The 72,089-nt window shown below is 36.8% G+C and overlaps 3 protein-coding genes across 3 annotated transcripts; 1 reads left to right on the forward strand and 2 right to left on the reverse strand.

Moving 5' to 3' along the window:
- Positions 1–7,585: 7,585 nt before the first annotated feature.
- On the forward strand, positions 7,586–9,087 carry LOC145814251 (uncharacterized). Its single transcript, XM_082910862.1, has 2 exons — positions 7,586–8,241; positions 8,322–9,087. The coding sequence occupies exons 1-2, from the start codon at positions 7,807–7,809 to the stop codon at positions 9,048–9,050; spliced, it is 1,164 nt and encodes a 387-aa protein (XP_082766988.1). The 5' UTR covers positions 7,586–7,806; the 3' UTR covers positions 9,051–9,087.
- A 7,880-nt stretch (positions 9,088–16,967) lies between these two features.
- Positions 16,968–38,846, reverse strand: LOC145814033 (putative cinnamyl alcohol dehydrogenase 1). Its single transcript, XM_082910547.1, has 7 exons — positions 38,751–38,846; positions 26,047–26,160; positions 25,815–25,930; positions 20,920–21,022; positions 17,793–18,078; positions 17,435–17,585; positions 16,968–17,307 (listed from the first exon to the last, which is right to left on the reverse strand). The coding sequence occupies exons 1-7, from the start codon at positions 38,843–38,845 to the stop codon at positions 17,111–17,113; spliced, it is 1,062 nt and encodes a 353-aa protein (XP_082766673.1). The 5' UTR covers position 38,846; the 3' UTR covers positions 16,968–17,110.
- Positions 38,847–47,687: 8,841 nt separating this feature from the next.
- Positions 47,688–48,823, reverse strand: LOC145814070 (zinc finger BED domain-containing protein RICESLEEPER 2-like). Its single transcript, XM_082910594.1, has 2 exons — positions 47,848–48,823; positions 47,688–47,752 (listed from the first exon to the last, which is right to left on the reverse strand). Exons 1-2 carry the CDS (start codon positions 48,821–48,823, stop codon positions 47,688–47,690), a joined length of 1,041 nt encoding a protein of 346 aa, XP_082766720.1.
- Positions 48,824–72,089: the final 23,266 nt, after the last annotated feature.

Raw genomic sequence — 72,089 nt, forward strand, 5'->3', positions numbered from 1 at the left:
TATTAAGGATAAGAACGAATCTATATAATTATTACTGCATCTGCTACGTAGGGCCTTTTCCCCCTATAAATACGGAGGCGCCTGGAGAGAAACGGCAGGAAGAAAGAAAAAGAAAGGAAGAGAGAAAGAAAAGAAAGAAAGAAGAAAAGAGAAAGAAAGAAAAGAAAGAGAGGAAAGGAAAGGAAAGAATAGTAGAAGCTAAAAGGGTCTTTGATGGTGAAAAGAAAGAGTAAGGTATTAAAGTTAAGGTGAGTTATATTATACCTTGAGTCACCAAAATGTATTTTACTTATGTTTTGACTTACCAAGATCTATTTTATAAAAGTTATATTTTATTAGTATATTAATAAAAGTTATGTTTTATAAAGGTTTCAGTTACGTGGTTTTATTTCTGAACCCTATTTGCTTAAAAGGAAACCCATGGATGTGTTTGTTTTACTTTTAAAGAATATTTGGCTATGACCTTATATGAAAATGTGTTTTGTAAGTACCACAACGGGAGTCCCATGCCTTGGGGGACTTAAATAACCATTGGCTTAGTGAGTCCCATGCCTTGGGGGACTGAAATAACCATTGGCTTAGTGAGTCCTATGCCTTGGGGGACTGAAATAACCATGGGCTTAGTGATTGACCACTTTGTGGTCCAGTGTTTGTCGTGGATCCATTGACCAGTGTAGTGCTTGGCACTTAGTGATGTACCGTGGTTATGGTTGTATAGTGATTTCCGTATTACATATATATATCAAATGATTTTCGTATTATATGTATCAAACTCTTTTTGGCCTAACTAATTATCCATGGTGAATTTTATGCCTTATACTCTTAGTATAATATTTCTCACTCTGCCATGAGCTTATAGTTTTTTTACCACTTTCAGGTGACATGTCGGGACCAGCGTGTGGAGTAGGCACAAAGCACTTTCATTGATGTATATATTATGTAAAAATTGGCCTTTTTGGTCAATAACTTTTGTAATAAAAATAGAAGCTCCAATGTTATTTTAGTACCCTTATTTAAATATTTCTTCCGCTTGCGTTTATTACTTTGTTTAAAGATTTGGCCGGAGGTAACCTCGGTTACTGGCCATCACGATGCCTAACCCTTGGGTACGGGGAGCGGGTCGTGACAAATGGTATCAGAGCAATGGTTTATAAAAAAAAAAAAAAATCATCATTGGAGCATAGGACACACGCACGTTTAAGAAGTGGGATAACGGGTAATTAGTACCGAATTATTATATTTTGTTCGTCAATTTAATTATATTATAATTTTATATGATTATATATATATATAATAATTTTTTTTTTAGTGTGCCTCATTTGTGAAGGATTTTAGACAAAAAATAACAAGAAAAGAAGGATGTCGGACTCAAGTACAACTAAAATTATAATATAATTAAATATATATATAATTTTCAGTACAGCATTTAAAAAAAAAAATTATTTTGATGTTTTTTAAAAGTGGATTCAAATTTTAAAGATACTAGTTTTAAAATTATTGCCCATCAATGAAAAGTTCATCTCAAATTTTTCAATTCTTGCATATCATTCTGTCATTGTGTTCTCATTTTTATTTATTTTTATCATAAACAAAACAAGTGAAAAGTTTTTAAAGTCGCCCATTATTTCTCATTTTTGCCCAAACTAATTTTTAACAACTAGACAGTGAGTTATTTTTGGTAAAGTTTTTTTTTTTTGAGGTACTATTTTTTATCAGATTAATCATCTATATATATATATATATATCAGAGTGCGCAGCGGATAGCTTACATATGACAAATTTCGAGGACGAAATTTTAAAAAGGAGGGAAGATTGTAACAACCCAGATTTTTCGTTATTCTGTAGAATTTATACTAATATTATTTAATCTCAGTTCAGAAAATATATAATTTATTATATATTATTATGGGTAATTTTGTAAAATAATATAATTATTAAAAGTTTAGGGGTTAAAATATAAATAATAATAATATGGATAATATAAATAATAATAAAATAAATAATTAATTTTCTGTTAGTATGTGATAATGTGTAATTTAATTAAAAATTAATTAATTTATATAATTATATTAAAATATTGGGTCAAAAAGTAATTATCTTAAATATCTATTAAGGATAAGAACGAATCTATATAATTATTACTGCATCTGCTACGTAGGGCCTTTTCCCCCTATAAATACGGAGGCGCCTGGAGAGAAACGGCAGGAAGAAAGAAAAAGAAAGGAAGAGAGAAAGAAAAGAAAGAAAGAAGAAAAGAGAAAGAAAGAAAAGAAAGAGAGGAAAGGAAAGGAAAGAATAGTAGAAGCTAAAAGGGTCTTTGATGGTGAAAAGAAAGAGTAAGGTATTAAAGTTAAGGTGAGTTATATTATACCTTGAGTCACCAAAATGTATTTTACTTATGTTTTGACTTACCAAGATCTATTTTATAAAAGTTATATTTTATTAGTATATTAATAAAAGTTATGTTTTATAAAGGTTTCAGTTACGTGGTTTTATTTCTGAACCCTATTTGCTTAAAAGGAAACCCATGGATGTGTTTGTTTTACTTTTAAAGAATATTTGGCTATGACCTTATATGAAAATGTGTTTTGTAAGTACCACCACGGGAGTCCCATGCCTTGGGGGACTTAAATAACCATTGGCTTAGTGAGTCCCATGCCTTGGGACTGAAATAACCATTGGCTTAGTGAGTCCTATGCCTTGGGGGACTGAAAGAACCATGGGCTTAGTGATTGACCACTTTGTGGTCCAGTGTTTGTCGTGGATCCATTGACCAGTGTAGTGCTTGGCACTTAGTGATGTACCGTGGTTATGGTTGTATAGTGATTTCCGTATTACATATATATATCAAATGATTTTCGTATTATATGTATCAAACTCTTTTTGGCCTAACTAATTATCCATGGTGAATTTTATGCCTTATACTCTTAGTATAATATTTCTCACTCTGCCATGAGCTTATAGTTTTTTTACCACTTTCAGGTGACATGTCGGGACCAGCGTGTGGAGTAGGCACAAAGCACTTTCATTGATGTATATATTATGTAAAAATCGGCCTTTTTGGTCAATAACTTTTGTAATAAAAATACAAGCTCCAATGTTATTTTAGTACCCTTATTTAAATATTTCTTCCGCTTGCGTTTATTACTTTGTTTAAAGATTTGGCCGGAGGTAACCTCGGTTACTGGCCATCACGATGCCTAACCCTTGGGTACGGGGAGCGGGTCATGACAACATGAATATGGGTTGTTACAATTCCGGTCACCTTTTTTTGGCCATAGCCGAATAGCCACCAACGCCTACCCCAACAGGTGCATGGTTGGCTATAAATAGTCTGTCATTCCAATAATTCATTCAATCTAATTTTCCTCAGCATATCTTTCTTCTTCTTCCTCTTTTCATCTTTATGTCTTCTACATCTGTCCAACATTTAATCATAGGAAGAGAAAGAGAAAGTTACAGCATAGTTTTGGTTTGCCAGACTTGAGTTTGTAGTGCTGCAAATCAAGTATTAGTCATTTCATCCTGGGAAGTAAACCCCAGTAATTCTCGAAGCACTAGAGCAAGGGCGAAATCTACTTAAGGAGATTGTGTTCAACACAAACCTCGACTTAAATTTTCTATAAGCAATTAATTCATAATTAAATTTCTTTAAATTATTTTTTGAATTATTTTTTTTATTGTTTATTGTATTCATACTTTTAAATTACACAAACACAACCACTGGGTTATAACATGCTCAAATCTCTTACTTCATCATGAAGAAAGAAGAAAAAAAGAGAAGAATAAATTCTCTTCTATGAAGCAGCCTAGAAGGATCAAGATGGAAGCTCCTGGATGATCCAGAAGTAGCTGAAGAAAACCATCTTGAATTGAAGCTCCTTGATGGTCAACAATGGAAGCAATAGTGAAGCTTCCCGAACACGTTCAAATGCGGTGAATTTGGTGTCACCACTTGTGCATCTCATCCTCGATGGAAGCCTATAAATAGATAAGCAATGAATTGTATTTTGATATGCAAACATCGAATTGAAGAAGAAGAGAGTGGTGAGAAATCAAGAGTCCAAACATATATAGAATTTCTGCTGCCCGTGAACATAGGCTATTACCGAACCACGTAAACTCTGTGTTTCTCTCATGTGTGTGTTTGTTTGCATCAATCCGGGCTCCCCCTGACCCAACGATTGGGACTATGAATCCTATGGATCAAGGGTATTAGTAGTGTATTAAAAAATGAGTCTGTCGCTATTACAACGTAAATGACTATTTTGCCCTCTATAGTTGGTTTTCAGTCACTATGAATTTCAGTGTAGCTCTCTCATGACAATGACTTTCTTCTATTTCTTATCCATTCATTTTTCTTTTTCTTCTTTTAGCTCACGGTATTTATGGATACAATTATAAATTCTTGGGCTTTGTTGTAATATATTTTCTGAGCTTATTGGCAGTAGCAACAATTTTATAGTCTCTTTCTTGTTTAATTTAAAGCAGTGAGAATGTCATCTACAAACATAAATTAATTTAATTAATCTTCTAGATGAATTTGAGAGTTTGTACTTTCAAGAGTTTTTTCTATTTACAGATGGACTGAAATAAAATAATTTTCTTAATCTACATAAATAAAATAGTTTTTATAGTAGTATAATAATATAATTTTATTCAATATATATAAATAATATAGTACCAAAAAATATATATATTTATAAAATATATTTTTTAATATTAAAATATATCAAAAACATCAAAGATATTTATAGAATTTCATATAGTTAATCACATCATAGAATGACAAACCAAATAAGTATTCTTATTAATTTGGTGGTTATTAAACAAACACAAATTTTCTTAATCTCTTTACTCAATTACACCACATTGAATAATCTATTTACTAACAAACATTAACTGTACGGGGAGGAAATAATTCTCCTCGTATAATCCTGTTGACCAAGTCCACGCTTCTCCGTACGACGTCGCTTTGTCACCTGAGAACACAAACGTGAGCTAGCCGGCGGGGGTGTGCCGGAAACCTCTCCGATGCCTAAGTCAGTAAACTTGACAAATAGACAAAGCTCTAAGTTCTCAGAAAGATTATGTTCAATTACCTCCTCCAAGGTGATGCTTGTGAGCTTTTATAAGTTTCCCGTGGCACAATCCTAGTAGGACTTGCACTTCTCCATGCAGAGTCCTCCTAGGATTCATTCTCCTAAGGATAATGCTTATCCTTTTACACCCTCCCCCACTGCTCAAACCAAGTGGGATGGTTTTCTTTACGGCCGAACTTCCTTTTGACCGAAGTAAACTTGGCTATACCGAGCCACAGAAGGCCGAACTATCCTTAGCTCGGTCTTCTCCTCCAACTCTTTACTTCGGCTGCCCTGTTCGACCTTGATGCGCTTAGATCAAACTTCCAAGTAACAAGTTCGGACCGACCTAACCAATATAAGTCTCGACCGGACTAATTCCGACACCGGCCTTCTTAGAACATACTGCGACCGGACTAACTCTGAGACCGGCCTAACTGTGAATTGCCTCCAGACCGGAGTAGTTTTACTCTTCCTCGGGCTGAAGTAACGATCTCTTCTTGAGCCGGAGTAATTTTGCCTCCTTGGGCCGAAGTAGCTTTGTCTTCCCAAGGCCGGAGTAACTTTGCCCTTCTGGGCCGGAGTATTCTGTACGGCCTTTTTACCTAGTCCACTGCGTTTTGGGCCTCAAAACCAAACTCGAAGTTCGGCCCAATTTTCCCAAAAATTACCCTCTCAATTGCCCCTTAATTCCATCTGTGCAACATGATTGGGATTACCAGCCTTTTGGCCGAGCTAGAGTTTGTTACGCTTTTTCAGCCGAGCTAAAAAACCCTTTTAGCCTTTCCAGCCGAACTAAGTTTACCTCGGGTAACACTATGTCCGGTCAAAACGTCTCTTCAATCATAGCGTCTGTAACGCTTCCCATTCCAGTGACACGTGGCAGGTTCTGATAAGCCGTGGCCAACTGTTACGCCGTCCTGCAGAAATTTCGTACAATTCCCGCCTCTTTTTGCCGCCTTTTTTCTCTCTCCCTTTTCACAAAACAGCCTTTCTCTTTCTTGAAACACTTCACCTTCTATTCTTCACTTTCTCTTCTCCTTTGCTTCCTGAGTCTTTGAGTTTGCTGTGTACGTGCCTCCATTGCTGCCACCGCCTTCATCTCTAGCTTCTCTCTTATACAGTTAAGCAAGCCTATCCTTCTTGCTTTCTTTGTTTTCGTACTCTGCTTTCCATGCTCTGTATGTTTTTTGCAAACAGTTTGTCCATTTCTGTTTCGCTTTTGTACTTTTATGGAGAAACCATTAGAACTCTATGTATATGTCATATACCCTAGAGAAAAAATTTCGATTTTGATCCAGAATCACGTCCCAACCGAACTTGGATACTGTTTGTGTCATGTATGTGAATAGATTTAGAACATAACCGGACTAGAACTAGGAATATCAGTAATTTCTTTTGACCCACTCTAGCCGAGATAGGATCACCGAACTAGCTTGCTCATACCGAACTAGGTACTTCGGTCTATAACCGAGCTAGGATTTTGGGGCCAAGCCGGCTTTCTTAGTTCTTAAACCGAACTCAGAAAGCCGCCCCTAAGAACTCAACCGAAGTAATTTTCCTCATACTGTAACCGTTTTAGGCCTTGGGACTAGACCAGCTTTCTTAGTTTTTTAGACCGAACTCAGAAAGCCGCCCCTAGACGTTAAACCGGTCTAATGTGCTCAAAACCGTGCTAACAAACATTCTGAAGAGCCGAGGTAGAACCAGCCCACTAAGCCGAAGTAGGATTTGTATATCTTGCTTATAATTTGTAGCGCGGTCCAATCGATCTGTGCTTAACCCCTTTGTTTTCTACCTTGCAGACTTAGGTTGCCCAGACACTCCTGCGTGTGCTCAACCGAGCTACTGAGCCAAATTTTTGTACCGAAATAATTTATTCGTAATTTATACAACAAATGGGTAAGTATAGATATTTAGTCGAAACCCCTGGTGGCATGGCCGAATTTAGGCAGGACTACCAGATTCCTGATGATGTCCAACTGGTATTGGCCAAGAAAGATGCTACTCCCTGGGACAATGAAGGCTTCGTCCCTTTTACCCTTCAATCCATAATAGAAACCGGACTACGGTTTCCTGTTCAACCGCTAATCTGCGAATTTCTTAGACAGACTAGGTTGTGCCCCACCCAACTGTCTACCAATACATATCGTATCATAATGGGAATAGCCGCATTAAATCATCAAACCAGACTAAATCTCGGCCTAGCCGAAATATTCCATCAGTATTCCATCGGTTCAAAGAATGCTGGGTGGGTATATTACCTTAGAATTCGCCGCCGCCGAGAGAAGATAATTAAGCACACTCCGGACAAAGATCTCAACGATGATGATTTCTTTTGGGTCTCTGAGAACTTTGAGGATTTTCAAGCTCAAATTCCTGGCCGACCTATAAATTGGAAAATGGGAGAGCCTGGTAATTTTACTTCGGTCTTCTGCTTTGTGTGTTATCTCGGTTGTTTAATCTACTAGCCGAACTAACACTTGTCTTTTTTGCAGATTTCGCCCATCTCCATTCCTTGTATAGCTATCCTAACCTCGGCGTTTTGCGAGCCGCATTTCGGGTTAAAGAAAGAGATTGGGCCAAGCTTTTAAATTTCGAACCGACCTACCGTTACAACGGTCGACGGAAAGCAAAGGTAACCGATTTTCTTCTCGAGGAAGCACCGGAGCCGGACCCAACTTTGCCCGAGATAAGACTTGTTCCATTAACCGCTGAGGAAGAAATGGCAAAGAAGAGCAGAGTCAGGGCCCTTCTAACTTCAACAACTAGAGCCGAAGTAACACCAACTACTGAGGTGCAGCCTGCCGTCGTGGCCCTTCCTTCACAACGGCCTTCTTCATCTCGCCCTTCAAAACGCGCCCGATCTACGTCAGCCGAACAACAACTTGTTGATGAAGTCGAAACCGTCCCTCAAAGTCCTCATCCTGCGTCCCAACCAGAGCAAACTGACCGAGCTCGTTCTCCGAAGTGGGCTCCGCCTTTGATCTTCAATGACCGAAACATCAAAGCCACTGATTCGGTCGTGGCTGAAAAAGACCACCAACTGGCCTTTAACCTGGCCAAAAGTGTGTGCCTCCCCAAGGACATGGAGCGCCACTTGAAGCAACTGAACACCGAAATGAAATCAATTCGGTCTGCTTCCAAGTCCATGATTTTGGTAAGTAGCTCTGTCTGCTTTTTCCTGTCTAAATTTTTCTAACTTTTACTTCGGCTGAGATGGGGTTTTTGTTTTGCCAGGCCTTGCAAAAGAACAATGTCACTTATAGGAAAGTCCAAGAGCTCCGCAAAACCACAAGGCAGGCAATGGCGGAAGCCGAAGCCAAGTCGGCCGAACTACTACAAGCCGAAAAGAGAATGGCCGAGCTAGAAGCAGAAAACGGCCGTCTTGCCGATCTAGTTAATTCGGCGGAAGCGGAGAAACAGAAAGCTGCCATCGTTATGAAGGACAAGTATTTGCGGGAGTTGGTGAAGCTTGAGAGGAGGAAAGACGCCGAAATAGGCGAACTAAGAAAAAACATGGTGGAAGCCGAAAAGGAGGGCTATAAACAAGGTTACAAGAAGGCCGAAGACGTGTACGTCAAACAATGTGACGCTGCAAAGGAGCTGTTCTTCAAATGCGGCTGGAGGGCGGCAGTGGAGAAGCTCGGTCAAGATCAACAGACCGAGGTCTTCAACCCTCCAGATTATTTTATACCGGAGTCCCTGGCGGAGTACGCGGCTGCTCTGCAACAACAGTTTTTGGAAGACTCTGACTCTGATGATGCCTCTGATGAAGATACTCCGGCCAAAAATGTGGACCAGCCAGTTCGGTCGGTGCCCACTGCTGAAGACCTAACTGTTGATCCTCCCAGTGGAACCGTAGCCGAAGTGGCTCAATCTAGTGTGAATGAGTTCCCTCCGGAGACCGGTCTTCAAGTTGATGCCGATGCGGTTTTCGACGCTGAAATTGATGAACTTTTCTCTTGACTTTTTACTTTTTCTCCTTTGTAACCGAACTAAGCCCCCTTGTAATGACTTGTCTTTCGAATGAAAATTTTACTTCTCTTATTCCGGTTATTGTGTGTATGCTTGCATTTGTAATGCCTTCTATTACTCCAAGTGTTATTTCGGTTTTTGGATGGTTAAACTATACTTACCAGCCAACCACTCCTTAGCCGACATAATTACTTCGGCTGAGGAGTATTAAGTGTTGGTTTAATCCAGCCAACCACTCTTCAGCCTTACACTTACTTCGGCTGAAGAGAAACAAGAGTTGGTTTATTCCAGCCAACCACTCTTCAGCCATACACTTACTTCGGCTGAAGAGTAACAAGAGTTGGTTTATTCCAGCCAACTACCCTTCAGCCTTACACTTACTTCGGCTGAAGAGTAACAAGTGTTGGTTTATTCCAGCCAACCACTCTTCAGCCATACACTTACTTCGGCTGAAGAGTAACAAGAGTTGGTTTATTCCAGCCAACCACCCTTCAGCCTTACACTTACTTCGGCTGAAGAGTAACAAGAGTTGGTTTGTTCCAGCCAACCACTCTTCAGCCATACACTTACTTCGGCTGAAGAGTAACAAGAGTTGGTTTATTCCAGCCAACCACCCTTCAGCCTTACACTTACTTCGGCTGAAGAGTAACAAGTGTTGGTTTATTCCAGCCAACCTCTAAGTTAGTTTTTCCAGCTAACTTAGAATAACATGTTTGCAATATACTTAAGTCTTGAAAGCTAATTTTTACAAAGAGTAATTTGTGCCAAAAAGAATAGCTCATTTTATTGAAGGAAGAGAAAATTACATGTTTTAAAAAAGAAAAGCTAAAAGTAAAATAACTTGAGATTGGCCGTATTCCATGGCCTAGGGATTGCCTTGCCATCCTTGTCTTCTAGGTGGTATGCCCCTTTGCCGGCTAACCCAACCACCTTATAGGGACCTTCCCAATTGGGGCCTAACTTGCCGTCTCCTGGGACCAAGGTGTTTCCCATTACTTTGCGCAGTACCCAATCGCCAATTTTGAATTGTCTAGGATGAACCTTTTTGCTGTATTTTTTGATTAACTCTCGTTGGTATGCGGCGATGTGGACCAACGCTCTTTCTCTTCTTTCTTCTGCAAGGTTGAGTTCTAAGGCTATGGCTTCTCTATTTAAGTCTGGATCAAAATTTTCGCTTCGAATTGTGGGGAGGCCAACTTCTAGTGGGATCACCGCTTCCATTCCATATGCTAAGGAGAATGGTGTTTCTCCTGTTGATCGCCGAGGTGTGGTGCGGTAGGCCCATAAAACATGAGGAAGTTCATCCGCCCACTTGCCTTTTGCTTTCTCTAGCCTTTTCTTTAGTCCATCCAAGACGACTTTATTTGATGCTTCAGCCTGCCCATTTGCTTGAGGATACGCCGGTGTGGAATTGTAGAACTCTATCTTGTATTCTTCACAAAAGCTTCTGAAGATTCTGCCGTCAAACTGAGTTCCATTGTCTGAGATCAGTGCTTTTGGTATGCCAAACCGAGTGATAATATTTTGCCAAACGAACTTCTTCACATCTTTTTCTTTGATTGATGCCAATGCTTCTGCTTCCACCCATTTTGTGAAGTAGTCTGTTGCTGCGAGAAAGAATTTTCTGCCACCGGGCGCTGTTGGAAGTGGTCCTACTATGTCCAAGCCCCACATTGCGAAAGGCCATGGGCTAGTTAAGGGTAGGAGTTCTCTTGCTGGTTGATGTATTTGGTGCGCAAATTTCTGGCATTTTTCACACTTCTTCACATATTTTTCTGAGTCTGCTTGCATATATGGCCACCAATATCCTTGCGAAATAGCCCTGTAGGCGAGCGACCTTCCCCCTTGATGACTTCCACATACCCCCTCATGTATTTCGAATAGGAAGGCTTCTACTTTGCTGGGATGAACGCACTTGAGGTAAGGCCCAGAGAATGACTTCTTGTATAATGCCAAGGATGGAGATAGCCAAAATCGCTGCGACTTTGCCCTTATTTTGTTGGCTTCTTTTTTCTCTGCTGGTAGGATGCCGTCTTTTAGGAACAGGATGATGGGATCCATCCATGAAGGGCCTAATTCAGTGCAATATACTTCTTCTGCTTCGGGGTCTTCTATACTTGGTCTTGGTAAGAAGTCGATGAGTAATGGATGAGGGATCGATGTATCTGCCATTGAGGCCAGGCCTGCTAGCTCGTCCGCTCGGCTGTTTTCCTCCCTGCCAATTTGTTCTATCCTTACCACATCAAACTTCTTGATCTCCGTTCTGACTAGCTCTTGGTACTTGGCCATTCTGTCATCCTTTGCTTCGTATTCGCCAGAAATTTGGTTTACCACTAGCAGTGAGTCACTGTATACCATTAATTTGGTTGCTTTCATGAAGTGTGCCGACTTGAGTCCTGCGAGAAGCGCCTCATACTCCGCTTCATTGTTGGATGCTGGGAAGCCAAGGTTGATTGCTTGCTCTATAACCAGGCCGTCTGGAGAGATGAGGACTATGCCAAGCCCTGCACCATGTCGGTTGGATGCTCCATCCACAAAGAGCTTCCACATCTCTCCAACGAATAGTTTCCAGCAAGTGGAAGGATCAGATGATGTCGTGAGGTCAAGAAGGGTGTTTTCTTCAAAGTCCTGGTTGGCTGTCTGCCCTTCGTCCTCTGTTTGAACTGCTGGTGAGCCTTTGTTTGGCTCCTCCTTGTTGTCCTTAGTATGGTCTGCCTTTATGCTTGATGGACTATCTTTCACTCGGGGTTGCGCTATTCCGGCGTCAACTTCCGTCCCTAGTTCGGTTGGATTACCTTCCACTAGGGGTCGCGCTATTCCGGCGTCAACTTCTGTCCCTAGTTCGGTTGTGTCAGTCAGGTCGACTGGGCAGATATGATGACTTCCAGGAGTAAATTCCGCGACGAAGTCCACCAAAGATTGGGCTTTTATTGCTGTCTTGGGTTGGAATTTGATGTCGAATTGTCCTAACTCCACTGCCCACTTCAAAATTCACCCACTAAAGTTCGCCTTTTCAAATAGAGCTTTTAGTGGAAAGGCCGTGAGGACAACTATGGTGTGGGCATGAAAGTAGTGCGCCAATTTTCTGGATGCCATCATTAATGCTAATGCTAGTTTCTCCAATGGTAAGTACCTTGTTTCGGCTCCCAACAATGTCTTGCTGACATAAAAGATGGGCAAGTGTTGTATTCCTTCTGCACGAACCAACACTGCGCTGACTGCGTGTTGAGAGACTGCTAGGTACAAAAAGAGTTCTTCACCAGGTACTGGAGTAACAAGTAGTGGTGGGGAAGACATGTATTCCTTCAAGCTTTCCAGAGCTCGGTCGCATTCTTCATCCCACTCAAACTTGGCCTTTAAAGCTTGGAAGAATGGTCGTAGTCTGTCCGACGATCTGCTTATGAACCGGTTGAGTGCAGCCGCCATACCAGTAAGATGCTGCACTTCTTTGACTGAGTTTGGTCTCTCCAACTCCTGGATCGCTTTGATCTGAGAGGGGTCGGCTTCTGTACCTCGGTTGGTCACCAGGAAGCCCAAGAATTTGCCAGATCCAACTCCGAATGCGCATTTGGACGCATTGAGGCGTAGCTTGTGTTTCTTCAGGATCTAGAACATCTCGCCTAAGTCTTTCAGATGGTCATTCTCATCCTTGCTTTTGACCACCATGTCGTCGATGTACGCCTCCATTGTTCTGCCTAACAATGGTTCAAACATCTTGGTGACCATCCTTTGGAATGTCGCCCCTGCGTTCTTTAGGCCAAAGGGCATGACCTTGTAGCAATATAACCCCCTTGGTGTTGTGAAGGAAGTGACCTCTTGGTCTGGTTCGTGCATGGCGATCTGGTGGTAGCCTCTGTATGCATCCAAAAAGCTAAGTCGGTTATGTCCTGCCGTTAAGTCTACCAGTTGATCTATCCTTGGTAGAGGGAAGCTATCTTTCGGGCACGCCTTGTTGACTGTTTTGTAGTCGACGCAGACGCGCCATTTACCATTCTTTTTTGGCACTACGACGGTGTTGGAGATCCATTTTGGGTAGTGCACTTCCCTTATTGCTCCTGCCTCCAGCAGGTTGCCCACCTCTTCTGCCACTATTTCGGCGTGGTGGAGTGCCGATCTGCGTGTACGTTGAATGACTGGTCTGGCGGATGGGTGGACATTGAGTTGGTGACTGATGAAGTTTGGATCAATGCCTGGCATGTCGTACGGTGTCCAGGCAAACACTTCGATATTAGAGGTCAAGAATTCCATGACCTCTAATCTCTCAGCGCTGGACAATGATGAGCCAAGCAAGAAGAACTTATCCGGGTTCTTCTCATCTATTTTTACCTCCACCAAGTCTTCCACCGCTTTCTGATCAGCTTCTTTGCCGACGTCAGCGAATAGTTCATTACTCTCTGGTTCTTCCACCGAATGAACGTATCCTTTGGCAGCTCGGCTTCCATTTGCTGTGGCGAAGCATTGTTTTGACATGATCTGATCGCCATAAACTTCTTCGATTATACCGGCGTCATTGGGGAACCGCATTACCTGATGATATGATGACGCTACCGAACGCATGGCATGCAGCCATGTTCTGCCCAGGATGATGTTGTAGGTGGAGGGGACCTTCAATACCCAGAACTCCACCTGTTTTGATACACTTCCTGCTCTGACTGGAAGGATTATTTTGCCGACAGGCCACTCTGGCATGGAGTTGAATCCAATCAGGGGAGAAACTGCGGGTGCCAAGTCTTTGTCCTGCAGCTTTAGTTGTTTGAATGTGTCGTAATACATGATCTCACATGAACTACCCTGGTCAATCAGAATCCGCTTGACGTCAAAATCCTTGACTCGGAGAGTGACAACCAGGGCATCATTATGGGGGCAGTAAATTCGCTCCAAGTCCTTATCCGAAAAGGACATGACGTTTGTTGCCTCTGTCCTCCCCTTCTTGATGGCGGGTTGGGAACTTAATACTTCCCTAAAGTGTTCAGCCTTCTTGATTGAACCTCTAAGCTCGCATACGCGCTCAGGTTCAAAAACTCCATGAATTACATTGATAATGCCTTGCGGTGGTGCGTCGTTTGGCATTCTGTTGGGTTGGTCATGATCTTGGGGGGCCGGTTGCGCTCCTCCTTCAATGTATTCGTCCAAGTGGCCTGCTGCCACCAATTCTTCTAAATGCTGTCTTAGGGGCGTGCAATTCTCAGTTCGGTGCCCCTTTTCTTTGTGGAAGGTGCACCGTGATCTGTCGTCGTAATTCTTCTGAGCTTCCCCAAGCTTGGCTGGCCACTTGACAAAAGGCTCATCTTTGATTTCGCTTAGAATCCGATATTGGTTTTTTGAACACCGTTGTTATGGCAGTGCGGATTCTCAACCATCTTTTGTCTGGGTCTTCTCCGTTATCTCGTCTGCCACGTCCGTTTTTGTTACTTCGGTCCACCGTATTAACCTTTGCTGAGGTTTTCTTTTCTGGTACCGTGGCCGCACTTGTTTTGGCTTTGGAACGTGCGCCATCTTCTTCTACCCTGATGTGCTGATGCACTCTCTCCATCAGGGCTTCCATGGTGAGGGGTGGCGTCATTGTAATTGAATCCCTTAGTCTATTCCCTACTGGTAGACCTCTTTTATACTGCGCAATGGCTAGATTGGTTGGGCAGTCTCCAATTTGGTTGAATGTCTCCCAATAGCGACTGTTGTAAGATCTGAGGGTCTCTTTTTCACCCATGTCGATGGAGAGTAACTGGTCTATCTCCACCGGTGTTTTTGTGTTTGTCCGAAACCTTGTCACGAACGCTTCTGCCAATTGGGCCCAGGAGGCTATGCTGCCCTCTGGGAGCTTTTCGAACCAAGTCAAGCCTAAGTCGCCCAGACTTGATGGGAAGAGTATGCACATTAGGGCCTCGTTTTGCCTGTACACAGCCATGACTTGGCGAAAGTGGCTTAGGTGAGAATACGGATCCGTCTTCCCTTCATATGTATTGAACTTCGGCTGAAGGAAGCCTGATGGTAGGGGTGCGTTTTCGATCGCTGGGACAAACGGCGAAGTCTGTAGTCTTGCCAATGCTTTGTCCGCTGGTTCGTAGGCCGGTCGCGGTATTGGCATTCCAACCTCGACGCTTCCATGCGTTCGAGGAGCCAACCGTTGTAGGGCCGAAATTCGGTGTGGATCCTTTGCCCTGGCATCCTCCTTGCATCGTGCTTTTTCTTCTAGCACGGTTCGTAAGTCGGATGACCTGGGTAGCTCGGTTTGTCTGGATCTGGTTTGGTGTGAATGTGAAGGCCAATACGTGCTTCCTTCAGTGTATGATCTTTCGGATCTCGTCCTTTCAGACCTAGAGTGACGAGTTCTTGAAGATAAGGAGTGAGTGTCGCCTGTCCTGAGGCTTCTGCTCTCTCTTTGGGAAGGTGTAGTATTCCTACTACGACTCTCTGAGTGGCGAGGGGGCGTCTTGTGCCTACGCCCCTCTCCTGTCGCCACATCTTTGGTCTTCATCTGGCGTTTCAAGGCCTCCATGTCCGCCGCCATCCTCCGAATCAGTTCATCCTGTTCCTTTACGCGATCTTCCAGGACTTGAGGATCAATCCTCCTCCTTTGCCTGTCGGGACTTTGAGAGTGACGAGGGCTGCCATTCCGCCTTCCCCTGCCGCTCCTCCTGGAATTATGTTGTTGGGGCTCCAAGTCCGCCATGGGAGGGACAGCAGGTAATCCCTCACGCCTTGCGCCGCCTTCTGGAGTTAGTCCGTCGACGGCGGACTGCGGCAAGTCTTCAATGTGTGCCATTGAATGAGAAAAGGAGAAGCTTAGTCAAGAGGTTTTTGTTCTTGTCTGTTCTTCCCACAGACGGCGCCAATTGTACGGGGAGGAAATAATTCTCCTCGTATAATCCTGTTGACCAAGTCCACGCTTCTCCGTACGACGTCGCTTTGTCACCTGAGAACACAAACGTGAGCTAGCCGGCGGGGGTGTGCCGGAAACCTCTCCGATGCCTAAGTCAGTAAACTTGACAAATAGACAAAGCTCTAAGTTCTCAGAAAGATTATGTTCAATTACCTCCTCCAAGGTGATGCTTGTGAGCTTTTATAAGTTTCCCGTGGCACAATCCTAGTAGGACTTGCACTTCTCCATGCAGAGTCCTCCTAGGATTCATTCTCCTAAGGATAATGCTTATCCTTTTACACCCTCCCCCACTGCTCAAACCAAGTGGGATGGTTTTCTTTACGGCCGAACTTCCTTTTGACCGAAGTAAACTTGGCTATACCGAGCCACAGAAGGCCGAACTATCCTTAGCTCGGTCTTCTCCTCCAACTTTTTACTTCGGCTGCCCTGTTCGACCTTGATGCGCTTAGATCAAACTTCCAAGTAACAAGTTCGGACCGACCTAACCAATATAAGTCTCGACCGGACTAATTCCGACACCGGCCTTCTTAGAACATACTGCGACCGGACTAACTCTGAGACCGGCCTAACTGTGAATTGCCTCCAGACCGGAGTAGTTTTACTCTTCCTCGGGCTGAAGTAACGATCTCTTCTTGAGCCGGAGTAATTTTGCCTCCTTGGGCCGAAGTAGCTTTGTCTTCCCAAGGCCGGTGTAACTTTGCCCTTCTGGGCCGGAGTATTCTGTACGGCCTTTTTACCTAGTCCACTGCGTTTTGGGCCTCAAAACCAAACTCGAAGTTCGGCCCAATTTTCCCAAAAATTACCCTCTCATACAATCTAAGGCCAAGTTTGGGAAGACTAAATAAGTGCACTTTTTGACTTTTTTTGTATTATGTGTAGAAAAAGTAGAGAGGAGATGCTGATTGATATGACTCAAAAAAGATAAAAAGATGAAATAAGTGCACTTTTTTAGATTAGCCAAACTTGGCGTAAGTCTAAAAACAAACCCCCTAACAGTATTGCCTCATATAGCAAGTAGGCACAACATATCAAGAATATCACTACTTGCCTCACCCTTTTGCTTATTGGTATCTATTTAATTACATACATCCTCTTGTCAATTCTATTTTCATTAACTTCACAGTCATTAATGGTTTGTTTTTATGTTTATTTTTATTTTCCCACCATTGTTTCACTTCAGGGAGTTTTCTATGTCAATAACAAATCGGTACTTCACGTCCCCCTTTATCAGACGCTCTAAAGCTTCATTTATATACTCGATAGGAATCATTTCAATATCTGGGTATATCTTTTGAGTTGCACAGAAATCCAACATTTCTTGCCTCTCCTTCGTGCCACCAGTCGCACTCCCGGAAATGGATTTCATACCTACCAAAGAAACATTTTAATGTTTGAATTCTCATTGCCAGGGAATTTCTTCTCTCAGAAAATCAAAATGCCCATTATTTTCTTTTAATTTTCAAATTTTCAAGAACTATGTGATGAAAATGCATACCCACTATGAGACTTGTAGGATTGAGCTTGACTTCACTTAGGCCACCAACCAGGACAAGAGTGCCACCGGTCTTCAACAGCTTCATGCACGGATCGAACGGGTGATCCCCTGATGCTGTGTCAATGATAAAGTTGAGTGAATCAACCATGGACTGCATGAAATTAAGATATTGATTGTCAATTTACTAAAACTTTTATTGCTATAATTCTCACTTTGCTGCTAATTAGTGAAATTAAGATAATGATTGTCAATTTACTAAAACTTTTATTGCTATAATTCTAACTTTGCTGCTAATTAGTGAGCCCTTGACGAACAGAGCATAATACATCCAAGGAGGAGAAATGCTCGTGGTCTTTACCTTCATCTGTTCTTCGTCAGACGAGATCAAAAATTTATCTGCTCCGAGCTTGTTTAGGGCTTCGTCTTTCTTAGTTATACTAGTGCTGAAAACTGTAACACTTAATCCGAAAGCCTTCCCAAACTTCACTGCCAAGTGACCGAGGCCACCTAGCTCGATCACCCCAAGAGATTTACCTGGTTGGTTCATTTTATGCCGCATCATAGGACTGTAAACGGTGATTCCTGCACATAGCAGTGGTGCTGCTGCGGCCAATGGGTAGTCATTAGGTATCCTAAAGCAGTACCTGTAATTTTACAAGCATCAACATAGGCACAATGTTGAATTCAATTCCCTATGTTTGTCTTAATATCATAAATGAGGATTTCAAATTCAACACATTAATGCCGTGTTTGGGCAACAATGCTAGCCATATGGAGGCAAGTAATGTCCCAATGAGACCACATAATTAAATGTCGTGTTATCATTTATAAGAAACCTACAATTTAAGTGATTCAATTTAATTAATAGGCTTAAGGGTATATGTGTTATGGACCTAATGTGTAGATACTAGTTGTATAATTTCTATTTCTATGAGGGGCAGAAATAGAAATTAAAACATATTGGTTAAAGTTGGTTTTCATTCCTTTTGAACTTCCACAACCTTTCAGTTTTGAAAACCAATTACAACCTCTAAAAGGTTATGGTCCCTATTCCTTCCCAGGTGAAAATAAGAACACTGCCATTTTTTTTCCTAAATCCTCTCAAGGAGAAACATAAGGCACCAAAGGGGAAAGAATTAGAAGGCAATAACATAATCAATAACAAAGAGTTCATTGATAATCATGCTTCCGTTTAACCGTTCATCAATGGATTCAGGTATGTCATTTTGTCTTGATTTCTTGATAATACACATGGTAAATGATCCAAAGTGTAAGGTTTATGTTCTGAAATTTATGTTTACAATTGGTATCAGAGCCAGCATATCATGTGCCTTATCAGAATTGATATGCTTTATTCATTCTATTTAGTTTCCTGGAATCAGATTCTGAATTTTCTTATGGATGTAAATTCTGTTTTTTCCTGTTTTGTTCTGTGAAAATGGCAATCTGTTTTCTGGAATTGTAAAATGATTCGGTGGGCAGTTTTTTTTGGACCCGTCAATTCTATTTATATATGTATATATATAATTGGAATTGCTGCAGATTATACAATATATACGGGGTCACAAATTTAGAAATCTTTAAATTTAATGTAATTTCATACAACGTCTACAAAAATTTAATTTTTTAACATTCTCAATATAAGTCAATTCAAACAAGATGTCACAAAAGTGATCTCTCTTGTCTAGATTGTTTTATATGGAATGTTTTGAAGTTCATGTCTATGTATCTCATGCGGGTATTTATCGGTCCAAAGACATGATTAAGACTTGGCAGAATTACACACACATTTTGTGGTGATAAACATGTGCCAATTGTCAAGAAAACCTAATGTGAATAATAAATCCATCAAAAGATAGATTTGTTATTTGACATAACTTATTGTCAATGTTTGATCATTACAACAAGAATACCACTTACAGTTAATATCACTACCCAAAGGCTTGGTATTAATGTTGTGCTAGGTATCTTGAGATGTTGTCATTAAATATGGCTGCGGAATTTTGTCACTAGGTTGCGTATTTTGGACACTTAAGTTATATTGTGACAATAAGTCTGCAGTTTTATATTCCAATAACAACATGAGCTCGACAAAATCAAAGCATATTGATATCAAGTTCCTAGTTGTAAAAGAAAGAGTGCAGAGTGGACAGATTTCCATAGAGCACATTGGGACAAACTCCATGATAGCGGATCCACTTACGAAGGGACTACCACCCAAGGTCTTTCATGAGCACACTGCTCATATGGGTGTTGTTCTATTTGAGAACATTCTGGTTTAGTGGGAGTTTGTATTTATATTACTGCTTTATGTCAGCCTTGAGTTTTATCTATGTAATTAGATTAATTTCTGCAGAAATGAAATATTCAGTTTATTATGCTCTGTTACGTATTGTGAAGTATTGATCTCAATAAAGTTAAGTAGGACCAGTTGGAAATAGGCATGTATGGATCACATCACATGTAATTTCTATGCTACGCATCCATGATTGATCTATGTCATTTAGCTGTATTAGTATACGTGACCATTGGTGGGTCTAGTTACGATTGATGTAACGAAGACCGCTTTGATCCTATATTAATATAGTTAATGGACAAGATTGTTTGGATACCCTCAAGTTATGATAACAAATTTCTGAGCTCACTAAAGTTAAGCACATTTTTCAGGGTACATATGTGGTCCAGTGGGAGATTGTTAGATAATGTCTCAATGGGACCACATAATTAAATGTGGTGTTATCATTTATAAGAAGCCTACAATTTAAGTGATTCAATTTAGTTAATAGGCTTAAAGGTATATGTGTTATGGACCTAATGTGTAGATACTAGTTGTATAATTTCTATTTCTATGAGGGGCAGAAATAGAAATTAAAACATATTGGTTAAAGTTGGTTTTCATTCCTTTTGAACTTCCACAACCTTTCAGTTTTGAAAACCAATTACAACCTTTAAAAGGTTATGGTCCCTATTCCTTCCCAGGTGAAAATAAGAACACTGCCATTTTTTTTCCTAAATCCTCTCAAGGAGAAACATAAGGCACCAAAGGGAAAAGGATTAGAAGGCAATAACATAATCAATAACAAAGAGTTCATTGATAATCATGCTTCCGTTTAACCGTTCATCAATGGATTCAGGTATGTCATTTTGTCTTGATTTCTTGATAATACACATGGTAAATGATCCAAAGTATAAGGTTTATGTTCTGAAATTTATGTTTACAGAAGCTAGTTCAATCATCATCCAAACATGCATTTTTTATTGGATTTTAGAGAAATTAGAGAATGGATAAACTAAGGGGTACACTTGTTGGATGAGGCACTCATCCATATGTGATGCCCAAGTTCAAATCTAACTATCAGAATTGACTCAACTATGAGGCAACTTAGTAGTTTGCTTATTGACTCAACTATGTCGGGCTTGGGGTCTCAATATATCTTTGACTTGCAACACTGATTCTATGAAAGGGGGAAAAAAACTAAACATACCTTTGATGAACAACAATGTAACTAGAATATCCGCCTTTTGTGATCGTACCATCAACATCAATAGAGTTGAATGTACGGACAGGTCCCTTGGAGCAGTAGACATCTGTTAGAAATTGGACGCCCATGTGGCATGACCCTTAGAACCTTTTGAACCTCATCCAAATGGGTTTTGAATTTGAATTCAAACCTATTTGGATAGCCACTCAGGATATATATCTATCATATCATGATATGGATAGATGATATAGATATAAGATATTATCTCATTTAACAAATGGATAAATGAGATAAATAGATTATATATCTGATATATGGGATATGGGTGATTAAGTGGAAAAACAACGTATGTTTTTTTTTTTTCAAGATACTGACTCTCTCCCAAAATAACGATCAAAGCCATTTGCACTGTGGTTTGTGTGGGTGATATTCAATATTGTAATATCACTTCACTGCTGGGTTGATTGACTAGATTCAGGAAGCACGTGATTTATCTACAAGGTTTTAGATCAAAGAAAAGGTATGATCTAAACATTTTATTCCGCTGCATGTTTTATACTTTGATTTACATTGGTATCAGAGCCATTGATGGATATTTTCGTGTTTCTTTTTAATCATGTGTATATTTTTACATGTGTATGTTTACATTATATACATGAATGTTTGTAAAGGAGAAAAAAAAAATCTACTTTGATTAGATTAAGAGCATAAATATTTTTTTTTATGTTCATTAATGTCTTTTTTCATACCATAAACGGTTTTATTTTGAAAAAAGGAGTTCGGCAGTATAAAAATCGGACCAGTCAGTACCCTGGAAGGCGGCGCGTGGAATGCACGCGCCACCACGCCGCAGCCACGTGCGCCCACGCGCTGCCACGCGCCCACACGCTCCAGACGCCCCTGCAGACGCGCATACACGCGCCATCACGCGCGCGTCAGCGGCGCTGTCCACGCGCACGCCGTCCGCGCCTCGCACGCGCGCCGCGTGCTGGAGCAGAGCGCCGAGCCGCGCTCCGAGCCGCGCCGAGCCGCCCCTTAAGCCGACTCGCGCCGAGTTGCGCTGTGCGGCGCCGAGCCGAGCCGAGCCGAGTCATTTTTCCCGACTGGCTTGGCTCTAAGGTTCTGTCTGTTTGTTTGTTTTTAATTCTGAATTACGTTAATTGGCCATAATTTATTCGTTATAGCTTTGTTTTAAGCATGGTTGATACCGTTAGACTCAGAATTAATTTTTCTACATTCTGTAAAATTTTGAAAATTTTATGAAAATAAAAAATATATTTCCTGAAATAATAATGCATTATTTTTGCTTTAAAATGCATCTGGTGTTGCATGATTAAATTTCTGGTGCTGAATTTTTTATTGTAGACTATTGATATAGTTTACTATTTACTGGTATAGTTATAGCATTTTATCAGATTCTGGAATATTTATTTCTGGTTTTATGTGTGTTTATTAGTTATTTAAAATTCCAGAAAATTCCAGAAAATACCAGAAAATTCCAGAAAATTTCAGGATGATGTACTTTCTATTATGGCATAATTTAAATATTTAATACAGCATATTTTTTTTAGAGTTTGTAATATGTTGTAATTAGAGGAGCATGATTATTTATTTATTTATTTATTAGAATTCCATTATTAAATGAATATAGCATGAGTTATTTGTAAATTTACATTAAGATGCTATTGTATGGAATTTATCATGCTTTGTATATGCCATAGTCAGTGGGAGGTTATTCGGTTGAGAGAAATCTTCGTAGATTAACTCCCGAAAACCAATATTTTGCGCATAAATTAAATTAAATTTTGGATAATTGTCACCTGTGGCGCAAGAGATGATTACGAGCATAGCGGATTTTCGATCTTGCGACTTGTGTAATATTGTCACTATTTAATTTAGTTTTTTGCGGCAAAATTATATTATGCTAATCAAATTAATCCCAATGCGAATTTCTCTCTAAATTGATTTAACTTATGGAAGTTAATTTGATTGACCTAGACTTAGTAGAGATGTTCAAATGTGAACAAACTAATCCCATTCTTTAGATGAGCAAAAGTCTTGGAGACTTTAGGTCAAACCTTAATTGAGCCAAAGTAAGGAAACATGACTCAAAGTCGCCGTGGTTTTGGTGCCTTGTTTGGCACAATAAAAACTAATGTGTGCGCTATGGTTAGCGGCATACTACGTAGTTTTGGTTGGCAAGTTTTGGGGTTATGAAATTAGTAAGCCCTCAATAGATCAGTATATGATCTTGACTAATGAGCTGCGCGGATTGACTTTGTAATTTGATTTGTAAATAATGTTACATCATTGGATGAAGTAACATTCAAGAGTCACATCATCCTAGAAATGCGAGCTTAAATAAATTATTCATTAAGTGTAAGACGAGTAACCAGTATGGGCAGTGTTTTGCTCTCTACCCAATTATTGGGAGTTGGATGGAGCAAAATTTCATGCACTATAATAGTGTGCGTTGAAATATCACGTGAAGTTAAAAGATTAGCGCTTAAAAGCTGCAAAATCTATTAACACTAAGTGAAAAGATTAGGGCTTAGTAGCTGCAAAATCTATTAACACTAAGTGAAAAGATTAGCGCTTAGTGGCTGCAAAATCTATTAGCATTGCCAACTTGTCTAAGTCTGGACACTTACTGTTTCCACACTTGAGTGTGAGACATGAGGAGGGGCTTCTTTGTATAATTCCTTAGCTAGGCTAACGTTTTTTTAATAACGTTTAACACTAAGCGCAAACGTTGCGGCATAGTGATGAAAAGGTCAAGGCCGACAAGGTTGTTATGACTCTAAGAATTTGACGCATCACTTGTGAGAGCATTGTGTTGAATTAGACTCTTTAGCCTAATTCGCGCTTAAGTTACTTTGGAGCTGTCATAGTTGACAGCTTATTCTCTCCTTCTTGTGGATAGTAGAATTAATTGCAAGTAACTATGAAGCGAGAAATAGATATGGCAAGATGAGTATCGTCATCTTTCAACTAGATGCAGTAAAGTGTATGGAGAATAAAATTGACTTGAAGGTGCAGGGGATTAGCACTTACTAGTTAAATTTGCGACTTAGGCGCACTTGATATCTCCATGACATCCCTTTTATGATCTAGTGAATATGACTTTGTCGTGAGTCATTACCTAGTTGGGCCTAAACCTTTAAAACTTGTCTTTGAGAACTCACACATTAAGATGATTGGAATTAGTTTATGACATTGGTCATGAACCAGTGGCTTATTATATTTAATCACATTAATGAGATGATGACACAATGTTTTGAGTAGGCCTTCTCGGGCCCACTCGCTTATAACATCCTGCTCTCATGTGAATGCGTAACTTTGTTTGCAATGGGTGCGCACAAGTAAGTAGGAAAGTCGTAGATATTTGTATTGGCGCATTTAGTCCACTATGATATTTGTGACTAAGTGGAAAAATGAGATAAATAGATTTGAAAAATGATATTTGTGACTAAGTGGAAAAATGATATTTGTGACTAACCTTTTGAACCTCATCCAAATGGGTTTTGAATTTGAATTCAAACCTATTTGGATAGCCACTCAGGATATATATCTATCATATCATGATATGGATAGATGATATAGATATCAGATATTATCTCATTTAACAAATGGATAAATGAGATAAATAGATTATATATCTGATATATGGGATATGGGTGATTAAGTGGAAAAACGTATGTTTTTTTTTTTTTCAAGATACTGACTCTCTCCCAAAATAACGATCAAAGCCATTTGCACTGTGGTTTGTGTGGGTGATATTCAATATTGTAATATCACTTCACTGCTGGGTTGATTGACTAGATTCTGGTAGCACGTGATTTATCCACAAGGTTTTAGATCAAAGAAAATGTATGATCTAAACATTTTATTCCGTTGCATGTTTTATACTTTGATTTACAACATCCATATCCATACCACAATCAAGGTTCTAAATATCGGCCGGTACGTCCCGTACCGGCCGGTTCGTACCGGAAAATGGGAGGGCCGAGTCGGATACTCACCGGTATACCGGCGAGAATGAATTTCACGGCCGTAGCGTCCGAGTCCCGGTACGTAACGGCCTGAAACCGATACATTGGGCGATACGGTCCGATACAGCTTTGTCGTCGCCGGTACGGATGAAATAAAGCGCAGAGAGCTGCTCGTGGCTGCTGTTTTCTGGTTTTGGATTGCTGGTCTTCGCTAAAGTGGGAGTGCAACTATAAGGTTCACGACGAGGTTGTGATGTTCTTCGGCGGCATCCGGCGTGTTTCAGAATCCTTTCTGGGTCGTCCGCCATTGAAGCTTTGAAGCTACAGCAACAAGCAACCTTTATATTCATATTTTATATAAATGTCCAGTGATAGTTTTGGGCCAAAATATTTTACTCAAGATAGTTGGTGGGTTGTTTTGGGCAATCTTGGCCCATATGTTTTTTAACCAACTCGTAGGTCTAGTTGGTAATACCACTGGGTTGGTGTACTGGGTGTATTGTCTAGTTGGTATACTGTTGTGGGCCAAATTTGCAAAAATGATAAAATTGAGTTTTGGGCCAAATTTGCAACTTTGGTATACTGTCTAGTTGGTATAATGTTGTGGATTTATTTTAAATCGTAGATAATTGAAAGTTATAATTGAGACTAAAATAAATATATATCATTTAGTTAAAAATGAGTTAAAAGTGTCCTTATATATCAAAATTTTGATTAAAATGTGACATTAAGGTTAAAAGAGTAAAAAAAATGTACAAAATTGAGTTTCAGAAGGATTGTTAATGATTTTTAAAATTTCACGGCCGCGACACCCGATTCCCGATACGTACCGGCCGATACTACCGATACCGATACTCCGCGATCGATACCGTTACGTTACCCGATACCGCGATTTAGAACTATGACCACAATACTCACAATCTCTGCATGAATTGACATAAGTTCCCACTCCAACATGGTCTCCAACTTTGAAGTGATGAACATTGGAACCAACCTCTTTAACAATTCCAGCAATCTCATGTCTGTTATGCGATGTTATATATATATACACACACACACACACTAGTTCTTAAGAAGTGTCTGCATTATGGAATGACCCTCTATAGAAAATTTGAAACAACAGAGAAAATCTACATACCCAGGCAGTAGGGGGTACTGTGAGTCTCCAAGTTTGTTCCTGGTCCATACAACATCAGCATAACACACTCCACAGTGGGTAATTTTCAATGAAACATCATTACTTTCAACAGCCCTGCATTTTTTCATACTAAAACTGGTAAATATACAGATAAGCTGGTAAAATAGAAAGGAAACATGCGAAGTGTTCTATAACATATAAGTACGCATATGGCTTGTCTTGGGCTGTTATTAATCTTAGTCTAATACTTGGTTTAAATCTAAAAATAATTCTCTTATAAAATCAAGTAAATGACTAACCAAGAAAATAAAAAAACTAAGCTTAAATGAGAAATTTGATAGCTGAAGTTAATAATGCCGTTTTTACCTTCAATGAGGGAAATCTTTATTCTTTTCAATAAAATGTTTGATGGCTTGAGGAGAAACATACTCACACCTCTATATTTAGTTTTTAATATATATATTTTTTTAGAGAATCCATTACTCCTCCACGGTACTTCATTGATCATCTGTTGGGAGGTATTGATTTTGTGTTTATCCATATTAATTTAGATATATCTTTTACGGTTTTGTTTTCTTGTGATCCCCTCTCTTGGATCTTCATGGCTAATTAAGAGTGTAGAGTTCCTAGAGATTTGTTTGCTGGGGAGAGTCAGTAACCCCACCTCTACCTTCATAATTTTTCCTGATCTATGGTGTTGAGACTATGTAAAGTAGTGTGTCATGTGTGACACCACCATAGTTTAGTGTGGTGCTTGGATGAGATGGAAAGTGGGTGGTTATTCTGATTCCAACCTCTCAGATCAATTTTCTGGTATTCCTAGTGCTCTGTTTATGGCTTTTTGTGTAAGGAGAGGAATCTTTTTGGTTGTGTGTTGTCGGAGTTGTGCCGGAGAAGAAGACAACGATGCATATTGCCGGAGCTCCGAAAGCTGTGTGTTGAGCTGCTGCTGAGCTGCTGCGCTGGAGTTTGGCCACCAATCTGTATGGCTTTTGCTTGTGCCAAACTCCACCGAAAGCTGTGTGTTGAGCTGCTGCTGCTGAAGCTTGTGCCGTGTCTTCTGGTGCTGGTATGGCTTTTGCTCTTCCGGTGCCGTGCGTTGAGGATGATGAAGGGGGGTCGCTCTGGCGTGGTTTTCACGCTCCCGTTGTGTGTAGCGTGCGGTCCAGCTCATGCGTGTGTTGCTGTGTTTCAAAGTCCATGCTGCTACAGTGCCTTTTGCTGCTTTATAGCCTCTCACGGGGAAGATAAATTTGCTGTTGCAAGGGTTTTGATGTATTGGACAGAAATTATTTACTATTAACTTGTCCAATGTGTTATATTGTGGTAGCCTAGCTCCGGATTTTAATTTTAACCTATTGTGTGGAGCAGTTAGATGTGTTTTTCCTTTTGTAAGGTGTGTTGCCTTTAGACGTGGAATGAACGTTATTGTAATATTTATTTTTTTGGTTAAATATATGACTTATTTATCTAAAAAATATATATATATATATATATATATATTTTTTATACATTTATTAAATATAAAAATTTAAAATTTAAAATGCCTGCACCTCAAAGTTTTAAGGCCATGTCTAACCCAATAAAAGATAAAATAACTCACATTACAAATTGGCCTTTAAAAACTTTGTTCACACATGTCCCTCTCGAGTTGTGAGAGAATCTTCTTTACCTAAGGTTTTGGGTTTGTGAGAGTTTCTCTATTAGAGTCTAGTTTATTTTATTTTATTTGGTGGCTCAGATGCCAGACACCTTAGCTTTTATGCTTTGCCTCGATGGCCTTGTATTGAGAAATTTTTTGCATATATATATACTAGCGTATGCCCGTGCCTAAAGGCACGGTGTAAATTAGGGCTGTCAATGGATCGGATTTAACCCGAATCCGATCCGAATCCGATCCGATAATCCGAATCCGTTTACAAAAAAATCCGATCCGATAATCCGATAATCCGAATCCGTTTAATCCATTTATTAAATGGATTGAATCTGCAAAAATCCGATCCGACCCGATAACCCGATAATCCGATCCGAGTATTATCAATTTGAATGAAAAAAAAACACAAAATGAAAAAAAAATCAAATTATATAAAATTATAGCTCAATAAATAAATAAATGGATCGGATCGGATTATCGGATCGGATATCCGAAATCATCGGATTCGGATTCGGATATCTATAATCGGATATAGACTAAACGGATTCGGATCGGATTCGGGTTTGACATAATCGGATTCGGATTCGGATTTTGACAGATCCGATCCGAATCCGATCCATTTACAGGCCTAGTGTAAATAATATTAAGATTAAAATGCAGTTATATATCTATATTAATATATTTTTCTTTTTAAAGAACTTGTATTTGGTTATTTAATTTTAAACCCATCAATGATGTATTTTAACAATCACATTAAAATGATAAAATTAAAATCAGCCCTAGCAACATGAAGAGTATTAAAATCGGAGCACAACAATTGTCCAAATTTGAACTCTTCTCTTTCCCAACTGATTTCAATTTTATAGAGATGATATTAAAATCCGTTAACCATTTATTATTTAGAAAGTCTAAACATAAATTTATGCCAAAAAAACAAAAAACAAAAACAAAAACCGTTTCATTAGCAATTTATACCAACTATCAAATAAAACTAACCCAGCACATTGAAAATATAATAGAACATTCCCAAGAACAATAGAACAAACAACCCCAAGTTCATAATAAAAAATGGAAAAAATACAATTGAACAAACAAACAATGGAAAATACAATTGAAAACACAATGAAACAAACTATACATACTGGGAAAAAACTAAAAAAACACATTGGTTAAACCATACCTACTGTTTTGAATTGCAAGAAGGGAATAAAATAAATTTATCGCCTATCTTATAATTCAATTTAAAACACAATTGAAATTATTAATCACTTCAATAATTAATTAAGAAGCATTAATAAGTCACTATAGAATTTAAGGTAATGCGTTTTCTTTCGATTTTCATTTCTCCATCAAATGCGTCCATTCCAAGTAATAAAAAAAAGTGTATTTTTATTTTAATGTGGGTGGAGTTGATTTACTTTTACTAAACAATTGAAAGTATTTTTTTAATGTGTCGATACATGTGTGTGAATTCATCTGGGTTTGATTGATTTATGTTATGATGATAGAATTTATAAAAATTGTTATATTTGAATGAAGATTATGGTGCTGCTGCTTTAGTATGCATTCTTTGTACCATCTTGATTTTGAGTCTGTTCAATTGCTTGTTCAATTTTATTTTCCATTGTTTGTTTGTTCAAGAGATCGTGCAAGCAATGTCTTTGCAGCGTTTTTGGGTTTTACAGGACATGAGATGAGATTATTGAGCGTGCGTTTGTTACAGATAAATCTTTAGTGAGATTAAAATTATTAATTCAGATAAGTATAAAAAACAAATAATAAAGAAATTAATATTGGAATTGCATAGAAATTGTGAAATTGCATTATGGAAAATACAATCGTGGTGCTTTGGTGTTTCATAAAGCTAAAGTTTTGTCAACATTTGGGGTTAATAGTTCAGATTATTCAGAATTAGATTCCTTTATTTTTGTATCGTTTTCTGAGCAACCAAACAAACCACTAAGAGTCAAGTAGTGACTTGAAGGGAAAAAAAAATTTCTAACAAATTACTATTTTAATGAAAGGTAAACCTAAACCCAAAAGAGTTGTTCAAATGTTTTTGTTTTTTGCACCTTTTGTGGGTAACAAAACAGAGCAGAAATATGAGGATAAAGAGATTATCTTGGTGAGAATCAGTTCAGTTCATGCTCCGGAGTCGGAATTTTATGTTTGGTAACTGGTAAAGACAATGAAGTCAACAAAGAAAGAGGAGCGAGCAATTTCAGCTAAATAATTTCAAACCGCAATGAGAGAAAACATGTGGTTAGCAAACAGATACATAAAGCAAAAAAAGGAACTGAAACTGAAGAATTTAATTGGGAAAAAAAATTACAATGATCAAATATCATTTTTACAATGCCCTCAAGTGGGAGGTTTTAACCAAACCCTGTATCACTGGAAAATACAATGTTTTTTATAGGTATCCTAGTGACGGAACAGGGAGAGAGAAATCAAAGAAGAACCAAGGAGCATATTATAGTTCTAAAAGAAGCCATAAAGCATCAGCTTTGCATGAATTTGGAGCAGATTAAAGCTTAGCTTCTGTTAATACCATTTCCTCACTATCTTCTCTAAACTCTACCCTTCAGTGACCAATAAGACATTCAGATATCTGTCTATTGAATTGATAAACCACACCAATTTGGGAATCACGCCATAACATTTCCCAGTTAGTCAGTAGTCCTATGGGTACCAAACATCTAAGAGAGAATATTCACATATCAGCATTTTTCAGCACGACAAACTTATATTAGACAGGTGTCATGCAACAAAATTTGTATTGGAATAAATTTGTTTTCAGGTCAAATCAAGATATACTTATATTGCTCTTGGATGACCCTGTAAGATTGTTGAATCGATAAATGCAAGCTCATAAAAAGGGTCCAACAGAATGTGGGTTATTATATTAATAAGACAATTAGGTACCTTAAATTTAACTGGGAAAAAAAATTACAATGATCATTCTATTTAATAAAAAACAGAACCAGCCAAGCAACAATTTTATCACATCAACACTGCATCACTGGAAAATACAATGTAATCGGATATAATTTTTACAATGCCCTCTAGTGAGAGGTTTTGACCAAGCCCTGTATCACTGGAAAATACAATGTTATCTGGAAAAAAAATTGACAAACTAAAAATATTGTGGGAGTTTCACAAACTTACAAAATTTCATAAACTCAGAAGCTGTGGGAGTTTCCAATGAAAGTCAAAAAATTGGATTTGATTATATTATGGAAAATACAATGTTATCTGGGGGAAAAAAAATTACAAACTCAAACAATTGTGAGAGTTTACAACAGTCAATAAAAAGACTTGAGGGAATAAATAATTTAATTAGTTAGAATTAGAGGGATTTACCTGTTAGGGAAGGGGATGAGCTGCAAAGAATGTAAACAAAGAAAAACTTCAATGGGAACCTCACAAAAATGAAAAGACGCGAAGGAAAAAAAGGTAGGTTTTAGACATCCTTACCTGCATATCTTCAAGCTTATTATCTTCTAAAATTTGTGAGATGGGATAAAGAGAATTCAATATTTCAGGCTTATTATCTGTGAGATGGGATCAGTAAAATCCTTCCCTCAGCCCCCAACCAGTTAGTTGAATTAATTTTTACAATGCCCAAAAATTTAACTGGGAAAAAAAATTACAATGATCATTATATTTAATCAAAAACAGAAGTGACAATTTTAGCACATCAACAATGCATTACTGAAAAATACAATGTTACTAGATATAACTGCATCACTGGAAAAACAATTTCACAAACTCAAACAATTATGGGAGTTTCACAAACTCAGAAGCTGTGGGAGTTTACAACAGCCAATAAAAATACTTCAAGGAATAAATAATTTAATAGTTATAATCAGAGGGATTTACCTGTTAGGGAGACCATGAAGCGATCTCCAGTGGATCTTTTGATTGGGGATAGGCTGCAAAGAATGTAAACAAAGAACAACTTCAATGGGAACCTCAAAAAAATGAAAAGACGCGAAGGAAAAAAGGTTGGTTTTAGACATCCTTACCTGCATATCTTCAGGCTTATTATCTTATAAAATTTGTGAGATGGTATATTCAATATTTCAGGGTTATGGGATCAATAAAAACCTACTCTCAGCCCCCAACCAGTTAGTTGAGTTAATTTTTACAATGCCCAAAAATTTAACTGGGAAAAAAATCACAATGATCATTCTATTTAATAAAAGACCGAACCAGCCAAGTGACAATTTTATCACATCAACACTGCTTCACTGGAAAATACAATGTTATCAGATATAATTTTTACAATGCCCTCAAGTGGGAGGTTTTGACCAAACCCTGTTATCTAAAAATAAAAAATAAAAAAATCACAAACTCAAAAGTTGTGGGAGTTTCCAGTGAATTAATATGTATTAGATTGATTTAAAAAAAAAAAACATAAATGACCCGTAAACAAAACCCTAAAATAACCTGTTTGTTTATATCAGTCACAGCCCAACAGAGAGAGAAGGGGAGAGACAACATTGAAAGGGGAAAAAGACTTAAACCAACAGATTCTAAAAAAATATATAAACCCAACAGATTCTAAAAAACAAACAGGTTATTTCCATTACAATTTGAACCCAACAGATTCTAAAAAAAATATGAATGGACACATTACAGAATAAAACCCATTTGATATTAAAATACATATACATATACATATACTAAGTTTCCATTACAATTTGAACCCAACAGATTGGAAGTTTCATTAGCAATCAATACTTTTCCATTATAAATACTTTTCCATTTAAAAAAATCAAACTTTGAATACAAAATAATAATAAAAAAAAACAGAGCAAGGAAATCGTAAAAAAAAAACAACCCAATGTTACAAACACCCAACAAATTCTAAGTTTGATGCTTTTCTGTACATATACTAAGTTTCCAGTAGAATTTGAAGCCAACAGATTCTAAGTTTTCCATTACAAATACTTTTCCATTTAAAAAAAATCAAACTTTGAACACAAAAATAAAATAAAATAAAATAACAGAGCAGGGAAATCGTAAAAAAAAACAACCCAATGGAACAAACACCCAACAGATTTTAAGTTTAATGCTTTTCCATTTAAAAATTAAACAAAAAAAAACTAACTTGGATATTGGAACCTTCCTATCAATTAAAACAATCAATCAACAAAAATAAAAACACAGATGAGTGAAACAAAAACCCAAAAAAAACTGACCTGGAAAGAAAGGATGCATGAAAACAACCCAAACACCCAAAAATGAGAGAACAAAACATATTCTAAGTTTGGAAAAAAAATTACTTTCCATTTACAAATACTTTATTTAAAAAAAATCAAACTTTGAATACAAAATAAAAAAAGATTGCACACACAACAGCAGATTATTTTGGGTCAAAAATAGAGCAGGGAAAATCGGGGGAAAAAAAAACTAAAATCTGAATGAAACCAGGAAAAAAACACTGGACTGGATTTTGGCATTGTCAAACAACCAAATAGAGAGATACAAACCAGTTCACGTTACCTTGTGAGCCGAGTTCGAGAAACCAACTTTTAAGGTAATCCCACTTACATCAAAATCAATAGAGCTCTTCTTCTCATTCAAGCCTAGAAATTTATTGCGGAGCTCTCCTTCCACTATCCACTGTTGTTACTATAACATTTCAACTCTGCTCCATTCACAAACACAAAAACAACATACAATTTTTTATTATTTTTTTTTATGAGCAAATACTCATGTAAAAACCAGTTAGGAGAAAATTGTACCTTTGCAAGAGGAGATTTAAGGCTAGCATACCCTATAACACCACTGTTGTTTTTCCTTAGTCAATGAATCCCTGCTGTTCTATTCCAGTGGTTGGTTCCATTTGAACTTCAGCTAAAACTCAAAAATAATATATCTCAAAGATTGAAAAGAAAAAAGAAAAATCTCTCATACTTATTTTGTCAAACAACTTGTGAACAATGCATTAGTACAATTAAACTTGTATGTAAATTGATGAAATTTAGAGAAGCCCCTAAATATGAATAACAAAATGAAAATTATATAAAAGTACCACTATGATATAAGGAGTATTAACCCACAATAGAAACCAATACTTGAATTGCTCTATGTCTTTTGTATCTTTTTTTTAAAAAAAAACATTTAAGTCATCATCACCATAACATAAAAGGTCCAAAAAAATCTAAAAATAAGAAGCAATGATAAGTTCTATAATCACCATAACATTGAACACCTTCAGTTCAACTAAAACATTTTTATAAAAAAAAAAATGAATTTGAAAGAGGGGAAGTGAATTGCCACAAAACAACTCTATCGAAACTCAAATAATCGTCAGAAACAAAAACAAAATCAAATAACATAGGTTTCAACTATAAAACAATAAAAAAAAAATCATATGTTCCAAATAAAAGTACAAATCATGGATTTGGATAGGAATTTGAAGAAAAAAAAACAAAAAAAGGTAAGGGAAATGTCAATGAAATATAAGCTAAATTTTTTATCCATTTCTCTCACCTTTCCCTTTTACAATGCAAGGGAAGGGAAGCCTCCATCTCTTAACAGTAGGTTACTTCTTTACAACTACCAATAAGTAACCAAACATATGTGACATCACAACTCGCAAATATGAATGCCAAAAAAGCACAAAAATAATTTCTATGAGCATATAGAAAAACAAACCAAACACTCTTGCTAGGGACCCCCCTCCCCCAAAAAAAAATAATAAATAAATAAATGAATAAAAAGAAAATGCTACACGCTAAACCAAGCACAGCAAACCAATTACACCAATCAGCTACTAATAATCATGCTAGAAAGACCATTATATAAGATTCCCATTAACAGACAGTAAATAGCAATTAATCATAATCACTCTGATCAAAAAATAAAATAAAATACAATCACTCTGATCAAAAAATAAAATAAAATACAATCACTGTTTCAACTCTCCATTGTGAGTGACAATTTTTTAACATGAAAAACACAATCACTCTTGCAAGTAAAATCTATTATATCATCACAATTAGATGACAATGCTGCAGCAAACAAAGATAACTCCTCATTGAGTTGAAAACAAAGTTATAAAAAAATAATAAAATAAGAATGAGAAGAGAACGAAAACACAGAAAAAGTTTAGCACTTGAAAACAAAATCAGCAACCATCGGTACATTAATGAATTTTAGAGTGAGGGAGCACACATGGGTACATTTCTTTGAAGTATAAACTTAGATATGCCAACTCATGAAAGAAATTTCAATACACACAGTCCCTCTAACTGTGGTAGGGAGCACACATGGGTACATTTTTTGATCTTGAAACTTTGCCCCTACAGTCAGAAATTTCAATATATACATTTCAGTACACAGTTACAACGTCAATTTCTATTTAAAGAGAGAAAGAGAAAGATTTACAAACCAAGAAAAAAGCTATTTATTTGATAACCTTTGAATTGGCTATAACATGGCTATCTTCAGCTTTACAATGTGAGGAGCTGCAATCTAAAAAATCAGCTATCTCTTTGATAGCCTTCCACCAACAAACAACAATTTATCCAACTAAAATTAAAAATAAAAAACCTGAAGCATATTTCAGTACACAGTTACAATGTCAATTTTTATTTAGGGCCAAAAGGAGTTATCAAAGTTCATCAATGTGGCTTCCACCCAAAAAACTATGTATATCACAAAAATATTAACAGACACATCCATATAAAGAGAGAAAGAGAAAGATTTACTAACCAAGAAAAAAGCTATCTCTTTGATAACCTTGGAATTGGCAACAATTTAAGATGTGAGGAGCTACAAAAATCAGTTGTCTCTTTGATAACCTTCCACCAACAAACAACAATTTATCCAACTAAAATTAAAAATAAAAAACTTGAAGCATATATATATATATATACATACAGAGAGAGAGAGAGAGAGAAGGGGGGTACCAGAGAGCTCCCAGGGGGGTTCGAAGCAGAGAGTGAAGTTGGTGGTAGATGGCGGCGTCGATGTTTAGTGGTAGTGAAGTTGGTGGTAGACTCCTCTCTCTCTCTCTCTCGATCAGAGCGATCCACAACAGATCCGATCGAAAACCATGGTGACGGCGGCGCATTTCTCTTCACTCACAACACATCGTAGAGGCTTTCCAGTGTCTTGGTATCGATTTATACCGGAGTTGTGTCGATGAATATCTGCGATCTTTGATTTGTGAGGTCGGTGAGGGTGAAGACCTTGGAGAGAGACTCATCGAAGTTTGATACTCGGCCTCTTCACCTGAACATTATTCGAACACATCAACCAAGTTTCACCACCACCACAACCTCAATTTCATCAAACTCACCTCCCAATCTTGGATCTACCACCTCCAAAATCGAACCCACTTTCCAGCCCTCTCACGCCCAATCCACCAAAATCAACGCCTCTGGCAAAGCTTTCGATTCAATCGGTCTTCTTCTACACACAACCTCAAGCAATAAAGCCCCAAGAACGAACACGTCGGAGTTTGTAGTCGACTTTTCAGTCCAAGTCAACTCCGGAGATAAATAACCCACTGTTCCCACCACTCTGGTCAGCCATTGAGTTCGGAGTCTAGCAATACATTACATGCTTTAATGTCTCGATAAATCAGAGTCTGTTCCCAACTACGATCTTCCCAGCTAGATCTGAGCATATATATATATATATATATATATATATGTTAGGGTTTTGAGACTTGAATATCTATCTATATAATAACAGCTGCTTCTTCTCTTTTGCTCAATCGGAAACCCTAGCCAACTCCGAGATTGATCTCCCCTGCGATTTCGTTGCTTCTTCTCTCTTGCTCTCCCCTGCTATTGTTCTCTTTTGCTTTTTCTTCTTCAACCTAGATCAGATTTCAACTGATCCAGAAGAACAAAGAGGGAGAGAGAGATAAAGAGGGAAGGTGGGGAGGAGACGTGGATAGGTGGAAAGGTGAGGGGAATTGTTTGGGCGGGAATCATCTATTGATTTGAACCATTGATTTTTCTTAGAGTTGATCTGAGCCTTTGAGATTAAATGTATCTCTGATACATTTGGTATATTTTCAAAAACCCTCCTATCTTATTATATAGATATATATATATATTTGGTACTGAAACCTTCACTTATCAAAAATAAATAAAACAATCAGACATGATTGAACATGAGTAAGTATTAGCCCTCTAGACATGATTAAAATTGTACATCTTAGAAATACATTTTTTGAAATTTATTTAAAATATTAATAATTTTTTATAATTTTAAAATTGTATTTCGTTCTTTAAAATTTTTAATCGCACAACAAATAACAATTTTTATTAAATCAATCAACAATTTTCAATAATGTCAATAATATATTTAAATTTACAATTATTATAATTTCATTATGATATATAGGGGGATAGTTAATCTTTTTTTTTTTCCCTGTCAACTCTGTTAAATGACAAATCCGATAGGGTGTATTTGTAGTTTTCACAACCACAATGAACAGTTCATATTTTAAGCAAACCTTGTGAGTGTATTTGTAAGTTATCCTTTACCACACTCCATTTGAATTGAAGGAGTTGCTTAGAAAAGAAAAAAAAAAGAAATTGTGCAAATGAGTTTTTTTCATCACTTATTTTGATGATTAATAAGGCAAGAAATAAAAAGAAATGGTGATAAAGACAAATCACTCCAAACTTAAATTTTCTTTCTAACCAAAAATTGTGAGATTTGGTGAGAAATCAAAATTATTCTTTACAAAAAATAAAAAAATAAAAAAATTAATACATGTGGGAAATTTTATGCTGTACACTCCCTTTGTCGATTTAGTTGTGACTTATTGTGTTATAAAAAAATTTCGGTGTGCAATGCACACCGTATGTAACCCTATTACAAAATTACATAAGTTTTTACAATTTTACCTAAGTAATATCATAAAAATGATAAAAGTAAACGTACACGAATTTGTATTTAACTTACACATTTTTGTGAAATCACTTATGTAAGTTTGTCAAAACTTATGTAATTTTGTGGTAGGGTTGCATACGGTGTGCACCGGAGCATTACCCATGTGTTATTAATTATGTGATGTTGATTATGACATTATTTTGGTTACGATCCAATAATTATTTGGTTATAATTTTTTTTTTTTTAGTTATGACTCTTAGGCCATGTTTGTTTAGGTGGACATGAGCTTGGGATTGGACTAATAGTCCAATAAAATTATTAATCCGATGTTTAGTTAAACAATTAAAGTACGGACTAATTATTTTAAACTTGACTATTAGTAAAGATAGGATACATAATCCAACGGATTCGTAGTCCTAAGACTATTAGTCATGGGAATGCTAATCCAGTCTGCCCAAACAAACATGGCCTTATAGTATTGAGTTATACTATTTGTGATAATCAAACTCACAAATAATATAACTTGCATATGATACACATTATTTTGAAGGTCCAGACCATAGTGTTTCCTAACATCTAAACTACCAAATGTAAATAAAATAAAAAAATACACATGTATCATCTTTTACTAATTGTCCATCCAATTAAAAAAGTGAAAAATTACAATAATTTCTTTTGTTTTAAAATTATGAAGCTATTATTTTAAACTAATAAGAGCAGGGTTTTGTTCACACAATTTGAAAATGTATGAACAAAATTGGACCCAACTTTTATGGGAAATATTATGGTGTGCATCTCTTTAGGGGTGTATACTATATATATCGTATCATAAAATATATAATTTTATTATAAAATTTTGTTATATTAACCATAAAATGTATAATCTCGCTACAAATTGATATAATAAAAATATCATAATCAAGTCACAAACTTTTACAATATCAACCACAAAATTCTGGATATTTTATTATGTCAATTTATAGTAAAATTACTTATTTTATGATTAATATTACAAAATTTTAAAATAAAATCACACATTTTTATAATAGAGTGCACATGGTATAGGAACACGTAACAAAAAAAAAAAAAAACTTACGTCCAACATTCACTTAATATAATAATATAGATATAGATAAGAACATATTTGTGCATATATATATATATATATAGATATACATACCTACAGGCAAAGTTATAAGGAGAGAGAAATCCAGATGCATCTCTTGCTGTCCACCCATGGCACTCCTCTTCCTCCATCACTCTTTCTGAACTCATTCTTAACTTCCCCTCTCTCTCCCTCTCCATAAATATTCTATTTAATTGAATTAATTTGCATTGTTATACTTTATATATTCTATATTTTATTGGTTATTACAAAGTCTAGGTTTTGATAAATGTCATTGTCAATAAGAAAGGTCGTTTCACAAATGAATTTTATTGATCTTTTATATGGCGCACCTACCACTATATATATAAATCAATTATGCTTTCATTTGGGATATGGATTAATTTTTTCAGATAATATAATATCTTGGTGGTTAAGGATCTTCTATTCTTAAATTATTTTTCTCTCTGTGTCTTTTTATTTTAAAATACATACAATTATTAAATTACGTAAAAATAAAATAAAATTAAGGTATAAAAATTTCAAAACATAATTCAACATTAACGAATATTTTGAAACTGTGAAACAAACATACACATTAACAAATTGTATAGATTTTTTTTTAAAAATAATAATGGGTCATATAATTAAAAAAATTTCTCAAAATTTTAAATTTTGAAAATTTCAAATAACATTTATGAATGTTTTGAAACGGTGGAATAATATGTTAAAGAAAATGATATATAAATTAATAAATTTTATAATTTTTTTTTCTTAATAACTAATTCTTTATATAATAAAAAATTTAAAAATTACAATTAGTGATAAGTATCACATCAAAATTAGTGAGTAATTTTGTTTACTTTTCTTTTTGTACAAAATTTGTTAATTTTCCTATCATTACTCTAAATTTAAACTGAATTATATGTCTTTTAATTGTTTTAGTAAACTGTATCGCTTTCATTAGAGTCCTAGCATTTGACATTTTCTTAAATGTTATGTTTCTGATGAATGCAGTGACCTCAGCTTCTTTATGATTGTTCGATGGGTCCATCAGCATTCAACTCGGGGAATAGCCGGTTAAAAGTCAATGTTTTAGTTTTTTGGCTTTTTAAAATCACATCTTTTTTTTTATGTTTTTATATATTTTTTTAAAAAAAAGTTAAAATAAGTCAAAAAATTAATTTTTAATCAATTTTCAAGGTGTTTTGAGAAATTAATTAAAAGTTGACTTTTTGATTTTTTTTGATTTTTTTTAAATCGTGTAAAAAAGTAGAAAGATATATGACTCAAAAAAAATTAAAAAATCAAAAAACTGACTTATAACCAGTTTGTCAAAATGATATGTTCTTATAATCCTATCGATTGTAATTATTATTATTATTATTATTATTATTATTATTATTTAATGTTTCACATAAAGCAATGTCACATATTTTATTATGGAAACACAGCACGTGATCTTCCTGGCTTATAGGATAATTTTTCTTGAACTCGTTACCATTTAGGTGGTGGTTGATTCACTGAAGTAGAATGGAATGCTTATTTTATCAATATATTTATTCTCATGTTTAGTTAGACGAAAAAAATAAGGCAAAATTTATTTTACTTTTTTGTGATATGGCTTGATAGCACTTTTCTCTTACTTTTTTAAAATAGCCATATGCTTGCTGTATGGTTTTGGACTAAAATGTAATCATTAACACTGCTAACTATAAATATGAAATGACTATAATACCCTCAAATCTAATATTTTTTGTTATTTTCTTCATCTCTCATCTCATACACATAATTTATAATATCTAGTATTAATTCAATTAAATCACAATTAATTATAAATTCTTAATTTTTTACTGTTTATTTTATATTAATTTAATTATATTTTAAATAAATTCTTAATTATATTTTATATTTTAGATCAATTCTTAATTATATGTTAATTAACATATTAATCTAATTTTAAGTTTAGAGAAAATAGAGACACAATTGTTCTTTTGTTGTATTAATTTCATTCTAATTTTTCATAAAACAAAACTCACTCTAAAAAATAGCGTGTGTAATACACCTTTCATTAGTTTGGATAGAAAAACTAATAGTGGCACTTTAGTCTAAAATCACATGTGGACTTTTTGATTATTTTTGAACCTGTTGGCTATGTATTTTGTATAAGCTAATCACAGCTTAATGCTGCTCAAAAAGGGTAATCTGGGATATCAATACAAGTCTCTAGTTAGCGACAAACACATGGCAGCTTATATTGAAGAGTATAAATAGAAGAGAAAGCCAACGGGAGGGCCTAGACTCAGATCCAGAAAACCAGTTATTTACTTTATATTTTTTCCAATTTTTACATTTTCTGTTTTTCAATTCCTGTACCGCACTTCAATTCTTAGGAGTAATTCAAAGTAGTTTGTTGGTGTAAAACCCTTTGAAGTTGTGAAAGTGAGAAGGTATCATTGTAAGTTCTTACTAATTAATGAAATTCAATTTAGAAAACTGTTTTTATCTATTGTTATTGTCAATATCTTCAATTTTCTCTTAAGTAAGGCCACCAGTAAAAGTCCTCTTCATTGAGACTGAAAGAACTTTAACATAATCGTCTGATAATTAGTTGGCAATTAAAATTTCTATAAAGATTAATTGATCCTTATTAGCATACTTAAAATTACATTATTAACCTTCGAAAGTAAAAAAAAAAACCAACAGAACCGTATGAAGGTAAAGTGTTCCAACCACAAATTACAAGGGGTAAACTGAATTAAAATAAAAAAAATAATGACAAATACATCACAATAAAATGATCTTACATCAGTTTTAGGGAATGCTCATTCTTAAAAATAAGAAATAAAAAATAAAATAAAAAATTAAAGAATTATCATTTCATTCATTCTCGTTCCAATATTCTCGTTCCAATAAACCAAATAAAGGACTCCCCTGTACTTCTAAAATTACAGACAGCCTTTTATTATCTAAAATAGTCCCGTCTGCCTTGATTTTAGGATACTAATCTTCCCATCTTTTAGTCAACCGTTTTTGACTAATGGATATTGCAAATTTCATAAAATATTTTTTCATAATACCCATTTTGCCCTTATACACTACCACCTCCTTAAACCACCCTCCAACTTGCATTGCAATTTAAACACATATATTCTATTTTATGTTTAGTTTTGGTGTTCATAAACATTATTGTTGCAGAACACCATGAATTATTTATAACAAAGGTAATACAAAGTGTAATTAACAAACAAGTTAATCAATTGGAGATCCATCATGATCGAAAAGAAATACGGAAAGGATGATCAATTTCCTATGAGTAATGTCATATGTAAATATATTATTTGTGAGTTTGATTATTATAAATAACATATAATTCAATATTACAAGAGTCATAATTATAAAAAACAAAATTTGAGTTATAATCAAATATCATATAATGTATAACTAAAAAATTCTTAAATCATAATTAAAATAATTTTATAATCAACTTCACAATGTATTGTAACTAACCCATAATAAGTTATAACTATTGAAATAAAAATCGTAACTACATGTCTATATAATACACACTCCAAAAGAATTTTCTATTTCCTACACATATTTGATCAAATCAACAAGGAAAAGAGAGTTGGTGGTTCAATTTCGAAGATATATATATATATATATATTTGATCAAATCAAAAATATAGTGATCTAGGTTTTAATCTGACCTTTATATTGTTCCAGACTCGGGCTCCGTGGTTGTTTGTTGCTGTCTATGCCTTATTTCCTTCCTTTAATTCTTTGAAATTGAGTTTTGGGACTTGTTGGGTGAGTTTAAAACAGGTTGGTTGTTAATTGGTATAAAAGATTGTTGTCCAGATTTTGGCCTCTTCGCTCAAGTAAAGCTTCTTGCACTCGAGCGAGTCTTGTGTGACTTGCCTCTTCGCTCGAGCGAGGTTTCGTGCGCTCGAGCGAAAATTGAGAGTCTTCAGGTTTCTTTCCCAGACGTAGCTTTTCTTGGAAGATGTAAGTTCTTCGTTTGAGCGAGACTTCTCGCGCTCGAGCGAGCCTTGTGAAATTGTTTCTTCACTCAAGCGAGATCTTTTGCGCTCGAGCGTGCGTCTGCGTCGGTGGCAGACCTGAAGCTTTTCATTGTGCGCTTGAGCGACGCTTCTCGCACTCGAGCGAGGTCCTTTATTGTGCCTGGTCGCTCGAGCGGCAACTCCTTTGCTCGAGCGAGCCTCGGATATATCAATTTGCAGCAATGATATTTTGTATCACTCTTTGGTCCATTTTTCACTCAAAACCCTAGCACAGCTCCATCTCTCACTAAAACTCTCTCTCTCTCTCTCTCTCTCTCTCTATAAATACCCCATGATCTAAGGTCTTTCTACCCTAATCCTTTTGTTAAAAAGTTAGAGTATTGCGTGGGCTTCCATTTGATCCGAAAAGGGTGAAATTTGGAGCATCTTTGGGTTTCTTTTTTTTCTCCTTTGCTCTCCTAACTTTGAGGTAGGGATGTTCTATACCTTGTTATGTTGTTTAACCTAGGTATTTGTCATTTTGAATATATGAAAGGATTTGAGAGTGATTTGGGCAAAGTTAAGGTTTGGGATTCTAAACTAAAAAGAGGGGTTTTCATGTTGATTTACAAAACAACCATGGGGTTTGTGTATGATGTTCTCTAATGTTGAAATGGTGAAATTTAGACACATGGGTTGGTATTTTGGAATAGGGGAAAAATTTGCCCTAGCTTGGGTTGAATTGTTATTTTGAATAAATAATGGAATTGATGTGAGAAATGTGCAATTGGGAGGTTATATGAATGGATGGTGTAATTGGATTGTTAAATTTCTCACCCATGAAAATTTGATAAATTATTTGTTTGATAGATTTATTTATCTGTTTAGCAATATCTATTTTGGGCTATCGAGAGAGGATAACCACGATTGTTGTAGAGACTGTACGATGATTAGGTAAATTGAAACTAATCACACGAATTGGGTCATTGAATATGATAGTTTGGCTGAATTGTTGAATATGTGGTTTGGTTGGTCATTGTACATGACATCACATTTAAATACATTGCATATGTATCTTTGTTTGGGAGGAGATAGGGGATCTACTCTATTATTTGGGAGGAGATAGAGGATGGACTCTATTGGAAATTAAGTTGGCCGAAGTGTCTAAGGTGAAAGTCTCGAAATCTTGTGTATATGGGTGCTGGTTCCCTCGGATGAGAATTTCCTAAAATAGCAAAGATAGAAGTGTTGAAGTGATGAATGTATATTAAATGGTGAATCATTGAGTTGTAGTCTCAATTTGGATTGATTTGATAAAAATGATCTATACTCATGAATTGATTGGAAGTGAATGAATGGAAACAGATTAAAATGTCAATAACAATGCCGTATGATCATGGAAAGAATGTGAATTATTCGTAAAGGTTGAACATTTAGCTGATGCATATATTTTAGTTAAACTTCATATATTGTGTTAACATATTTCTATTGGGTTTTGGCTCACCCTACTTGGGAAACCATTTTCAAGTACAAGTGATATGCTACTTCCAAGGACATAGCTTGGAAAGACAGGGTTGAAGGCTCTACGTTTGTTTATTTTATGTTTATGTGTCTTTCTTTCAAGCCGAGGGCTTTTAATTGTAAAGAGCTTATAATTCCCTTTTGTTGTAATCAAGTTAGCACTTGGAAAGATGTAGACCATAGGGCATTTATTTTGTTAATTCTAATTAGAGTTACATGCTATAGTTTCAAGATAAATATTTATGAAAATGTAATGCATGTAATATCTTTTGTAATGTAGACTCTGATGAATGAAAACATAACATTTTTATTATATTCGTTGACCTTATGGAGGATTGATTCATGTCATATTTTGAGGCGTAACAAAAAAGGAAAAGAGAGCTAGTGGTTCAATTTATTTAATCAAATCAACAAGGAAATGTCTGTTCAAAAATAAAAAATAAAAAAAATCAAGAGAGTTAGTGGTTGAATTTCCAATGTATAAGGTTGATAAAATCAACAAGGAAAAAGAGAGTTGGTGGTTCAATTTCGAAGATACATATATTTGATCAAATCAACGAGGAAAACAGAGTGGTTCAATTTTCGATATATATATTTGATCAAATCAACAGGAAAAAGAGAGATGATGGTTCAATATATACAAAGGGATTGGACTGTCATGCGTCCTTCATCGGTCTGTACCGTAGTCCGGTTTACTGAGTCAATTTTTTAACCTTATATCGATAATTTAAATCTTTCATGATTTATAACACGTCGAATATATTATTTTTATAAAAAATTAAATTAATTGAATAAGAAAATTATATGTTCAGATCAATTTTATATGAATTAATTTTTTTCTCATTATCAATTTTTTTTATACAAAAATTAATCCGAACGTGTGATTGTCATTATCTGATCGACTTGATTTTTTATAAAAATGATGTACTTAACAAACCTTAAAATATGAACCGTTTAGATTATCGAAACAAAACTCAAAAGTGGGCCCACTGAGTCCAACAGTACCTCTCCAGTCCGATAGAAGAATGAAAAGAAGTCAATGTCATATATAGATCCTATGTCAAGAGTGTGTATTATATGCATTTTACTATGTATTTTTGTAATAAATGTTATATATTTTTTTAGTACGAATTATGATAATTTTTGATTTAAAAATAAAATCATGTATTTTTGTGATAATGTTACATAATTTGTAATATTATTGCACATTTTGTGATTAAAAAATATTTGAATAAAAAAATGTGTAACATTATTACAAAAATACATAATATTATTACAAAATGCATAATTTCATTTCTTAACTACAAATTATTATAACTTTTATATAAAAAAAATATATAATATTTATCACAAAAATATATAATAAGATATATTTTATACACAACTTTTAAAAGGCCTATATCATAACAAACCCCAATTAGTTCCATACATTTACTACACACAAGCAGCCAAATGCAGAGCAAATCAATACTCAACCTCCATTGGACAAAACAAGGCATTACCACCTTTCCATCCATCAATCTCACCCCCATAAATTTCATTATAATGAGGGCGACTGTGTTGATTTTGTTTTGCTCACTAGAATTCTATTGTTGATGGGTGGTGGTTTTTTTTTTTTTTTTTGGTGCTCTCTCGTTTTCTTTTCGCTTTGTAAATATGTTTAAGGAATAACTGTTCTATATTTCTTAGAGGCTTAGGATAGTTGTGGAATTTAGTGTTTAGATGTAAACAGTACAAGTGTGTGAGAGTCCCAAAAAAATACTAGCTTATTGGGGGGGGGGGTGTGATCCAAACAAGTCTTAACAATGGGCCTAGCCCAAACAAGGAAGTTCATCAAGTAAATATCACACCCCCAACTATAAAAGCGAGGCACCCCAAAGAATAGAGGTATGCCTCATCTTTGCAACACAGCACACATTCATCTTCTTCATCTTCCTTCTCAGATTCAAGTTGCTAACTTTACCATTGGAGTGTCCCCGGTTGGGTAGCGCCGATTATGTCCATCTTTGCAGATCAATAGGGGTCAAGCTCATCTCTTTGTTGGATCTCTTCAACAATCAATGTGAGAGGATTTTCTAATTCTCACAATTGGCGCCGTCTATGAGAAACGTTTGAAAGAGTTCAACGAAGTAAATAGCAAACATGTTCTTGTGTGTGTGCTTACAAACTCTCTAGAAAATTTTTGTTCATGGTGAATATTGATGAAAAAGTCTTACAACAAAACAAAGCTCATGGATTCACTTTCTCATATTCGTTTTCTCTCTCGAACAATGGGTTTCACACTTTTGTTTGTGCAAGCTTCTTTTCGGCATTATAAAGAGGATTGCTAGGCCAAACTCATCCCTGAATCTTTGTTTATTTGTTTATTTATTCTTTGTCTCATAAATCTTATTTTAAAATTGATTCTTGACATACATACATGTACCGATCCTAACAATTTCTATAGACTCCAAACTTGGGTCCTTACTTTCTCTCTCTAAAAGTTGTGTGGCCAGCAAGACAACATAGTTTGCTGAGGAAAAATCGTAGAAGTGTCCAAATGGCTTGTTTGTTAATCACGAGATGTTTGGCAATTGCAAAACCCATTTCACTTGGCACTTTAGCGGTTAGTCGGCACTTTATTTGGGTTGACTAGGGGTGTCCGCGGTTCGGTTTAGGACGGTTTGCGGTTCGGTTTGGACCCGCCCGCATCTATGCGGTTTGGGAAAAAATCAACCCGCAACCGCCCGCAATGCGGTTTGCGGTTTGTGCGGATAGGGTTCGCAGTTGTGCGGGCGGTTTGCGGATTGAACTTTTTTTCAAAAAATTATTTTTAAACCTTTTTTTTTCATATTTTCTAAACTGCTCCAACATTAATAATTAATAAACTGAAACTTATAAAATAAAAAAACACAACAAATTCAATTCGTAACCTAAACAAATCATTCAAAATCTACATTCTATCATTAACTTACATTCATCCTATCCTACATTCATCATTCATAATCCAAATAAGAAAATCTTACATTAAAAATTCAACATTCATCATTCCAATCTTACATTAAAAATTCAACATTCATTATTCCTAACCTTCCAAAAAAAAAAAAAAGAAGAGTAATTGTTCATTAACTTACATTCATCCAAAATGCAAAAAAAAAATAAAAATTCATTAAGTTACATTCATCCAAAACCAAAACGCAATTAAAAAAAAAAATTGTTGTCAAACTTAAACTTCATTCAATACAAACCCATGAAATAAAATTAAAACACTTCTAAGATATCAAACTTCATCTTCATGAATCATATCCAATTCAACTTTTGCAAATTTCAATTCTAATTCCATGCATTTGGTTGATGAACCCTACACAAACAAATTGAAAAAATATAAACTTTAATCTTCAATTATAGATAGTAAGAAATGAAAAAATAAACAAATGTCTATATATTGCATCTCAATATAGTAAGAAAATGTGTTGATATGAAAAAATTACCAATGAGTAAATGGATATTAGACATCAATTATAGCATCAACATTATAGGTTGAAGTTGAAGATGAGCTTGACTCCAAAGTACCTAATTAGAAGTCAAGAAGAGAAGATTAATAAAACTTACATTAGAAAATGAATAATAATACAAATTAAAATAAAGATAAATAAATTCTCATTTACCTGAGTCATATTGCTCAAATTCTTCCACATCATCCATCGCCTTTCGAAGAGAAATTGGAAAGTTGCTTCGAAGCCAATTTTGAGTACATACAAGAGCTTCAATTATAGAAGGCGAGAGTGAACTACGAAATGGGTCAAGAATACGTCCTCCCGTACTAAAAGCCGACTTCGATGCAACGGTAGAAATAGGCATGGCCAACACATCCCTAGCAAGTTGTGATAATACCCTATATTTGGTTGCATTCAACTTCCAATAATCCAAAATCTCAAATGTTTGATTCTTTGCAAAATGTTCAACCTCGGATAAATATTGTTCCAATTCTGACTTAGATCCACTAGTGCATCGCCCCTCCAAATAGGAATTAAATTGGGAGTCAACTAAAGAATAGGGATCATCATCATCATCATCTTCCACCATATTCACAACTTCACTCACACTTGGAAATTTCTCATTTGAAGGATAAAGTGTGACATAATGGCTATACAAACGACTCAAGCAACTCTTAACCTTGTCTACCATCTCTTCCACCTTCCTATTATCTCCAAGAAACAAATTGGAAAAACAAAACTCCAAGTATGTCATTTTTTTGGTAGGATCAAGAACCACCGCAACATACAACAACAAATTGATTTTGCTTCCATCCCCCCAATACTTGCTAAACTTTAGCTTCATAGTCTTTGCCATTGTGCTCAAAGTATCATCCTCCTCCAAAATTAATTGGTTAATTTTGCTTTTAATAACAAACATCTCTTTGTAAAAAGCATTGGAAGTAACAAAGAGAGACTCCGAAAATTTCTTGGTTGCAACATAAAATAATTTTAGAAACCTCAAAAAAATTCTACACTTTTTCCAATCCAACTCATTCGGACTTCTTCTTATGCCACCATCAACATCCTTAAAATAAGGTTCAAAGTTGGAATCCACTAACTTCAATCGGTTAAAAGCCTTCTCATACTTTTCGGCGGCCTCTAACATCAAATAGGTAGAGTTCCACCTAGTTGGTACATCTAGGCATACAAGAGCTTTTGAATCAAGTTTGAGTGTGGCCGCACACTTCTTAAAAACATCATGCCTATGAGGACATATCTCACCGCAAGTCTAATGTTGGCAATAGAATCATCCATTTCTTTCAACCCATCACTCACAACGAGATTAAGAATATGTGCACAACAACGCATATGAATAAACTCATGTTGCAAAATAGTCCCTTTCCAATCTTTGGTTATCGTTTTCAAATATTGAATGGTAAGATTATTTGAACTAGCATTATCAACTGTTAAGGTGAATATGCTATCAATGTTCCACTCAATTAAACACGACTCAATTTTTCGACCCAATGTTTCTCCTTTGTGATCCTCAACTTGTTGAAAATTTATGATTCTTTTTTGAAGTTTCCAGTTATCATCAATGAAATGAGCAATCAAACACATGTAACACAAATTCTGAATAGATGTCCAAGTGTCCGTAGTAAAGCAAATTCTACAACCCTTCATGGCCTTCTTTAACTTATCCATTTCATTCTTGAATATGTTGAGCACTTCTCTAGATATGGTTTGACGAGAGGGAATTGGTGTGAATTTGGGTTGCATGACATTACAAAATCTTCTAAACCCAACACCCTCCACAAATCTAAATGGTAACTCATCAATGACAACCATCTCCGCAAGAGCCCTTTTACAAGTATCAAAATTAAAAATTGTTGCTACAACCTCAACACCCTCTTCATTTTGTTTCGATTTAAGATTTAATGTTTGTTGACCATCTGTATCCCTATTTGGATATTCTTTACAATTGGGTGTATGACTCCTCAAATTGCTAATCCCATGAAGTCTAGAGTCAGCCATATACTCTTTCTTACAATATTTACATACGGCTCTACGCTTCCCATCGGTCCCTACAACCTTGTCAAAATGATCCCAAACTGTGGATGATGCTCTCCCCCCTCCACCCTCACTCTTTCTCTTTGGGGGTCTAGGAGGCTTAGGTTCAGGTTCATGTTCGGGTTCGACTAAAAGGGGATTCATTTGAGAATTAGAGGATTCCGGAGGTACAAGATTGATTGCGGGAGATTGAATACTATCCTCCATTTAAACTGGATTACAAAAATAGTTAAGGATTCAATTTTAATTCAATCAAACAGATTAATGCAACAGATTTAATCAAAAATTCCCTAAAACTCAATTTTACATGTAAATCACATGTAAATCAGTTTTTATAGGCTAACACAAACACAAACACAAACTATCAAGAAGACTGGATTAACTCTTCTTCCTTGCACATAACACAAACTATCAAGAAGACTTTTGAAAAGTTGAAGGTATATAATTAGGCAATCTGGATATCATATTAAATTCAAACAGGCTGTGCAGTTATGCAACTGCAATGCATTAAAAGGAAAAAGTTCACCTTCTAGAAGAAAGACATTACAGGAGTTGGAATCATCATCATAATTTATGTATTACATATATAAAAAAAAGTGATCACAGAAACTTAAAATGGCCATGTATTTACATGCACTTTAAGGATGAAAACTTGTCCACAATATCAGCATTATGACTACTAAAATGCACTTTAAAATACAACTTGGTAGGCATTTATAGGCCAGCATTATGACTACTAAAATGCACTTTAAAATACAACTTGGTAGGCATTTATAGGCTAAAATGCACTTTTAGTCGTTTTTTATTAAAATTCAGTTTTTGATTAAAATTCCCTAAAAACAGACAAATTTAAAATTCCCTAAAATTCAACAGATTTAATCAAAAATTAATTCCAAAAAACAGAATTTTTTTTAATAACAGATTGAATTCCAAACAGATCTATGAAGTTGCAAACAGATCTATGAATTCCAAAAGTGTAAACCAACACAGACAGATCTATACAAATTCAACACAGACAGATTTAAATCAACACAGACAGATCTAAATCAACACAGACAAATTTAATCAACACAGACAGATCTATACAAATTCAACACAGACAGATTTAAATCAAAAAATCTGTTGCTTAAATCAAAAATTAAATCAAAGATTATACATTCCAAACAAACAAACACAGACAGAGATCGGGGCGAGAGAGAGAGAGAGAGAGAGAGAGGCTTACCTGTGAGAGAGAGCCGATCGGTGTGGATGCAAAACCAGAGAGTAAGAGACTGAGAAGAGAGAGTGAGGGAGATGAGATAGTGAGGGAGACAGATCAGAGTCAGAGATAGACAGATCTTATATGTTCGAAAAAACCGAAGATCGGGGAGAGAGAAACATAGACAGAGATCAGAGAGAGGGGCTTTACCTGTGTGCGATGAGGTCGATCGATCGGTCGATCTTGTGAGAGAGAGATTCGATCGCTGAGTGAGTGCACAGATGAAAATCGCGAGTGAGAGTGAGAGAGAGACCGAGAGGAAGAGAGGAGATAGATACAGTTCTGATGAATGAGTGATGAGTGAGTGTGAGTAGGTTTGATTAGGTTAGGGTTTTCTTTGTTTTGGACGATCAGATTTAAAGGGGCAAAAAAGAGGTAATTTTGAACGGTTCAGATCAGATTTAAAAAAAAAAAAAAAAAAGAGTTTTATGTGGACGGGTTGGGTGGGTGCGGGTCAAACCCGCAACCCGCCCGCAACCCGAAATTTACATAAAATCCAAACCGTACCCTACCCTAATGTGTTTGCGAAACCGCCCATACATGCGCAGTTCGGATCGGGTAGGGCGGTTTGGGCGGTTCGGATGACCCTATGCCCAGCCCTAGGGTTGACCATCAAACTCAGCAACAATACCTTTTTCTTGGTGACTTGTTTGTTCGGCTCACAAACAAGATGTTATACGCCGATCACGGCTCACTCTTTCTCACACTATTATCAGCAATCTTTAATGTTTGGTGAGCCAAAGGTGGCGTCGCCGACCAAGTGTTTCGGTAAATCAAAGAGCCAAGATGAGCTGTCAACCATTACCAACCAAGTTCTTAACAAAGCCAAATAAAAAGAGATGCCGACCAAGTGTTTCGGCACACTGTGAAGCTAAGAGAAGTCACTGACCAAGAGTTCCGGTACATCGAAAAGCCCCTACATTCCTGGAAGATATTGATCGACACCCATAACAAGCTGTAGACACTCCATTTTTGACCATCCTCAAGACTTGGACGTCATTGTTTGAATACTCGATGATCATCCATGCTCGTGTTTGTTTTGAGTTCTCGGAGGTCTTGGCTACGCGCCTTGCCTCAAGATCTCTCAACTTGTCTATTTTGTGCTTGGTTGTGAACCAAACACTTGTGTTTTTGCTTCTAATGGAAGAGGGAGGCTTGTTTGCCATGCCCTCAACCCACTGGCCAAGGCTTGAGGCCACCGGCCCTGTTTTCTTTCCATCGGTCAACTGCATTGGCCGATCGGCACTGTTTTTGGTCGGCCGGCTATTGTGTTAGTCGATCGGCCATTTTTGCTGGCCGAACCCTGTTCATCTGCTTTATGCAGATATTTTATGCCAGCTGGATTAGCTGGCATGCACATTTGCTCCCCTCCATAGACGTGTATGGAGGGATTTGCCTATTGGTTTAGCTTGCTTTGGAAGCTTTGTTATTGAACTTCTATAAAGAGAGAGCTCCTCCTTCCTCCTCAGGGGTTCAGAAATTTGCCTTAGAAAAGATAGATATAGCCTTGTATTTATCTTGCCTTGTTTCTCCATTTTTGAGCTTCAAAAGTGAATTTTTGTCTTACTTTTGCACTTGAACACCTAGCATTACACCATCCTTGGGTTACTGAGGTATTAGAGGGTTGTTATTAGGGTTCTTGAGCTATTCTTGATCAGAGAAACCTACTGGAGCTTTGTTCTTGAAGAGGTTCTACAAGGGTGAGTTCCTTACTTTAGATACCCCTTTCTTGCTTAAGCTTTTAGCCTATCTTGCTTATTGTTTTAAGCTTAGTTTATAACTGATAAAAGTTATGATTTTTAGTGTTTAAGACCTTTGTTTAAGGTCATTTTTGTGTTTGGGGTTGTTTCCCCCCTCTTAGGCCTTGCTTGGTCTTGTTCTTGTGCTTTATTTTTAAGCTTTGAGATCACCTTGTTTAGGCCTTCTCACCACTGAAATCCAGAGAGATTTCAGTGGTGGGGATGGTGTTTTAAGGTCTTAAATAGGAGAGGGGATAGGAGAGGGTCATCCCATCTCCTTGTTGTCTTGAATGCTTACATGAATGGCTTGTGTTTGTGGCTTGCATACTTAGCTTGTTTTAGCTTTATTTCAGTGTGTATTAGGCTTTGTTTTGCCCTAATACATCTATGTTTCAAGTTGGTTTAGACATACCATGCATGCTTTCTATACTTGTCTTGTAATCCTATGATTTGCCTTAACATGCACCATGTTGTAACATGTCTTTTTAGCATGATTTTGGCTCAACTTCATGAAGCTTCTAGCTTTGTTTTAACATGCTAAAGCTCTGATTTTGGTCATTTTGATCGTCCATGACTTGCTTTGTATAGCCACCATGTAATCTAGCTTATAGGCTTTGAGTTTTGAATCCTTTGACATGCTCTATTTCGACCATTTCAGTGGTTTGGCACCACTTGTTATGCTATTTCGGTCCATATAGTATGCTCATATGCTTGCACTTGTAACTTCTTTAATGCTTTAAAGAGTCGATACGTTATGCCTCGTGAATGTGTCATTATGTATGCCACCATGTTTAGGCATTTGGGATGCCATCTAAGTGGGTTTTTGGGATCATTTTGACTTGTCATAACTCTGTTTTTGGTTGCTTAAGTCATGCCATGTTTGGCTTTGGTAGGTGTAGAGTAACACCTCTTTTGTAGTCTTGCATGTCTCATGTTTTGGCCCCTTCGTTTTAGCTTGTTTTGGCTTTGGTCATTGCATGTTTTAGGCTCACTTTGGTATGCCTTAGGACTGTTTTAGGTTATGCTTGCCATATGCTCTTTGTCTTGTGTAGCTTTGGTTCAAGTCCCCTCACTAATCTCAGGCTTTAAGCCTTGTGCATGCTATGATCATGATTTGTCTATGTGATTTGGCATCACTCCTAGCATTATTTCAGAGCATGTAATGTTATCACATTTGCATGTTTTTCATTCCTTTTAAGTGTTCTTGAAAGTTGCCTTTTATGCCTTAGTCTGTAGGCCAATTAGAATGCATGTTTGCATATGCTTTTGTCCCTCATTTCTTAGCATCTTGGCCACTGATTTGGGCGCATTTGAGAGCTGCCCATATTAGTTTAAGTCCATCTTTGCATGTTGTTACATGTTTGCCTTGCATGTTGTCACATGCTTGTTGCATACTTAGTATATTACATGTTGTTACATGATAGTATGTTGCATGTTGTTGCATGCTAACCCTATTGCATGTTGTTGCATGCTTGAGTTATTTTGCATTTGGCATGATTTTTGTTAAGTTGCTTCGCATGTTTGCATGCTAGTCTCATTACATGTTGTTGCATGCTTATCATTGGTATTGTTGTTGCATGCCTATTACATTGTAATGCTTGCATGATTATGCTACTTTGTTAAAGTTCATCATGCATGTATTGCATTGGTCTAAATATACTTGTCCCTTTACATGTTGTCACATGTTTGCCTCACATGTTGCATGTTTGTCATTGGCATTGTTGTTACATGCCTTGCATGTTTACTTGTTTAGGTTGTATGCCTATTGCACATTGCTTGTTTACATGCTCATGTTGCATTAGCTTGCTTGCATGCCTAGGTTGCGTAACATTATACATGCATCCCTTGCCTCTTGATCACACATGATAGAGATTGGAGGCTTTTATGTGTTTTTGTGCATTTCATTTGATATTGAATTGCACACTTGGCTCCTTTGGCCATCATGTATTGAAATGCGTGATTGGTGGTCCGAGGGTCGAGGGCTATACTCCTTTGAGTTCATGACATGATAGGGAGGGTAGTCGTGCAAACATTGTCTTGCAAATGTATTGCCATGCTTTGTTTGTCCTCTGCTGCAACAACATAGCATTCTGCAGGAATAGATGGTCGATCGACCATGTTCAGTGCCGATCGGCAACAAATATTTGGCCGAGAGCCCTATTTTTGGTTGATGACCAGTTTACTTTAGCCGATGGCCTCATCTTTTGGCTGGTGGCCTTACAGCATGCCCACAAGGTGGTTCAGAAGCATCCTTGAGACTTGTGCAGTTTTCAGAGGAGCAGAGCAGTGCAAACAGAGGCAACATGTAACATGGCAACGGATTTCCGAGCGAAGCCGTCCGAGCACACATGCATCCCTCACCACGAGGCCATTTCAGCGTTTTAATAACTTAGACTAGTTATTTGTTTCGATTTGGTTGCGTAATTAATTAATTAGCTTGTTAGTTGATTAGTTAGTTGATTTGTATTATTCTTTCGGACCCTCCGTCGAGAGGGCGAATTTGTAATAAGTGTGTGTGCGTGTGTGAATGTCTTCCAACCCCACGTCTTTATCCCTTTTACTTACCTGCTTTTGATGGTTAGATTAGGGCATGTTTCAATTAGCATACTTATGCTTCGCATGTTTGCATCCATTCATTCGTATTGCATGCACCAGCTCGGCGCATCATACAAACTGCATTGTATTTCAATAGCAAGTTGAATACATGTATCGATTATTGCATTTCACATGCCATCTTAGAATAGCCGAGCCTATTTCTAGTTGCATTTTGCATGCGTTGCATTACCCATCTTAACATAAACTAGGATCATGCATTGATTACTAACTAGTTGTTGTTTTGGCTCGGAGTACTAGGTAAGCTTTTATGCTTTAGCATCCTTGCATGTGTGTGAGTGTTGCCATGACCGCATGCTTGCCATGAGGCTAACTGCTTATATGATATAATTGCCTGAATGCTTGTGGGTGAAGGTTAGATTACTTGAATTTGAACAATTCATTGAAATGCGAGTTTTAAGCCCACTTGAGAGTGGCAAAATCAGGTTTTCTTAAGCCCACTCGAGGGTGGCAAATTCACGTCTTAGCCTACTTGCGAGTAGCACTATCAAACCATTTTCAAATAAACAAACACGAAATGTTTTGTTCCAATTTAGGCGATCCGGTCTATACTTGTGTGTTGTGCGCATCACATAGTAAATTTTTTAGGCTAATAACCGGAATAAGAACGCATATGTTTTCAAAACAAAATATCATGCTTAGTACATGTCGATCTTCAATCGAGCGAGCGGGGGTGCTCATAGATGACCTTCCCCAATCGTACCCAAGTTCCCGAGCCGAGGCAACTTTGGTGATGACGGACACGTGGCCTTAGGCACGAGTTAGGGTTTCCTAAATTTCCCAAAAATAAAATATTTAGGTGGCGGCTCTGTATCTGGCAAAGCAGTCCATGTTTGGCACTTCTTTCTTAAAAATCAATTTTTCAAAACGATTTGCCAGATTTGGACTCTTTGGTGATTTATCAGTCTTACATTGCACTTTGCAAGATCAGATTAAGAACCGTGACATTGAGTCCGAACTGTAGTAGCATGAAGCCCAAGGGCGCGTCTACACAAGCTTGCCGTGTCATCAACAATATTGTTGCGATCATAAGCTCACACTCAAAATCCGACTATCACAATTACGCTTACTCGGCAAAATCGAAGAGTCGACTTACGTCAATAAAGCCCAACGATGACACTACCATTGGACAACAATATATATATAGATATATCATGAATGGCTCATGATATTTCCTTAAGCTTTTCATTCTATTTCCCTCTATTTCTCTAATGTAATTTCATGACTTCATTGTTTACATAAAGCTGTGCACTTCATTAAAAATTTTGCGTGATATAGTTTTATAGATATCTTGGTACAATAGTTGAGACAAGGTGCCGACCAAAAGATTGGCACAATTGCAGACCTAAGTGTTGTCGACTAAGCTCTCAACAAAGTCACATTATAAATGAGACGGACCCAGGTGTTTTGGCACCAATTACTCGGCATGCCACTCAAGTTCCTTGGTTTTCCATGGAATTAGTTGGGTTTACTCACAGGTTTTTCAACAAAGGTTGTTTGGCAATCCAACAAGGTTGTTCGGCCGTTCTTCAACCCTTCTCGGCATCACTACAACTCACCCAAGCTGCCCAACATCGTTGCAACACAACTCCGTATCTCTGTAACCCAGTCAAGTGGCGACACAACTTGCAGAAGGCTACTCGGCATGTCCACGCATGGATCTTTGCATTACTCGACAACTATTCCGCGTTAACCGGCCATTCAATGACAACCTCTGCCCCCATGTATCAATTCAGTACTCAAACCATGTCTTACCAATTTCTGAACTATAATGCCGAAAAGATGACAATACCGAACAAGTGCCACCGAGCGCATGTAGAACTGGCGCTCACCACATCCGCTCGACTACATTAAGATTGGTAGAACCACATAGGTCACTCAGCAATATCGCTATCCAGCAAGACTCATTTTTCTAGCAATGGAACTATCCACCGATTATCAAATTCGCACAAAGCAGTGTGTTTTCCAACACTCAGCGCTACAACTCCGTCGTCAAGCTCATCGGCAATGATAACCATCACGAGCAATGCATACGTTTTTAATCATGTCAGCTACAATGCTGAGAACCAAATGTTTAGGCTAGGCAAAGCGTCACCAACTGCGTTTACGTGTCCATTTTCTCTCTCTACAAATTGGGTTTATGCGAACAATTTTTTGGCAAGACAATAGGAATTACTTGGCCAATCAGAAGGTTCGTGTCGACTAGAGGAGTCCAAACTCACCAACTAAAATAGCCAAAATTTAATCAAAGTTCGCCGATGGTTGCGAAACGGACCAAATTTTCAGCACATTGACATTTTTGCAGTTGTCGAAATCAAGTTTTAACCATTCCAGTATGAAGTACTCATTAAGACGAGTCCAAGACAATTAACCGCGTCAAAATCGGAGCTCAAACGGAGTCGTATGAGCCCGTTGAAGTTTGCCAAGCAATTTCACTTTCGTCAGAGAAAACGACCGGCGTTGGCCAACATAAGAAATTATTCAGTGCATTACGGCTACGTTATATCCAGTACTAGCTGCACTACAATCAAGTTCAAATATATATCTTGCCAAATACAACATTAGGATCTATTGTAACACAACGGTTTAGTCTTATCCCTTCTTCACAAGGGTGAGGGTTCAAGTCTCGTCGGCAACAACTTACGTTTGTTTTTTTGCCAAAGCCACCAAGCCAAGCCACTATCGAGCCAAGCCACGAGCCCCCGAGCCAAGCCGTCCAATGCAACATATGTCAGAGAAATTATCCAGTGCTTCGCAGAGCCCAATTCTTTACCAATCTGAGCTGTCAAATCTATTTTGGCTAAAATTACGCCATCAGGAGTCCAATTACAACGACCCAATAGTCGTTTCCAACTATTTGGAGCCTTTTGAACACATCCATACGGTCTAGTTTTGCAAATTCCATACCAAAAATTTATAGATTTTATATGCAGTGCTATATGTCGTACCTTAAACATCATTTTTTTCTCATGCCTAGAGTTTGCTCAATGCTAAATTCAACCACTACAACTTATTCAGCGACTTTCTGCCTATATCATAGCCCGAATCATTCGTCACCAAATGATGAATTCCTTTCAAATAACACCTATCATTCGAAAGCACTGGGGCAAGGAATCCACTTCAACAATTTGTTCTCGACAATTTTGGCGTGAATCCATTAGGCATTCCTTCCAAATAACAACTTTCATTTGAGAGCACTAGGGCACGGACTTTGCTTCAACATTTTGTTATCTGCTTCCTCTTCGACAATGTTGGCCAAAGTCCAATCTAAATTCCTTCTGACTAACGTTTATCATTTTGAAAGCAATGAGGGATATATACGTTAGAGAAAAAAAAGCAAAAAAGCAACTTAAAAAATCTGCTTCAATCTGCTTCCAATATCCACTCAGCAATTCCTTACAACAGAGCAATGCTATTTTTTAATGCTCTACCATGGTCATTTTTTTAAATTTCCGCTTATTTGTGATTAACAAGCCTATATCATTTGGTACATGCAATCAATGACACGGGATGTACTATTTAAAAACCTTGCAATGTCTGAAATTGATCGTTATTTACAATCAACAAAAGACTTTGAATACGGAGCAATCCTCGTGCTCTGCACGAAGTGCCATTAACAAAAGACTCCAAATACGGAGCAATTTTCATGCTCAGTATGAAGCATCATCAACAAAAGACGCCGAGTACGGAGCAATCTTTGTGTTCGGCACAGAGCGCAATCAACAAAAGACTCTAAATACGGGAGCAATCTTCGTGCTCTATATGGAGCGCCATTGATGAAAGCCTCCAAATTTGGAGCGCTTTCTGTGCTTGGCACGAAGCACCATCATATATTTATACATATATTCACGCATACATGCATTCATACGGTCATTCATTTATTCATCCATTTTATTCATTTATAAAGTGTTTTTTATCAAGAAACCTAACATTTATTTGAACAGCGTAGCTCAGCAACAAAAACTCTCATACCTTCTGCCATAGACAATGAACGTTTTAGGGCAATTGTGGGAGCCCAAAAAAAATACTAGCTTATTGGGGATGACTCAAACAAGTCCTAACAATGGGCCCAGCCCAAACAAGGAAGCCCATCAAGTAAATATTACACCTCCATCTATAAAAGGAAGACACCCCAAGAAATAGAGGTATGCCTTATCTTTGCAACATAGCATACACAACATCCTTCATCTCCTTCTCAGATTCAAGTTGCTAACTTTACCATCAGAGCGTCCCCGGCCAGCAACCCCAGTTAGATGGCGTAGACTATGTCCATCTTTGCAGATCTACAAGATTCAAGCTCATCTCTTCGTTGGATCTCTTCAACAATCAATGTGAGAGGATTTTCCAGTTCTCACGAAGTGGTATGTTGCAAATTTTTCATTTTGTTCCTTGATGTTAATTTTGATTTTTTTTCCTTTTTTCATTTATGATCTAAATAATTTTAAGTATACACGTATTTTCTCTGTAGAATATGTGTAATTTTAATTATTTCAATAGGTTTAATGTTTTTCTTATTTTCAATGCCCTCTTTATGGAGGTTTAGGTATATTAAGTTTTAGATCTAAAAGACATCATGACTAGCAAAGTTTTTATTTTAAAGATTTGGTTTATTTCAAATTCTTATCTTAACTTGAAAGAGCGTTTAGACTTGATAAGTTCATTTTTTAGCCGATTTCGATAATCTAAACAGTTCACTTTTTAAGATTCGTTAGGTAGAATTTTCATGAAATGTGAAGGTAGTGTTTGGTAACGTTTACGCTTTTTGTTTATGTTTACAAAAATTTTATAAAATGATTTTTGTTTATTTTTAGAAAAACATAAATTACAAACGCGTTTTGTTTGAACAAAATGTTTAAAAACATAAACTAAAAAATATGTATGTTCATGCCAAAAATATTTATATTTATTTTTATTATTTATGACAATGGGATCACACACATTATAATTGAAAAAAAAATTATTTGAAAAAATATTAATTAAAAAAATAATTGAAAAAAAAATTAATTGGGAAAAAAAATATTTCAAAAAAAATTAATTGAAAAAAAATTATTTGAAAAAAAAATTAATTGAAAAAAAAGATTAATTGAAAAAAAAAATTATTTGAAAAAATAATAATTGAAAAAAAAATTATTTGAAAAAAAAATTGAAAACTGAAAACGTAAACTCATTTTTTGAGTTTACGTTTTTTCCTCAAATTTATAAACTGAGACAACCATTTATAAACCAAAAAAATTATCAAACAAGTTTTTAAGATAGTTTTTAAAATTTTTGTAAATATAAACTGAAAAGCGAAAACGGAATGGCTACCAAATAGGCCCAAAATGATTGATCATCAGTAGTTATATGTTTAAAGCATATTTGTTTAAAAAAGAAAAAAAATAGTCGACAAATTTGATTCAAACACATAGTTACCGATATCCGATCATTTTAATTTTTTATATAAATATTCTATTTAACGAGTCCTAAAAAGTGAACGGTTTAAATCACCAAAATCGATTTCAAAATAGCTCTGCTAAATCCAAACACTCTCTTGTGTTGATCATATTAAGATGGTCAACATCTCTTATTTTTAATTTTGTTGTGTTCTTGAAGTCTTGATTTGGGTTTGATTTTAATTTTCAAATGTCAACGAAGAAAATTCTTCAAACTTTTTTTATTTTATTTTCCATCTTGATTTTTCAATTCCATAGGTGATAATGGGGTTAGCTTGTTTAAGGTGGATGCTGGCGGGGAGGCAATGATGGTGTTGTTTGGCAAAATATATAGGATGGAGAAGAACCAAGAAGAGGACATAGGTAGATAGGTCAATGAAGGAGAGAGAGAAAAAAGGGTATTAAAGTAAATTGAATGTATCACCTAACCCTATTAACTGACATATCCAACATCTCACCGCCTTCTATATTTGCGTTGATATGGCCATCATCAAATATCACCACCACCATCTCCCTCTTCCCCACTCTCCTCCGCCACTACCAAATCAACCACGAACCACCATTGAATTAACCACTATCACATTCAATAGACCAAAAAAAAAAAATAATAAATAAATAAAATAAAGGAACTCGAGTAAGAGAAAGAGACCACCAACATATCCAATGGCGTACATCCAACCTCTTCACTACCACAAAAACGACACGATAGAGAAACTTTTGAGATTTATCGTCGCTGGGTTTTCTAGTTCTAACACCTCTTCTACCATGGAGCAATACCCCACTGCTACAACATCACGATGACCGATAATGGAAGAAGCGGTTTGGGCGTCGCGTCAAGATCCTCCTCTATTTCTTCGTTGTGTTTCTTGTCTGTCTTTGGCTCTAAATTAGGTTTACAAATGGGTCAGGGGTGGGTTATTTTATTGGGTTTAGGTTTGGATTGGGTGTGGATCATAAGGTTAAAACTGGTATTTTGACCATTTTTCGTGCTGATGTCATCCAAAATTGTTACTTCACCTAACGGAGTGGACAAAATTGTAATACAATTTGAAACCTCAGTAGGTAATGTAATTTGCCAAATCTCAGGAGAATTTGTATTAAAAGTACCCTAAAAAAAATGTATTTGTTGAGAATAGCATTTACCGTTAGTCAACTAACCGTTGACTTAAAGATGGATAAGTTGATACTCTAGAATGAAAGGTAAGAGAGGGCATTAATATTTCACAGAAAAGAGGAGGTATCAGTGTGATTTTCATAAAATATAGAGATGTCAGCATAATTTATCTAAAGAAAAAAAAAGAGTGTTAGCGTTATTTCAGAGATGTTATTTCAGAGATATGGATGGGGTGAGTGTAATTTACTCTAAGGCCCAAACTTGTCCCCAGTCCATGTTTTTGACTAGAGGGTCCGGTTTGCATTGTTTTGGGCTCACAAAGGGCCTGTATCGGTGATCTAAACTACTCAAATTTTGGAACCTGTCGAGTAGATCATCCATACAAAAAATTAATTTTATTGGATTTCGGTAGTTTCATGGTTAATTTATATATGTGTAAAAAAATAGATGGATATATTTTCAAAACCATATTTTTCGTTCATATTTTTGTTTAAGAAATGTGATCCAATCGTATAGTTTTTGAAATTCGATCAATTTAATTTTTTGTATGAATGTTCTATTTGACGAGCATTATGATTTGACTGGTTCAGATTATTAAGAAGGCCCCAAAATGGATCCAAAATAGTAGAAACTGAACCCTCTAGATCAAAACATGGACGAGGGCAAGCCTATCTCTTACCCTAACATTTAAGGTTTTATATATGATGGTAAACTAAAGGAAAATGATTAGATTTCTTTTAAATTTAAATTTAAACTTGATTGTTATTTTTTATCTGTGGGCCTCATTTAAGGGTACCATTTCAATGATTTAAATTATTCATTTTGTAAAACTTTTTGTGTATATCATTTATCAAAAAAATTAGGTTGATTCGTTAATTGTAGTCTTTTCATTTTAGTGTTTTTGAATTTCCTTTGATTTTCTTCCAATTTCTCTAACTTTCTCTTCTAGCTCTTAAGTAGAAAGTTTCTCTCTAACTCTCTTCGTCTTTCTCCATCCTTCTCTCTTTTGTTCAAGGAACTAATTAGCATAGGCAATTAATTGTTTCATTAGCTTAAGTGGGTAAGTTTAGCTCAAACTAATCTTGTTTAGCCTCTAAGAAAAATAATTTACTGAGTACTTTTAGCTTAACGATATTAGTTTAACTTTAGCACTTCATTTAAGATTTTCTAAATCACTTAAGTGTCCAATTCTCAATTCCAAAAGGATGAATTTGAATTTCCTTTGATTTTCTTCTTATTTCTCTTTCTTTTCTCCAAAATTCTCTAGTAGCTCTCAAGAAGAAAGTTTCTCCCTAACTCTCTCCGTCTTTCTCCATCCATCTCTCTTTTGTTCTAGGAACTAATTAGCTTAGTCAACTAATTTTGTTATTAGCTTAAGTGGCTAAGTTCAACTCAAACTAATCTTTATCCTCTAAGAAAGATAATTTACTAAGTAATTGTAGCTTAAAGATATTAGTTTAAGTTAAGCACCTCATTTAAGGTTTTCTAAATCACCTAAGTGTTCAATTCTCAAGTTCAAAAGGATGAATTTGAATTCCCTTTGTAGTAACATTGGGCTTTTATGGTTAATGTGGAGCTATGGTTTTGTTGTCAATGAGATCTTGAATCTCATGGCGAAGGTGAAAGCAACGATTGGTGTCATGACCGTGTTGTTGGTGAAAGACGCAGTATTTGATAGAGTCATATCTAGCTAGGAGAATATCAGAGAGAAGTCGAAGGTCAAGGGGTTTGAGGTACCCCTTTTCTACCAAGACTTTCATGGCCCGAGTTAGGGACATATGGAGAGGATGGTAAGTTCTTTTGTGGGCTTAGGTTGAGTTGGTTGTGTGTGGGCTAGCATTGGCAAAGGATTGGCCGTTTTGGCAGTTAGCGTAACTGTATTGATTTTTGAGGGCTTGGCATTGACAGTTGTACTGCTACTAGTAGTAGCATTGGAACTATGGGTGAATAACTTCCTTATGAGCTCATTTTCCTCTACAATGATTCCCTGCTTAATGGCATTTTCAATTTGAACCCTAATCTCATGTAGGTCTTTGAAATTGAAGAGCGAGAGAACTAGGGTTGTTCAAAAATCCGTTCAAACTAGTAATCCGGACAGAACTAGACCGAACCGTACAATTTGGTTTTGTTCTATTTAGAATTGATTCGGTTTCGGTTAAGAAATATTAAGAACCGTAAAATGGTTCGGTTAATGGATTTTATGAAAAAATCACGGTTCGAACAGAACCAAACTTAATTTTAAAAGATATGTATAAAATATTTAATAAAGAATAACAGTCCTTAAATAACATACTTTTTATTATCACCAATATATCATTCTTTTAAATCATATAATAGAACATTATTTCATTAACAACCCAAAACATATGAATTACATCCATTGATTACTTATCACATAACTATCTACCTCCCATATGTCATTCAACTATAAAACATCCTCGTATTCTCCTACATTTACCGGCCTCGGCACGGAAGGGCAATTGGGCACCTTTCAATCCAATACAACAAAATCGACTATAACAAGTCACCAAATCCATAACACGATTTACCGGGTGCTAACCAGAATGTATTGAAACCTATCTTAATATGCTACGCTTTACCGGTGGCTAGGCAGAAGAAAAGCAGAACCTCCATATAGCCCCAACAATTCACATGCTTTATTAAGCGCAAGCCGAAACGTAAGCAAACCCTATCTCAATGTGACATGCTTTACTGATCATTATCCAGAAGGAATGATGAACCTCTAACCAAACTTCACTGGGCATAAATTGGAAGGAATGAGGAACCTATGTTGATATGCCACGCTTTACCGGTCACAAGCCAAAAGGAAACAGACCCTTCACATTGCTCAAGTATCACCACAACATTCTAAATTGCAAGTATAATGAACAACATATAATAAACATGGCCAATTCAATAACAATCAACACCATCCTTCACCGATGGCCAAAAACTAATCTCAACATAGTAGATAACACAAACCATCAAAGACAAGCAATAAAATTTTCAATATATATGTATCATCATAACCTCTCTAACGCTACAATTTCCAACATAACTCAAGTTCACCTTGTAACAACACTCGTCACTGTTTACCGATTAACCACTGATTATTGCTAAACTGAGACTGATTATGATTGGTAACTGAATTGATTGAAGTACTGAACTGACTGACTGAAATCTGGAACTGAATTGATTAAGTATATCTGTTAATTGTATGTCTATCTGTTGACTATTTGATTATCTGTTCATGCCTTTGTGTTTAAATTACGAATTGAAGGCCTTATCGGCGACCGAATCTGAAATTGATTGATGATTTGTGATCCTTAGAATTTATATGATTTTATGGCGTATTCAGTTAAAATATGATTTGGTATGATTAAATTGGATTAAAATGAGTTAAATTGCATGAGTTGACTTAATTACCATTTTGCCACCATTGAGTGGGCCACTTAGCCAACATACTTGAGCCTTGTTATACATGTAAACAAAACATTTCATCAGCCATTTCCCTTGTTATTGCCAACCAAGAAGGAGAGAGGGAGAGAAGTGAGTGTTCTTGAGAGTTGGCTTAGAGAACTTGAAGAATTGAAGGACAATTGTCTAATTAAGCTTCTAGTCTTGTGATTCAAGACTTAGGTAAGGATTTTACCTTTTCATTGATGTATTTAAGGTTGTTCTTGCATGGTTCTTGAGCCTCTACAGAGCTAAGTCATGTCTTAGTCTAATAATGTTGAATTGGAGCTCATTCCATGCATGCATGTTTGAATTGTTGAGTTGTGAGTTGATTTCCTGGTAAAATGTTACATGCATGTTCATATTGTATTTAAGTCCATGATTTCATCTTGTCTTTGAAAGAATTGGCTCATTAGAGTATGAAATTGAAGCTTTGAAATGGTTTAAATTCATGCATGTTATGTTTGAATTACGTTCATGAAAATTGGTTTCAAATTGAGTTGAATTGATCTTCCTTTTGGGCCTTGATTTTACAAATTGAGCTTTGAATCTTGTTATTCTATGTGTCTACAAATGTTTTCCAGGGAAAAGGGCCCAAAGGAATTGGTTTTAATGCATTTGAACTTGGTTTGAGCTTGGAAGTTCAAATCTGGAAATTTCAGATTTTGAACTCACGCTCGAGCGGGGTGACTGGCGCTCGAGCGTGAAATTCGTGCTTCCAACACTTTGCACTGTTTTGAAGTCCGCTCGAGCGGAATAATTGACGCTCGAGCGGGACATTGTGTCTCATACTCGAGCAGGTGTCGAGCGCCCAATCGAGCATGATTTTCACCTATCCAGCACTTTTGACTGTTTTGCAGAACGCTCGAGCGGGTAAGTCTACGCTTGAGCGGAAACCTTTGTTTGCATGTCTGCTCGAGTGGAGTAACCTACGCTCGAGCGTGACCCCTGTTTTCTGAAAATATTTTCTGAATGCATCTTTGCATCCTCATCCCATCCTAGGCATTCTTAGGCTTAGTTTAAGACATCTTAATGAGGATATAGATGTAGAACGCACCGAGGCAAATTTGGGATTAAGTTATTATCTTTCCCAACTGTGTAGCTTAGCGTGTGTTCAATCTGTAACTGTGTAGGGTTGGCGACTGGGGACGCGCTCTAGCTTTACTGTAGCCCAGAATTCTATGAGTAACAACTGTGTAAAGATATGTTCAAAATGATTATCTTCTGAACAATTGAACTGTGCCGCTTTCTAAACTGATACTGTTAATTGAATAAATGTATGTCCTATATTCTGAACTGTACTATGGCATCCTTAGTAACTACTGTTTACTGTTACTGTTACAGAGATCTCTGTTGGTTCCCTTGTTGGAACCACTACTGTTACTGATTGATGGCCATCATTTACTGTTCGGTCTTTTAAGACCTACTGTTTACTGTACTGTTATGCTAATGGATGTACCACATATGACTGAATGACTGATATACTGAATTAACGAACTGTTTTCATTACTGTAAGGACATTCATTCTTAATCTCTTTACGCATTATGTTATTCACTGGGCTTTAGCTCACTGCTCATATATATATGTAGGTGTACAGGCACCAGACCGTGGCTAGAAGCATCGGGGTTAAGCTCCAGTTTTGTCAAGCCAACCACTGTGCCTCACTGCGAGGTTCCGAGCCTGTCAAGTTATAGCTTAGGGGTGTTTTTAACTTCCCTGTCTGTCTCTGTATCTGTTTTGTATAACTGTATAGACTGTTACTGTACTGTTTAATAGGGATTAAGTCCCTGAACTGAATGATTGTATATATGTACATACTGTTCTGTACTGTTCATGTATATGTGTATGAAAGTCTTTTTGGCATACAGACTGTCACAGCTCGTTGGACATTGTTTATTTACTATATTGGCTTCCGCCAAGCCCCTGTACTCTGTATTCCTGTTTTACTGTTAAACAGGCCTTTGGTAATCACGGATTACTGGCCGGTTACGGTGCTAAACCCATAGGGGCGGGTTTGGGTCGTGACAGAGTGGTATCAGAGCGATACTTACCACGAGTTATACCGCACACACGTGTCCCAATGAGCTATAGGATGTCCTAGAAAAGCGATTAGGGCATTACATGAGCATGATAAGTGTGTGGCTATGACATGACTGAATATATGCTAATGTGTTAATCTGTTTAAACAAATGACTGCCTATGTTGATAACTGTTATAACTGAAATAGATAATGCCAGAACTGCAAATGAATCTGAATTCTCATCCTCTGAGGCAAGAATGGCAAGACTGGAGAGAATGATGGAACTAATAACTGAAAGACTAGATCAACAACAGAATCAACAACCCTCACCTCCTCCTCTGGTATAGCCGGAGCAGAATGTGAATGTCAATGATGAGGACATAATTGCTCTCACCCATAAGTTCAGCAAAATGAAACCGCTATCCTTCCAGGGAGGCCTTGAACTGTTAAAAACTGAAGCATGGGTTCTCGAGACAGAAAAATTGTTTGAGGTTTTTCTGTGCTCCGAAGCACATAAAGTGCTATTGGCCACCTTTACTCTGCAAGAAGAAGCTAGAAGGTGGTGGATGCTTATCCGTGATGACAATACTGTTATGACTTGGGCTCAATTCAAAGGAGCCTTCTTTGAAAAGAACTTCCCTCAATGTATTAGGGACAGAAAAGTAACTGAATTTGAACAGCTGAGACAGGGCACAATGTCCGTTGTTGAACAAGAAACAGAATACGGGGTCAACAACTAGCCCCAGCCAAGGAAGTGGTTTCATACCACCCTGTTCTGAGTGTGGCAAGAAGCACAAAGGGGTCTGTTACAAAATATCTGGAGCCTATTACAGGTGTGGCAAGGTGGGCCACATGGTTAAAGATTGCCCTTCTGCTCCACAAGCCAATAGTAAAGCTGCACCAAACGTGGCAGCATCAACTGTTGCACCAAAACCGAACCCCAAAGCTACCGGGAAAGAACCCATGAGGCAGGGCCGAGTGTTCACCCTAGAACCGGGAGACGTGCAGAATACCGAGACCATTGTGTCAGGTATTCTCTCTATTTGTACTCAAAATGCTTATGCACTGATTGATTCGGGGTCTACGCATTCATATGTGTCGCATGCTTTTTCGCGAAAACTGAGTAGACCATTAGAACCCATGAATTATTTGTTAGCTGTATCATCACCCATTGGGGGATCTATGACCTGTACATATATGTACCCTACTTGTAAAATTATTTTTGGAGATGCACATTTGTTTATTGACTTACTGCCCCTGAACATTGATCATTTTGATGTAATATTAGGAATAGACTGGTTAACGAAATACCATGCTACCATAGACTGTGTAACAAAACAAGTAGTTTTTCGCCCATCGGGTTTACCCGAATTTGTGTTTAATGGGGTTGGAGTAGTACCTCCTCCGTATTTGATTTCATCTGTGAAAGCTGTTAAATTGATTAGAAAGGGGTGTAAGAGATATCTGTGTTCTGTATTGACTGTATCTACTGATGATAATGCTAACGTGAACAGTATTTCTATAGTCAGAGAATTCCCAGATGTTTTTCCAGATAATCTGCCAGGGGATTTGATTGACAGGGAGATTGAATTTACCGTTGATGTGATTCCGGGAACGCAGCTAGTATCTAAAGCTCCTTACCGAATGGCTCCAACTGAACTGAAAGAATTCAAAGTCCAACTGCAAGAACTGCTAGATAAGAAGTTCATCAGGCCTAGCACTTCGCCATGGGGCGCTCCTATTTTATTTGTGAAGAAGAAAGACGGCTCACTAAGATTGTGTATTGACTATTGTGAACTGAACAAGGTAACTGTGAAAAATAAATACCCATTGTCACGTATTGATGACTTATTTGATCAGTTACAGGGTGCTCAAGTGTTCTCTAAGATCGACCTCAGATTAGGATACCATCAGCTGAAAGTTAAACCAGAAGACATTGACAAAACTGCTTTTCGAACGAGGTATGGACATTACGAATTTTTAGTTATGCCTTTCGGAGTTACCAATGCACCTGCTGCATTTATGGACCTCATGAAAAGAATCTTTAAACCATACCTTGATGACTTTATTGTAGTATTCATTGATGACATACTGATTTACTCCAAAAGTATAGAAGAACATGAACATCATCTGAGACTTGCCCTACAGACCCTAAGAGAACAAAAACTTTATACTAAACTATCTAAATGCGAATTTTGGCTTGATCATGTTATGTTTTTGGGGCATGTTGTTAGCAAAGATGGAATTTCTGTTGATCCACAGAAAATTGAAGTTGTAGTAAACTGGCCTAGACCAACAAATGTGACAGAAGTCTGAAGCTTTTTGGGACTAGCCGGGTATTACAGAAGATTTGTCAAAGATTTCTCCAAAATTGCCTTACCGTTGACTCAGTTAACTCAAAAGGGGATATCATTTGACTGGACTGACCAAAGGGAATCAACATTCCAAGAATTGAAAACTCGACTTGTGACTGCATTGGTTCTTACCCTACCTTCAGGTACGGATGGTTATACTGTATTTAGTGATGCTTCTCATAAGGGTTTGGGATGTGTTTTAATGCAGAATGGGAGAGTTATTGCTTATGCTTCCCGACAACTGAGACCACACGAAAAGAACTACCCGACCCATGATCTGGAACTTGCTGCAGTAGTATTTGTACTGAAAATCTGGCGTCACTATCTGTATGGGGCGACATGTGAAATATATACCGACCACAAGAGTTTAAAATATTTCTTCACACAGAAAGAACTGAACATGAGACAGTAGAGATGGCTAGAACTGATTAAAGACTATGACCTACATATTTTGTACCATCCGGGAAAAGCCAACACCGTTGCCGATGCACTGAGTCGGAAATCGATTGGAAATTTAGCCTGTTTGCTCACCGCGCAGAAAAAATTGCTTTGTGACCTTGAAAAATCTGAAATTGAAATTGTTTTACGAGAACAAGGTGGAACAATAGCTGTTATTTCTGCTCAACCGGCACTGATCGAAGAGATTAAAGAGAAACAACAATCGGATGACTTCTTGAAGAAGATCATCGAAGAAAGGGAAACTAAACCAAGACCGGGTTTCAAATTTGAAAGTAATGTACTGAAATTTCAAGAAAGACTGTGTGTACCAAATGATTCTGAATTGAAAACAAGAGTTCTACAAGAGGGCCACAATTCAAAATTTTCTATCCATCTAGGGAATACGAAAATGTATCAAGATCTGAAACTGAATTTCTGGTGGCCGGGAATGAAGAAAGAAATTGCCGATTTTGTATCAAAATGTCTTCATTGCAAACAAGTTAAAGCCGAACATCAACGACCCGCAGGCCTATTGCAGTCCTTACCCATACTGGAGTGGAAATGGGAACATATCACCATGGATTTTATTGTGGGATTGCCTCGCTCCAGTAAATGTATGGACTCAATTTGGGTTATTGTTGATAGACTGACTAAATCTGCTCACTTCTTACCTGTTAAGACAATTTATAATGCGGACAAATTGGCTATACTCTATATTGATGAAATTGTTAGACTGCATGGAGTGCCTGTGTCCATTGTTTCTGACAGGGATTCGAAGTTCACATCGAGATTTTAGCAAAGCCTACAGACTGCATTGGGTATTGAATTAAGACTGAGTAGTGCTTATCATCCTCAGACAGATGGTCAGTCAGAAAGGACTATCCAAACTCTGGAGGATTTATTGAGAATGTGTGTCCTTGATTTTCAGGGAAACTGGGAAAGTCATTTGCCCTTAGCTGAATTCGCCTACAACAATAGTTATCATTCAAGTATTGGTATGGCGCCTTTCGAGGCATTGTATGGCAGAAAATGTAGATCTCCGATTTGCTGGGCAAAAGTTGGAGATGGGCCTTTGCTTGGGCCCGAGATTGTATACGAAACGACTGAGAAAGTGAAACTGATACAACAGAGACTGAAAACCGCACAGAGCAGACAGAAAAGTTACGCTGATGTCAGAAGACGGGATAGAGAATATGAAGTGGGTGATCACGTATTTGTGAAAGTGACACCGATGAAAGGCCAGACTCGTTTTGGAGTCAAAGGCAAGTTAGCGCCGAGGTACGTCGAACCATATGAGATTATTGAGAAAATCAATCCGGTGGCGTATCAAGTTGCGCTTCCTCATGAAATGGAGCATATGCACAACGTCTTCTACATTTATATGTTGAGAGACTACCTTCGGGATCCTTTTCATGTGATAGAGCCTACTCGTGTAGTGCTGAGTGATAACTACACTTACGAGGAACGGCCTATTCAGATTGTAAACAGACGGATTAAGAAGTTGAGAAACAAAGAGATCCCGTTAGTGAAAGTTGACTGGCAAAACCATGGTGGCGTGTATGCCACTTGGGAGAGGGAAGATGACATGGCTAAAAAATATCCTGAACTGTTTCCACTGAATTCTGTTTTCTTCCAAAACGAAGGTAACTCGAGTTTAGAGGACTAAACTCTTTTTAAGGAGAGGAGACTGTAACAACCCTCGTCATTGTTTACCGATTAACCACTGATTACTGCTAAACTAAGACTGATTATGATTGGTAACTGAATTGGTTGAAGTAATGAACTGACTGACTGAAATTTGGAACTGAATTGATTAAGTATATCTGTTTAATTGTATGTCTATCTGTTGACTGTTTGATTATCTGTTCATGCCTTTGTGTTTAAATTTCGAATTGAAGGCCTTATCGGCGACCGAATCTGAAATTGATTGATGATT

Source organism: Camellia sinensis, unplaced genomic scaffold, assembly GCF_055761805.1.
Source record: "Camellia sinensis isolate YWXY unplaced genomic scaffold, ASM5576180v1 Unanchor1, whole genome shotgun sequence".
Lineage (NCBI taxonomy): Eukaryota > Viridiplantae > Streptophyta > Magnoliopsida > Ericales > Theaceae > Camellia > Camellia sinensis.

Excerpts from the sequence above, each read along its gene's own strand:
- LOC145814251 (XM_082910862.1), top strand. The coding sequence starts at position 7,807 with ATGGCAAAGAAGAGCAGAGTCAGGGCCCTTCTAACTTCAACAACTAGA. Across the intron at positions 8,242-8,321 it reads CTTCCAAGTCCATGATTTTG|GCCTTGCAAAAGAACAATGT; the intron begins GTAAGTAGCTCT and ends TTGTTTTGCCAG.
- LOC145814033 (XM_082910547.1), bottom strand. The coding sequence starts at position 38,845 with ATGAGTTCAGAAAGAGTGATGGAGGAAGAGGAGTGCCATGGGTGGACA. Across the intron at positions 21,023-25,814 it reads CAGAGATTGTGAGTATTGTG|ATGTCTACTGCTCCAAGGGA; the intron begins GTCATAGTTCTA and ends AATTTCTAACAG. Across the intron at positions 18,079-20,919 it reads TACATTGTTGTTCATCAAAG|GTACTGCTTTAGGATACCTA; the intron begins GTATGTTTAGTT and ends GTAAAATTACAG.
- LOC145814070 (XM_082910594.1), bottom strand. The coding sequence starts at position 48,823 with ATGTTAGAGGCCGCCGAAAAGTATGAGAAGGCTTTTAACCGATTGAAG. Across the intron at positions 47,753-47,847 it reads ATTTGAGCAATATGACTCAG|GTACTTTGGAGTCAAGCTCA; the intron begins GTAAATGAGAAT and ends ACTTCTAATTAG.